At 40.5% G+C, this 53,038-nt stretch overlaps 1 protein-coding gene across 1 annotated transcript; it reads left to right on the forward strand.

Moving 5' to 3' along the window:
• The first annotated feature begins 7,843 nt into the window (after positions 1 to 7,843).
• LOC122987041 (exostosin-1a-like) lies at positions 7,844 to 49,019 on the forward strand. The gene is made up of 11 exons (XM_044358649.1): positions 7,844 to 9,903; positions 36,420 to 36,513; positions 39,020 to 39,127; positions 39,469 to 39,588; positions 42,005 to 42,137; positions 43,094 to 43,212; positions 44,077 to 44,172; positions 45,393 to 45,482; positions 45,665 to 45,825; positions 45,958 to 46,129; positions 46,733 to 49,019. Exons 1-11 carry the CDS (start codon positions 8,951 to 8,953, stop codon positions 46,916 to 46,918), a joined length of 2,232 nt encoding a protein of 743 aa, XP_044214584.1. The 5' UTR covers positions 7,844 to 8,950; the 3' UTR covers positions 46,919 to 49,019.
• The last annotated feature ends 4,019 nt before the right edge of the window (positions 49,020 to 53,038 follow it).

Consider the following 53,038-nt stretch of genomic DNA (forward strand, 5'->3'; position numbering starts at 1 on the left):
TCTACTCAACGGGAAATAAGAAAGGGGCTCAGCTGTGTTGGTTTTAACTACTGTATCTTCCACTGCGCCCAACTCAGGAAAATCAGTTGTGTGTACATGTTTCATTAGATGGCGACAAAGATCCACTATAGCCTCAGTTTCTCCATCTCACTGCTGCTCCACTACACTGCCGGGTCTGTGAGAACAGATTTCTGGCTCAACAGGGATTGAGTCATAGTGAGAATAAACCTGAACAGAAATTTAACCAACCTGCCGTGGAAAACCTCAGGGATAAATTCACAGAGAAGAAATGTAATATCCTCTAGCCTTATATCCTCCTGAAATCTATATTCTTGGAGACTTCTGAAGGGAATTTCCTCACTTTTACAGCAAATTGCTCAATATTAATAATCATCTATACAATAAAAATCAATTTAGCCAGAGAAATAATTAAGCTTGCTTGTAAATACTGGAGTCCACCACCCACTGTTCATGACCGACATGTGGTCAACATGGATGAATAAGCTTAAGTCCTCGTGTTTCCTTCAAATTGTGATTGAATTGGACTTTTATTGCCAATAAGTCTAACACACTGGCAGGCACTTCCTTTAAGCAGTGTGAGCCAGAGGTTAATAACAGTAATATGGATAGGGTTGTTTGTTTGACCTGTCACCTCTGTGCGTGGCAGAGTGAGGTTTCATCTTAATCTTGTACCAATTGATGCCATAGTTTTCCGCTGTAATCATTCAACTTTCATATGGTAAACATATTGTAAATCATTTGATACAACACTTTAATTGCATCTAGCTTTGATATAGATAAGGTTCTCGGCTTCAGTGTTTTCTTATCTTAATAACGCTTTTACTTTATTAGTGGTGAGAGTGATGAGTGGTGATTGACAGAAAAATGGGAGACAGAGAGTGTGACATATGGCAAGGTGAGCTACGTTTAACGTCCTGAATAACACGCTTCTTATCTCGCCAAGCCACTGGAGCACAATTATTTCAATGCATTTTATAGCGGGAACAAGGGAGAAAGACAGACAGGTGCAATTTAGATTCATAGCTTGCCTCCTCATTGACCCGACTGTCCACAAACTACACACTGTGTCCCTGAAGCCGCTGGATTTATTACCCGTTTGCCATCACACCAAGGTCACATTCTCAGCGGCACCTGGGTCAGCTATATGGGCTTCCTGGGAAGCATCATGAAAGGTTTTCATTAATGAGGTCTCTTACTACACACCAACTTTATTAACCTTCTGGTGCCTCAAGGCTTTTCCGTTCTTGTTATCCTGATTGGTCTTTGTAGAGCAGCTGTTATTGTAAAATACTGAATCAAAGGTTTGAACAGCTAAAGGACAGGGTGTAGTATAATCTTAGCCCATAGTATGATACTCTGGACACATAGTGTATTTTCATTTAGTCATTGACTGAAGAGTGATCCTAACATCTCTGCCCATTAAGAGCATTGACAGATCTCACTTCTCATTCCCTGAGTAGCCTGTTGGTCATTGATTGCTGGGTCAGGTAATTGTCATTTTTCAGAAAAGCCCTTGAATGGGACATATGATGATTGCCTCTTACCTGCGAGCGTCTTTATGTGCTAACAAACTCACCAAATTAAGGACTTTGGATAACATGTTTGAGAAAGAGTGACTCAGAGATATATAAACGAGAGGTTATTATCAGTATGCAGCAGTTATAAGTAGGTGATTTTAAAATGCTGTGTATGCAAAAGATGGTCTGAATGCATAAATGCAAGGACGTCCGCGCGTGTGTGTGTGTGTCAAGGTGCATTTGCAAACGTATGCATGTGTGCATGTATCCCCTTAGGCCCTGTGTGCCCTTTATTAGCAGCAAGTTGACTCCATTCAGCTTGTGATTAAACCTTTTCATGGCCGGGAACTTTCACACCACTGTGAACTGTGTGAGGTGATTAAAGGCTGCTCAATTTGTAGTCCAGTCCCACTGCTATTCTTCCTCATTGATCTTTTTCAGGCCCTTGAAGTGAGAGCTGCACACAGCAGGCTTCTCTCACTGGAATAAGACAGGATACATACTCTGCCCTTCTCTTCCTATCTCACCACTCTCATGTCAGCAAAGATTTCACAGACATGTTTCAAATCTAATCACAGCTACAATTAGCTGCCAAGCTGGTATTTAATAATGATTATGTGATTAACTTTGTTGTGTTTCTTATGATACTGTTATATGAATTGAATTAAGCTCTTTCATGTTGAACAGTATGCATGTTACATATCAAAGAGAATTGTATCATGTTTAGCATGTTCACCACCACTTAGCATGTTAGTATGCTAACCTTTGTTCATTAGCACTAAACACAAAGTACAACTGAGGCTGATTTTTACAGGTATCAACCATAAACCTTGGACCAGATGGCGGTGCTAGAAGGAAAATCTTATTATTATTACAATTCTTCCTGAGAGGGACATGAATGTTTGTCTATACCAACTGACAGCTAGCATTTCTAAATCACTTTTCAGTTGAAACCATGTCCACTGATCTTCCTTGTTTTCACTAATACATCTGTTTGCTCTGTACATACAGCACATATTCCATGTCTGTCCATCCTGGAAGAGGGATCGATCCTTCCTCTGCCGTTCTATTGAAGTGTATCCCCTTTAGGAAGGTTTTTTTCCCCATCTATGTCTAAAGATAAAGGATGTTGTACAGTGTATAGTTCAGATTTGAAAGCCCTCTAAGATAAATTTGTGATTTTGGGCTACACAGTCTAAATAAGATCTGACTTGACTCTAGAAGAACATGTCCACTTTCAAATTTCCCTCAAGACTACACAGCTAAAGCTCAAATACAACACTTTCACACAATGCAGAGAGACAAGAAAAGGCCAGGAGAAAGGTTATTACATCACCAGAGCTCCATGCCAAAACACTTCCCACAAGGAGTTTCAGGATTAACAAGTGGTTTCAGGACAAATAGCAAAGGCTGCTTGCAGTAATGCTCTAATATCAGATTTGATCAAGCAGCAGATGTCTTTTTATTGCAAGTCATTACTGCTGTCATACTTATTAGCATATAAATGGTTTCTAGGCCTATGGAGACCTAAAAGTTATTGCATGTGTAATTGAACCTGATCTCTGCTCTGTGATTGAGATGTTCCAACAAGCTTGTCCTCCCAAGAAAAATGACACTACACGTCGTAAATTCAGTTGCCAAAAACGACCTATAGATATGTTTGAGTGACAGACGCCATCTAGAGGCTGTATTAATTATGACCTGGGGAAGTGACACAGGTGTCTTCCTTATTAGGAGAAGGCGGGTTGGGTGGATGGCTAGATAGTTAGTGGACTTAGAAAAGTGGACTTAGCTGCAGGAGCCCAGTGTTCACTTCCAGTTTCAGTGTCATGTCATGTTTTCAACTGTGAGTCGGGACATTTTTTTAAAAACCATAACGTGATGTTTACTGGTGCAGTGTGTAGAATTTAGTGGCATCTAGTGATGAATGAATACCACTCCCTCCCTACACTTCCCCTTCCAAGCATGTAGGACAACCTACGCTGGCCACGAAACTCACGAAAAACGCAAAAGGGCCTCTTTAGAGCCAGTGTTTGGTTTGTCTGTTCTGGGCTACCGTAGAAACATGATGGTGCAACATGGCGGGCTCCGTGGAAGAGGACCCGCTCCCTATGTAGATATAAAGGGCTCATTCTAAGGTAATGAAAACACAACAATTCTTATTTTCAGGTGATTATACACAAATTAAAACATACTTATGAATATTATATTCGATTTCTGCCCAGTCCATTCTGCTAGATGCCACTAAATTGTACACACTGCACCTTTAAGGAAGTAATAACCATGTTTCAAGTGATCATTTTAATCCAAAGGATGACCTTTCCCTAACTTTAACCAAGTGGTTTTTGTGCCTAAACCTAACCAGAGCTTAACCACAGCGTTGTTACACCATAAAACATCATTATTTTTAAATAGTGATTTGTAACGGTTTAGGAAAGCGATATATTACACTCCAATGGTTGTTCTGGAGTGCGTGGTACAAACAACCTATGTAGTTGTTAAATTTGGAGGACTTGTTGGTTTTTCCTCTGCTCTTCTCATTAACAGTCACAGTTCTTTTTTCTAACATATAACAGTATAAGAGGAAAAAGAGAATGAAGAAAAAGGAATATATTTAAAAAGGAATATTACGCGGATGAAACTAGAAATGCAAATGCAAATCATCAACATTTCAGCCAAACTACTGAATGCAAATGCAAAATGCATCTGTATCTTCCTGCCCAAGGATGTATCTGTATTCTTATTCATTATCAAGACGCGACTGAGTATTAGTTTTTTATAGAGCATAGTAATTCATTTTTTCATTTTTAATTAATTTTAACAGGGTCATGAAAGCTTTTTGTAGCTGCCACTCAAATTTATGTGACAGGTCCTTGTGACTGTAGCACATCATAGAAATGATTGTGAAGAACAGAAGCAGACTTTCAAAATTCAGTGGAGTCCAGCTGTTATCGTGGCCTCATCGGTCCACCACCAATCAACCTCATTAGTCAACAGGGTGAAATGGGATTCAGAAGGAGACAATATTCTTTTTGGCATAAGGTGATCTCTGCTTTTTTTATCTTTAAGAGACAGAATTATTTTTACCGGATAAATAGAAGGTTTCCACCAGGGATTTACGATCGTTTGAAAAGTCTATGATCCCTGTGAACGAGAGATTTATTGAATATAGTCTTGTGTTTTGAGAAATGTCTCATGACTTAAAATTTGAAACAAAAAAAAATCGTGGAATGTACATTTGCTACATGAATTAGAAGCCATCCTGTGCTGATCTCAATGTCTTATCTGAACTTAAAATTCTCCTGTGAATCCATCAGTCACACTTATAATCAACATAACATTTCCCTCATGGCATGAGAATTTTTAAATGGGAACAATGATGACTGCCAGCAAACTACCCATTTGTTCCTTTGACTCTCATTGACCTCTAAATCCGTACATGACTGTTTTAAAGGAATGGTTTGACATTTTGGGAACAAACAGCAGCCAGTAAGCTTAGCTTAGCATAAAGACTGGAAACATGGGGAAACAGTTAGCTTGGCTCTGTCCAAGGGTAACAAAATCCACCTACCACCACCTCTAAAGCTCTTAAATTAACACATTATATCTTGTTTGTTTAAGTGTAAAAGCAACAATTCACTGTTTCACAGGTGGTTATATGATGCACTACTTCTTGGCTAATTTTCTGCATGTTTAGCTAAGCTAACCAGCTCCTGGTTGTAACATCATATTTAACAGCCATGAGAGTGGTATTAATCCTCTAATCTAACTCTTTATATTTCCCCAATTTTGACACTATTCCTTTAAAAAAATTGCTTTTGGAGTCACTGCACTGTGACTTTAGAAAATATCCATCTACACTTTGTGTTCCCCCTGGGAACAGTCTGCTATGCACAATATATCAGGTGGCCGTACATTTAAATCCTTGAGGGTGATCCTGTTGGCCCTTTCTGCATTGAAACACTGACGCTTCGATTTGTCACATGAACCCCTCAATTTGCTGTTCGTCCTGACACACTCAGATGTGATTTGTGCATTTCAGCATCAACACAGATGGATGAGGTTCCTCACCAAGGATGTCAGTCTCAGTCAGAAGGGAACACTAAATTATCACATCCAAGGCTATGCTCTATATAAAAGAGACACACATACACATAGCACCACAAATGTGTGTGTGCGTGTGTTTGTGTGTGCTGTCGTGCATCTTGTGCACTGTTTACCACACATTTATATTTTTCATGTGAATATGCAAATGGAATTTTCAAAAACACATTCACACTGCATTACAATTATTAACAAACCGCAAATTAATGACCTCTAAATGTACTCAGAAGAAAATAATAAATCTCCATTTGGCTGTTTAATTGCTTGGCTGGCTGACTCACTGGCTGGCTGGGAAAAAACTATGCTGACCTGGGTGCATCCAAATTAGATATTGGCATGGTTGCATGTATTACACAGTGGGAGTGCTGCTCTGGCTCAGTCACCCTGCTGTTCCAAATCTTGCCAGTGCTCAGCTCAGCAAACACAATGCAACAGCAGGGAGACAGCATCTCCACATTCTCATTAACTGCAGCTGCAGATAATAACTAGACAAAAGCAGAACCCTAAGATATATGTGTTTTCCATGGAATCCAATTGTCTGTATTTTCTGTTGATTTGTCCTTACTCTGTCATTGCACTGGTTTTGAGGGGAGGCATCCAAATAAGCCTCGAGAAGTTCAACAATAATTTTCAGACTGTAAAGTGACTGTCACAAATTCCACACGGATACGCCACATAAAAGTGCATGAATTAAACTTCAGTGACATATAAACAAAGCACATCTGATCATGGTAGTGACAAAAGCTGGGGAACATCCATCTATTCACATCAGTCACCAGCGGCACTCCCCTTGTAAATCGGTTAAAAGGATAAAAGGGAGAGGAGATGGAAGGAATGCCAGAGAGCAGCGGAGGGGATGATAGAGAGCGTAAGAGGAAAAAGGCAGGAGTGGAGTGAGTGAGAAAGAAAGAGGAGAGACAAAGAGAAAGGGAGGAGGTAGCGAATGAGGAGGTGGCCATCATATCCCTCCCTGTCTTTGATCAGTGGTCCATGGGGAACTGAGGGAGTGCAGATAGCTGGTCCACAGCTCCTGAGGAACGCAGCTTCACATTCCTCCTTGCTCTTTCCCCGCTTCTGCAAAATCACTTCTAGTCTTTCAGACCAGAGCAGCTGTGAAAACACATCATGGCTTAATACTTGCCAGAAAAGACCTGGCTAATGCACTGCAGTACCATTGTCCTGCGGGTCCTCATTCACTGGTGCAATTCGTCTCAGGGAACACTCTATTTGATTCTATTAATATATTCTAACATTTTCTATCACATTCTGTCTCTAATTAGACTGAAAGGCTCAGTTCTCTTGTTGTTTAACACTTTCTACAAAGAGGTCGGAGGTCATGTTCTGCTACAGAGCAGCACAGCATGACCGCTACTGATTCACTGTCTTCCTTAAGGGCATTTCAGCAAGATAAACTGCATGCTGATGCAGGGCTTGTGCCTGACATCCCGCTTTTTGCTCTCTCAACAAGAGTGGAAATCTATCAGCTGCTGAATTACCTGTTCATACAGCAACTTTAACCCAAACCCTCTTTGAAGCAGGGTCTCAGTCCACTAATCCCCCTGCCTGGTTTATGGGTGGTTGGTAGACCTGCAAACTGCTAGTGGTCATTTGTCTTTGAAAAAGAAATAAAACAAAAAGTGCAATTTTAAGTAATATGGTGTTCTGATTTAGGTTAGAACAGACAGGGATTTCGTTCCTGATTTCTCTTACAAATCAACTAAGTTAGTTGCCTAATTATTGTTCTTAACCTCAAAATATAGTCTGAGAGGCATTTAATTCCCACTAAAATGATTTTGCCTGAAAAATATTCTAAAATATATTGTTTAAATTCAGAGTTTATTCTTGACTTTGGAAACCGTCACAGTCAATTTTACGGCCAACATGGACAATAAGTCCTCGAAGTGCTCGGGAAAAAAAAAATTAACATCCATAATTCCATGACAACTGCTGATGAAGGTCATGTGATATGATCAAAAGCACTAGAACAGCTACAAAGTGGACTTTCAGTTGAGATTGTTACGTTAAACGTTGTTGATTTTTACCGTACTCTAAAAGTTCTTTAATACTTTACTATATATACTTTACTATAATGCTCAGTTCCCACTTGACCATCATGGGCTGCCAATAAAATCTGCAACCAAGAAAGTACTCATATGGTCTAATGTGGTTCAATAGACAAACCACAAATCTCAACTCGCTCTGTAATAAATCCGAAAGATGCTCTGTGCTCACTGGGAGTGAACGGGTGCCCTGGAAGACCCGCCCGCCTCGGATGTGACGGCAGCCAATGGTAACGCACCGTGCGCGGTGGAAGAACGGTCACATCATCATCAGCAGTCGTCCTGCTGAGGACTGCCGTGCGGCTCTGCTCCTGTTCGGGCTCCAAGTCTCGAACACCACCTCTTGTTTTTGTGTTGTGTGTGCCATCGCTTGAACACTAACACATGACTGGAGAACTTAACTGAGAAATTACCAGCTCCAGTTTCACGAGAAGAGCCAAAGACAAGTTGTATACCCACGAAGAGACATGTTTTTCAGAAGGAGAAGACGGACTGCCCGGCTGTCTTTGACTTCCAACCAGCGGTAAAGCTACTTTGATGAGCTAACAAGCTAACTGGGAATGTTTTCCGAAACTAGCCAGTCAGTTAGCTTGCTAGCTAGCTAACGTAAATCGTCTGGAGAAATTCGCCGTATAGAGGCAGCAAAACGGATATAATGATACGTTTTATCTTTCGATACATTCAGTTAAAGAACCGAGGCAACGTCGGAGACCGGGTGTGTTGAATGTTTAGAGCTCCGGTGCCCGCTTGGTAGCCAGTTTCCAGTAACTTAGGGACAATTGTTAACTGTCCAGGCAACAAGTCTGGCAAACAGTGCTGCTTTACACTCTCAAGTTTTTACTCGTTTTTCGCAGTGTTGTTATTAGTGGTCGTACGGGTTTGGTAAACTACAAATACACACAATGTGGTGAAAATGTACGTTTAGTCCAAAGCAAAGGTGACGTTATACGAAGGAAAGTAGGCTGCCAATCAAATCTGGACACTCTCCCTATAGGAGAAACTTTTCCCAGGTAATCGATATACTGTTGACGAGGAGACGAGGTGGATGAACATTATCAGTCGCCCACATGCGTTGGATCAGTTCCCGGACTTGTGAAAGGCATCTGAAGCAGAAGGTGGGAGACGTGAGCGCACAATCCTTGCAGCCCGCGGGAAGATGGCGGAGCGTTCCCGCAGGAGGTGGTGAAGCCAAAACTTGGGGACTTCTTGGATTTATCGCCAGACATCAAATCCTAGATCGTAGTACACATGCAGGCCAAAAAACGGTACTTAATTCTGTTCTCCGCCGGTGCTTGTCTCATTCTGCTGTTTTGTTTTGGGGGGATACAAGTCCCGCTGTCCAGGCGGAGTCCCAGCCGGCGTGATGACCGCAGCCTCACAGGTTATCACCCCGGGGCGCGGTGGCGTCGCTTCCCGGGGGCACTGCAGCCTTACAGCACCTGGGAGCGAGACTGGAGCGACGATCACATCGGACACATATCTCCGAGGCAGAAGAGGGACGCTAACTCAGGCGTTAACTCTGGAAAACGCTGCAGAATGGACTCCTGTTTTGATTTCTCCCGTTGTGAGAGAAATGGATTTAAAGTTTACATCTACCCCCAGCAGAAAGGGGAGAAGATGTCAGAGAGCTATCAGAACATTTTGTCCTCTATTGAAGGGTCCAGGTTCTTCACACTTGACCCAGGACAGGCATGTCTGTTTGTCCTGAGTTTGGACACTCTGGACCGGGACCAGCTTTCACCCCAATATGTGCACAACCTGAAAGCAAAAATCCAGAGCCTTCCTCTGTGGAACGGGGGCAAAAACCACATCATCTTCAACTTATACTCTGGCACCTGGCCAGACTACACAGAAGATCTTGGCTTCGACATCGGCCTCGCCATGTTGGCCAAAGCCAGCATCAGCACGGAGAACTTTCGGCCCAACTTTGATGTTTCCATCCCTCTTTTCTCTAAAGACCACCCTAGGACAGGAGGGGAAAGAGGCTACCTGAAACATAACACCATACCCCCTTATAGGAAATACATGCTTGTTTTCAAGGGGAAGAGGTACCTAACTGGAATAGGTTCAGACACTAGGAATGCTTTATATCATGTTCATAACTCAGAGGATGTAGTCCTCCTCACCACATGTAAGCATGGGAAGGACTGGCAGAAGCATAAGGATGCACGCTGTGATAAAGACAACGCGGAATATGACAAGTGAGTACTATCCAGTTAACTTGACAGCAAGAACGTCTCAGTCCTTTTCATGTCACTCCATACAGTTGATTTATGGGTCTTTGTTGTTGATATTTTTCTGGATGATGCACAGTATCAATACCCATTGGAAGTTTTGTTTCATTTCCATTTTCTCCCGCTCTGTCTTGTCTTTTCATCTTGTCCTAATGTTTTGTCAGTATGGTGGTTTTACATTACATTTGACTGGTTGAACTGACACGGTTATCCATCTGTTATCCACTCTTATCAATGACAAGGTGGGTGTTAAGTGTCAACATTTTGACAGGAAATCTGTTTCTTTCTTGGATTGAAGCTTTGATTTTTCAGGATGGTCTCTGTGACCATGGATAACATTAGTCAACTCCCACAGTTCACACTCACACTCGTCAGAAGTCTGGTCAGGTTCATGTTCTTACAACACTCATTCATTACACTGCTAAGTATTTCAGTTTTCTTGAATTATTGATGTGTTGTTCCCATGCTGTTGTGTATTTTATTCTCTTTTAAGACTTGATGTTATTATGTGGTGCTGTATAAATTTAAGGGTGCTGTTCTATTACTTAGAAACAGGAGCCTTAAGTTTTTTTTATTGTTTGTTTTTTTTAATCATTATACTTCCCAGATATGAGGCGGTGTGATGGGAGTATTTCTAAACTCAGCGTGGCCTTAGGAGAGCCCACTTTTCCCTGATTTGATTCCTTTTCATTTTGCACATTTGATTTACTCAACCGCAATAGAAACATTTCGGCGGACAAATTTGATTTGTCACTTTTAAATAGTTCCCATGTCATATGACTTTATTTACCAAATCACACATCACGGGGCACACATAAGTGGATTTGCTTTAATGTCAGCCACAACAGCTACGATATTAATGTAATTCAATTGATATCCCCATCTGTCTATACAGCCTGCTATTCAGCAGTGGATAAATCTACTACTCTTGCTCTCGACATTTCTTTATATCAGTGTATAATGAGTCCTGACACTCCGTGGCAGAAATTGTCATCCTCTCTCAATATAAAAATGCAACCCCATGGCTGTTACTCATGAAGATGCACACAGGTAACAAGCAATATTGCACAGCTCCACTACCTCGAAAAGTTGCTCTGTGATCATCACCCACACCCATCATCAGTCCTACGGCTAAGCCGTACTGTTTTCTGTGCCCAAATCTGATGAGCAAACTGGCGTCTGTCTCCGTGCTTTGGCCAGTGGGATTCATTTCGTGTCCCCCCAGACTGTGCTGTGTTGTTACTGGTGACTGTATGGCGCTGGGTGTTTGACTGTGGCTCTTTGGAGTGGATTAGCGGGGACAAAGCGCTGGTGCCAGTAAGGGGAAGCCACTCTGGCCCCTGTTTGCTCAGTCATTTCCCAGACAAACCCAACTGCGTGAGCCAGGAATGCCCTGGCCCCAAACCGTGTCCTGTGTGACCCCTCTGTTGTTTGGGGACCTGCTGTGATTGACCCCCATGTCAACTTTTTACTATGTTGTTGTCAATTATTCATTTTGGGTGACAGACCACTTCATTGTATGTTAAGGGGTCTGCTATGAAACCTAGCTGCAAGATGGCTTACAGCGAGAATGAGCGAGAGGTGTTCAAATCATAAACTGCTTCTGATGTGTTTTTTCATATTAGGGTGTCTAATGTGTTTGTTACGCGTCGATCCTCAGAGGATTCTCATGTTTGTGTCTGTCTGTGAAGGTAGGTTTCAGCTTAAGGAGGTTCACTCGTTGGCTCAGCAGAATAACATTCTCCCTATCACTCATAAGACATGAGCTATCTGCTCTCTCTCTCTCTCACTCTCTCACTCTTACTCTGCCTCTTTCTGCCAGCTCACTGCTTGCTGCCAAGCGCTGCCAGGGAGTGATTTCACACAGTTAGATGGGTGGCATCAGAGCCATAACCCAAAGGAAAAATTAATCCTCCTGTCATTAAGTAGCATTGGGGGAAAAGCAGGCTTTGGGTATCTCTCTAGCCCTCGTCAGCTTAGCTTCATTGCAAAGCTACAGTGTGTTCGGTGGTTCTCAGTCAGTACATCCTCAGTAAGCCACATCACTATCAGTCAACAGGCTTTGACTTGATCCCCAGTCCACTACAGAATTCCTGCTAAATTAAATAAAATTAATTTACTGATCCTGACCTTATCTTCTCCTTGTGGTGTTACATCCCTAACATCGAACAAAGTCTGTAACTTACTAAAACAAATACAGATGTCCTGAGCCTTTACTAAGGATTGGTATCAGGGCCAATCTGGGTATATTTTTTAATGGTTCGGTATCGTCTATGATAAAACCGATCAAATACTGATCCTTTCTGTACTGTACTCTACTGTGTTCTGTCCACCTCAGCCTGCTAGTGTTGCAGCTGCCCTTGCACATATTGGGGCATACACGAGAGTGAAACTTAATGGTCTGCACTCCTGTGTGACCATGGCTATGACCATGGTGCGACTTATATCTTGCTGCAACACCTCACTGGTCTGTACAATCCATGATCAGATCCTAATCATGATATAATCCAGTTATCTGAAACCCATCCTAAAGTGTTTGGATCTCCATCTCAACATTATCTGGATGCCTTATCGTCCACATAATTGACAATACATCTTCAGATCACATTTCCAAACAAATTTTCACGGTTTTTGCAGTGAAGTGTAGAGAGTTTGCATTGTGGGCTCAACTGAGTTCTTGCATAGACAAATGGCATAAGATCCACTGTAGTAGTCTTCTGTTGCACTACACCACAAAGTCTGAAATTAAGCAGCAAAGTTTTCATTACAAACACATTTTTCATGTCTTGTGTACATTTAGGAAGCAAAGTGAAGAGTGCATTTCTCAGCCAGATATTTATACATTTTTTATGAGAAGTTTGTTTGGGCCGGATCTGGTAAAAATATCTTGCAGTGTACAGTGATTTTTTTAATAAACCAGTTTGAGGCTATTGGGACTTTTTCCACTTTCGGATCTTTTTGGTGTTTGCAATAATACCTCACTTTCACATTTTACATGTTCATATTATACCTACACTGGACTTTGGTAGATCACCCCAGATGACAGTCTATGTGCAGTTGTAATAGCTGTGATAATCAATCACATTTTATCTCTCCAGATATTTTTTTCTGCTGTGGCTGGTAAATTAAGGATACTCCAGTTATGGTTGGTCTAATGTAATCAGTGTAGATAGTCCTCCAGAAGGTGTTTTGAAACAGATTTACAGTCACTGTGGTATGGGTGCAGCATTTAGCCTTGATCTCTGCATATTGCACACAGCAGAAGTCTTTACAAATGACATCTTCCCTGGTTTTATTTCTGTATTAGGCTTTATTAATTAATTGCATTCTTGGCTCTTGTCACCAGTACAGCGGGCCATGAAAAATCCTATCATTACACTGAGATTTTATTGAGTCTGTTTGGAGTGCAAATTGGGTGGGGTTTTGGCTTTTGGGGAAAATCCAAATGGTTAGCATTATCTCTGACAGGACTGATTCATCATTTCCCAAAAGCTGAATTATTTTCAATTGGTAATCGTACCCAGACCTGTTCTGTTTCCCAGGCCTGGCATCCAGCTGTGCAGGGCTTTCCAAGGGAGTGAGACTGTGAGGGGCCAAAGATGTGGGTGGGACAGTAGTCATGGAAGCCAGTTGCCAAGGAGATCAATATTTGTTCTTAGATGATGACTCGACCTCCAAATGAAAAATGTCTCTGACTTGTACTGTCCTGTAAACAACACAGTAGTTGGAATAAACTACTGAAAATTGGGAAAGTATGAAATGGGCTGAATATCTCCCTCAAGTAAGCAGCTGTGTTTCACACAGATTGAGACTTGAGTTAAGACATCAGCCAATTTGTAAAATGTGTTAAATATTTTAACAGTTGTAGGTGTGCTGAATTTATAATACAGTACCGTATCACTTACATATAGCAATGATCAAACTATCATTTGCACTGTCTTTAGGTAGTATTGAGTTCTTTTCATGATTGTGAGTTTCACTGTCCTGTTATATAGCCCTATGGGTCAGACAGTGCAGTCTGTGGTCTAACTGAGTGGAAGTAATAGTTTCTGTGCCTGGCTGTGGCCCTTTGTGCAACAAATCCCTCTTATCCTCTCCCACTGACAACAAGGAAGTTGTGACAGACTGAATGCAGCCTCTCACCATAATTACCATGTAATGGCCATGTAATTTTTGTGTAATAGTTGAGACTTTATTCTCCAGATGTTGGCTTGGTATGCATCATGGGTTTTTGATGTACTGTGTGAGGACATGTGGGGTCTGTTTGTAGAAGAAATGTCTTAACATGTACATGGTACACTGTCTGACTGACTGTACTGTGTCAGGTGTGATTTTAGTGTGTTTTTGCCAGCGCATAATGTTTATTAACTCTGTTATCCAGTCTTGAGATCTCATGGCTTTTAATAGCTTGTACACTAAAAGTAAAGCAAACAAAACAATCTGCCTTTAACCAGCTTAAGTTCATTACTTATGTCTGTTTGTAGCTCATTTAGTTTCTGTTAGCGGTGATAGGATTTGGGATTCAGGGACAGGACAGGAAAGGAAGTTTTTTTTTTTTCATCCATGCACTCCCTTACTGCTATAATGAATATTTCTTGTGTACATGACACAGACTCTAGCATCTACTTGTACATTACCGAAGTAGGGACAATTAAGTCCAGGGGTATTATTGTATTCTTGCATTGTCAAAAGGTTTCACATTTTGACTGTATCAGCTATGATGCATCAATGTCTTTTGGCTACTTCCTTGTTACTATCTGCATATCTTATTGAAATATCTTGAGATTGATTTGGCATTTTGTTCAATGACTAAAATGTCAAGTGATATATTTCACATATTATGGTGTTTTGCAAGTGAGCTACAGTATGTCTCCACTTCGCTTGTTTACCTGCAGTGTCCCTGCTGTTCCCACTTCACCACACTCTGTCCTTCATACATCTGCACTCAGCCACTGTGTACAAGCCTGTAATACAGCCAAAAGAGAGTAGAAAAAGATACAGCAGGAGGCAGGTCAGATGCAATTTTAACCTCAAACTGAAAGCCCTCTCACAGCTTGTTTCCAATTAAGAGGCCCTGCCAAGCGAGAGAGTATGAGAGGGATAGAGTGAGAGATGAGGGGAGAGACATAGAAGAGTGGGAGACAAACTGAGAGTGAGTTGGAGGGAAAATAGGAACACAAAGAGAGAGTCTGAGAAACTGAAAGATAGAGAGAGAAAGTAAAGGCAAGAGAGAAGCAGAAAAGAAGAAAAACAAATGCCAGTCATCCAGCAGTGAGAGGTGAGTGCAGTAGCTGGCTGGGTGCTGACGTTGGTCTGCTAGGTGTATTTATAGACTTGCAGAGTTTTAATCCTCAGTATTGGCCAAAGCCCCTGGCAGAGGGCTGCTAGCCAACTTGATGCAGGCTTTACCGAGCTCGGGGAAAACGATAATCGTTGGGGGAGGATGGTCGATCTCAGAGTTCCTGCACATTAACTATAAAGTGCCTTTTTTCACAGTCTTGCCTACTGTTTCAACACATGAAATCGGTAGGTTCTTAGTGTACTTGGATAGAGATACTGTTTATTTTGTAACCTTGTTTCTTCTTAAAGCCTGAATATACCCTATTTTTCTATCCTTCTTTTGTTCATAGTGCTTCTAGCCAAGCAAATATAAAAGCCAGTAACGCTGCATTGCACTGGAAAAGGTGCTGAAAGATCACAGAATATAAATTCGTATAGCTCCACTGAAAAAGAGAGGATCTTCACTTTTAACAGTCTACCAGCATCAGAAACATGTTCACAGTACAGTGTTTCCCCTAGGTTGACTGCTTTGGAGCGGCGGGGCGAGGGGGGGTACATTGACTGCCAGTTTGACAACCTACTGCTAAACTTTTCCTCTGCTTGGCTCGTGTTCACGTCATGTTTCTGCCGCTCGCCCTCTGCGCTCGTGCAACTACACACGCACCGCCTTATACTTTAACGGAGTAACGCTACTCTTGCAAAAATACGTAGATGTCCTTTGAAGAACGGAGAAAGTGAGGATGACTAAAAAATCCACAATAACGTAGGGTGTTGCACAGTGTGCGAGAGAAAACCATTAGTTGCTCGTTGACATTAATGATCATCTGAAATTTTAGCAGCAGCGCTCATAATTTTGCAGGGGCGGTGCACTGCTGCTGAACATAGGGGAAAAACTGTAGTAATCTCAATTCTTGAGGTCTCCGTGCGGTATCACTGTCCCTCAGCCCAAAAGTGTAGGTACATTTTGGAGAAGGTAAACATAAGCCCCAGTGGTACCTCAGGTAGAGTTACAGATCCTATAAACATAACACCCTGACACAGAAGCATAGATCACATTTAGGACCCTGACACTGAGCTGACCTCAAAGAACTCGTGCTGGCAAAGGCAGACTGATCAATTGGTTTGCGTTAAGTCATGTCTTGTGGTAAAAGTTGTACTTGAACAAAGCACCAATACTGCAGTTGATGGTAAGACAACATCCAACATACCGTACGTGAATGTTCCCTGTCTATATGAGTGAGAATTATGCAAGAAAAGAGGTAGTTTGTACAATGTATTGTCCAAGCCTCTTGGTAAATCAGATGTGTTTATAGTTGTTGTGAACGGCCACAATCAAAGGCAGAGTGAACAACCAACCGTCGTAGAAAGGGAAAGACGCAGTATCATTTCAGTATGGGATTAACTGTTCACATTTTCAGACAGTCTCACCAGGAAGTGTTGCACTCACTTGTTAAAGGGACAGTTCACCCCAAAATCAAAAATACATATAGTTTTGTGTGGAGTTGTCAACCAGCTATCTTGCGCTTGGTAGACAAGAACAAATGGAAGCAATACAAATCTGATTCACACGGAGCTGAAGAGCTCATCCAAAAGCTCTCTTTCACCAACTGCCTCCATCACTGATTTAGCGTGGCTTAAAGGTCCACACATACAGGCAGACTAGTGCCAACAGTGTTGTGCATATTGCAGGAAGTACAGGTGATGTTTGGCCGCAAGCATTTAACAACAGCCCAGTGTTGCTCAATGGCCGACAGTTGGCTTGGAATTTCACAGCCCATAGCAGCACCTGGCTGGACTGACTGAATTACTTATCTTTTTGTTTTTTCTTTCATCATTTGTCATTGTTACAGTATTCAGATCCATTAAGGCAAGCTAGTAGACCATCGAGCTACTGTATAATAAAGGTGACTGAGGAGATGCAGTGCTCTCATGATGGTGTGTTTTCTCACCAGATTGAATTGAAATGTAGGTTTCATTTTGAGAAACTTTTACACCACTAGTCTAATTTCTGTCTTAAGATAATCACATTGTTCTAGGAGTCGTTATAATATTCAGTCTGCAGGTCATTGTTCCTATTATTATGCAGTGGTTTTGGGTAACTTAATTACAAAAAAGCCTTGCAGTAGACAATTCTGACTTCAGTTTAGACAATGATCCCTTTTTCTGGAAGGGCCCTCCAGTTGCCAGCCTTTCCTACTCAGCTCTGCCAGTAAAGTATCTACGTTTGGCCTCGCTGGAAAGAGTGGAATGATCCAGCAGATGGTGAAGGAGGTTGGTAAACCACAAAACCAGTCCACTTAGATTATATGTTTTCTCTTCATCAACACAGGCCGAGAAATGACACTTACATGACCACACGATAATTTTGGAACAGCCATTGTTTTAAATAGTGTTTCGGATGTGTACGCTGGGCCAGTTAGTGTATGAATGTGAAAGTACTGGTCGTGGAGCAGGTGAAGGTCAACAGTGTGATGTATTGTAGCTTATCAAACAAACAATATTGAAGTGACTGTGCTACATTTTGCAATATACTGTACATATCACCAGTACATTGTGTTGTCAGTTTAATTTATGTTGCTAATTTCACACCTGACGGTGGAATAAATTCAGCATCATTTGACACCTATTCCACCTGCTGTTCATTTCCCCAGGTCTTGTCTCTGAGGATGTAAACAAGTTGAATCCCACACAGGAAAATGCTGGTACAGTCAGCCACTGGCAACAATGAGCTGAGATAAGCTCCTCTGAATGTTTCACATCTTTGTCCGCTGATGTTCATCTTTTGTAATGAAGATGGACAATACAACAGGAAATGTATGTCACTATGACATACTGAGCTTTTTTCATCTTTACCCCTGCAAATCCATTTTTACCATATTTCTTTGTGTTTTCTGTATTTTTTCCTTTGTGAATGGCTTGTTTACATCTAAATGGCTTCTTTGCAAGTAGATTTGTAAGACTGATTTTTTAAAAAAAAATAGTGACACCTTTGAGATATTCTTTTATTATAGCAAAAGCAAACAAAGTACGTGGATTAGGTTCACCAGAAGATGTGCATAGTGGATCTCCTGGCTACTGTGTAAGAGAGATTTATTCAGCCTATAGTTCTGATGGCCCATAGCCTTGAGTTGTGGGGCTGAGGTAGATGGATAATGCACTGTTTCCTATAGAGTGTTGGGATTATAAACTGCTCATTTACAGAGCTTATGGTAAGTGATAGCCAAGGAAACAAATACAGGAAAGCGGATAAGTGAGCAGCCAGGATATCACATGTCCTGCATTCAACATAATCATGTCACGTCTGCTGTTACAGCTCTCTGATGTGCATGTAGATTTTATAGCCTTTCTGCCTGTGAATAGTGTGATTTTATAAAGTGCTTCATTCGCTTGAATGGGTTTTAACTGCTCTTGCACTCTCTTAGGAGGCTAGCTGTTCAGGACAGAGGGCAATGCCATTTGTTTGCCATGCTCCCTCTCTATCTCGGCTCCTGTCCTGACAGGATGATGTATGTCTTATCCTTGGCAGCCGTGTCCAGGTGATGTATTTCACTTGGAATGCTGGGAGAGTGAAATAAGGAAAGGGATCACCATGTGCCAAGCACAGAGTGTGGTCCATTGCAGGAGGAGCTTTTCTGTCATCATGTGGAGGCGCATATCACCATTTCCATGCTCCCTGACAGATGTGATAGAGTTGCACTGGATGAAACAGTAAGGCAGAATGTAGGAAGTGCTGCCAAACAAACAGATCTGAGAGGGTTCGGGTGTTGAAAAAGTGAAACTAAAGTGGTAATGAAACACAAGCAGCGCCTAATGGTGATTGAGATGATGAGGGTGACGTTCATGAAGGGTAGTAACAGATAATTGATGTAAAATCCATTTTTATGGTTTTGACACTGGGGCCTGATTGGAGAGGGTTTTGCCAGACCTCAGGCGGCATTTTTTTCTTCCAAGACTTTGGTATATTTACTTAAAGGAAAAATTCACTGCTGTGAATATGATGATTTCTTAAAACTAGGTCACCTATGTACTAGAAATGTGCAATTATTTTTGAAATTGGTGCCTATGGCTAAAGAAAACTGAGAAAAAGGCTGTAGAACCATACCGCAGGGAGGATCCTACAACAACCGGAATGCATCGTGTGCATCTCGTCCAATGAGCTTCCAGTGAGCTACTCACGGTGTGTTTATGAGCAGCCGGTTATCAAAGACAAAGTGAGCAGCGTTGTGTATCTTTACTGAGGTTTAATCAACAAAACATTCTTTCTCATTGAGTCTGGATATGTCGTACTGGTGTTTCTAATCTGACCATGGTTTCTTTTACCTATTTTGGACGATGATGAGCAGGACCGGATTGTGCTCAAAACTGGATGCAGCCACAAGTTTCAAGTAACACAGTCACTGCTGTGCTGTTCTGTATTCAGGGTTGGCAAAGTTCGATATAATATTCTTTTAGAAGACAAACTCAGGTTTACCAAAGCACCACAAAGTTTGTTGTAGAGCAAAGTTTTCAGTCTGTCTCCATTCTTCCTGATGATCCTCACATATTCAGCCTTGTATCATGAAACTAGTTTTCTTCCAAATATACTGATATTTTTAAGTGTTTAATAGTATTGTATTTTAGTGTCTGCTTTTCTCTATCGCTGGTGTAACATGGTAGCCAGGAGGGTATTGGGAGACCCACCTCTGACCGTCTTGAAGGCACCACTACTGAAGGAGAAGAATGAGGAAATGTAGCTTGTAGTTTAATGCAGATCTCCAAAGTCTGCTGGATGATGCATTTTGCATCACCCAGCGGACTTTTGGCAGCAAATGAGTGGGGTGCTCTGGTTGCAGGCAACATAGAGGGAAGTTAAACATTGTTAATTTGCATATACTACCCACTTTGTAGAGATACAATGCTGGTGGAAAATCGGCAGAGTTTCCCCTTGAGCATCAAAGCTGCTGTTGTACTAGAGTATTGATGGTGGGTGTAGGTGTAGCCTGCTCTCTGGTCCACCTCAAAACCATTGGGTGCAGTCTGTTTCCATCTAACTTTGGTGCAGTCCCATGAAGTGAACAATGTGATTGGTTGAATGTGCCACAAAAAAAAGAAAGAAGAGGAAAGCACCTGAATCTAGACTCAAGTATGTGGACCAAATCTGAAAGTGACATGGTATGGAATAAAAAAAGGAGAAAAGAAATGGCAAGTTGATTTAAAAATAAATATTTGATAGATATCACTACCAAAGTCATCTAAAGCATCTAAGGACACAGATCAAACTTCCTGGAACTGACTCATCGTACAGCAAGCCAGTGTTAGCGTGACCCCTGAAGCACATTTACAGTCTTTTCAAACACTCAGATAAGTTGCTTGCTCGGCATGACAGGGACTTTCTCAATTATCCCTCATGTACAATGAAATATGTTATGAAAGCTACATGCAGAATTAAGCAGCACTCTAAAACCAAGGCCAGCCAAATCCTATGGGTTTTTAATCCTTCAGTCACTGTGGAGAGGAGAGCTGCCAGGCACACAGATATGGAGTCTCTCAATGTCTATGACTCTTGAATCAGTGCCACAAAATATTTTTTAATATTTCATGAATTATATTTGGAATTGAGAAGAAGGGGATTATGGTACAATAACAAATAGCCTTAGTATTCCTTCTCGGAGATTTGGAGAGAGGAAATGACTGACTTATCATGAAGAGCTGGACCTCATGAGTGTGATTGTCCTTGCGTCTCCTCAAAGGTACTTTGGCAATATGTCATCATCACCATGTGGGACCATGTTGTGCCGTTATAATGCAACCACTCTGGAAATATTACCAGCCACCATGTTGCGAGGCTTGGCTGGGTAGTGACTCGGATCATCAGATAAAACTGGCATACAAACACACATTCAGATATGCTATCTACCCCTGTCCTCTTTGGACTCCAGTCTGTGAGATAAGGGCTTCAACTGGCACTGTGAGGAAAGGGAAGCTCCAGTACACATGATGATAACCCTGAGTGTGTGATAGTCTGTAAGTCTTCCGTAAAATGGTGGCCTAATTCAACATGTTCTTTGTCGCAGTCCTTAACAGATAAAGTGGCCATTTAGACTGACAATAATGTAAAATTGTTCAAATCACGTCAAGAAGAAAAGCTAGTTGAATGCGGGCAAAATGGGGAAATAGGTGGCGAACAAATTAATATTGACAGAGACTCAAAGCAACTGTTTCCTTTGCAAACTAGTTTCTGTTTTTATCAAATCTGCTGTAATTAAAGCTGAAATGACGTAGGCTATGATTTTGTGCCTGTTGGCTAAGCTTCATACACTTGGTGCCTTTTCTCACTCTGGTGAAATCTGCGACTTCCCCTTGTGAGGTCACAACCAGAGGGCAAGGCAGGAAGTGTTGTCTTTGATCTTTCCTGCTGTTCAAACTAATTACCTGCCTGCAGCAGCAAGTAATGCTGTCCATGGAATTCATTAACAGATGATGAAGCTTTGTTCTGGGCCAGTGTGTCCGAGAGGATACAGAGGAATTCATTTGACTCACAGAGCTATTTGTTGAGCAGTCAACACTCCTTTCTGAGATCAGGTTAACTTGTCCTTGTCTGTAACATTGAGAGGCTAGTGATGATGTGCAGCTGCATTTCCTCTTCCAGTGTGATACCCTACCTAATAATTGTGTTTTTCTTTTTTTGAAAGGTCTTGCCATCCCATTGAACTCTAAATATTCCTTGAGATGCTTTTGTCAGCTTTACAAAACTGACCAAAGTGGAAAGAATGGATTGATATTTTTGATATTGAATGAGACTACATGTCTCATTCAATATCAGGTCAGTTCAGCTCACTAGCTATTCATCCGTTGGATTGACTTCATATCAACAGGACATCACGTAGCTTCAAATCACTTTGTTCTTGCACTGTCTTTTTCCATGAAATAGACTGTGAGTATCTTAGTCATGAAGAATATTAACTGCAATTGACTATGACAGATGTTTACAGTCTTTTTGACAGTTGAAGCGTGGCTGTTCAAAAGAGGTTGTGACTCAGCATTGTGTACATGCTAACATTTTAGACGTGGTGTGTATATCCTGGTGAATAAGAGGTGATGGGTGAGACAGGTGAGGCTAATGTTTTAAGTGACTCACAGTAATTATGACCCTTGTCAAACCACCAATTCATCCTCCCCTTGCCCTCTTCTTGACCTCAAGTGGTTATTGGCGGCTGACAGTATAACCATTTTACATGTTTTTGGCTGGCAGTTTTGGTTTACTGAGTACTATACAGTTTTATGTTGTCCCCTTACTTTCATATGTTTTGCATTTTTTAGTCAATGTAATGATATGAAAATGTTTTAAGACTGTATCTTACTCAGTATTAGGTTCTCATTTAGTGTCAGTAATATACAGTAGATGGTGTAGGTGTAGGTGTCGGTGTGGGTGTGTGTGTGGTGTATCATGGTATCAGAGTAGGATTAGGTGACCCTCCCCCACTGTCATCACATTAGTGGGTGAGGATTTATTAGATGGGTTAGAACCTGAGGGGTGGTAGGCAGTGGCGTATGGCAAAGCTGGCCCTGCATTCAGTCTTAATGAGAACGACCATGGTCCACAGGTGCAGGTTATGGCTAGCTTAACATGCCTGTAGGTATTAGCAGTTGCTAGTAGCTAAAGCTATCTGTATTTAACCTGTATGCAGCCACAGCGGGGCTTTGGTGTCGGCAGCTGAGTGACAACACACCTGAATCATTTCACATAAACAACTCACCTTCAGACAAACCCGACAATAAAATTGCAAGTACCATGAGCTTCAACATCGCTGAAGCAATGGCGCAAAACACAAGAGATCTTTTATGTTATTATGAGAAGTGTAAAAATATTTCAGCTCATCATGAAACTGTGGCGGGCCGCTACAGTCTAGGTAATTAATGGGAAACTGCCACATTTGTAATGCCAATCAACAGACGGCAAACAGATGTATTAAACAATTTGACAGGCCTAATATGAACTCTGAAAAAGATACACAATCATGAAAGTAGAACTGAAATATTTCTGACATTCACTGGCTGCTGTGCAACACAGTATAGCTTTACTGAAATATAAACCTGTTGAACGCCTCTCTGGATGATGATGTCTCAATGTGTTGAGAAAAAAGATTTTTCAACTCAGTTGCCAACATGTAACAAATAAGGCATTCCCTCTTCATCTTTCATCTGAGAACCATTGCCAACACAACAGCCAAGTGCCACAAATTTCTGCTAGTTACTGCAATTTTGTGCATCCTCTGGGATAAACTGCAGTACTTTTCCCCTTCCCCATCATCATTAGTACTGCTGCCACCCTGTAATCTCTCTTTCTGTCACTGAGGCAATGGGGCTTCTCTCTCCTCTGTGTTGTCGTAATTGTGAGGTAATCATCTTTTCCCTCTTGAGAGCTAAAAGACTGTGTTTACACTTCGTTTTTGGCGGCTCAACTTGGCGAGACACTAATTTACTCTCTCAGCGGCAGAATGAAGCAGCTCTTCTCATTACTTCACACTGGCTTTGCACTCTCAGGCATTCTTTTCCCAGTGCATTTGAGGCTGGTTGTCATCAGCAGGTTGGATAAACTCAATTTTCTCTCTTTTTTTTCCCTCAATGGTTGCCTCACCCAAATTACAAAATAATGCTTTCTCACTTACCTCAAGTGGTATGTATCCATCCATGGTTTTAGTCATCCAAGTTTTGACATTGTGGTCTCTGAGGTTTTTGCTTACCACGAAGGTAAATGGAATTTTTGTGAAATTTGAGAATTTAAAACATTGGCAGCAACATCTGTTTCCAGAAATAATATCTGGATTAATGTCTGGATTACTTTGGTTAATCTATAGCACACTTTTTGTGTTCAAGAAATAATACCTGTGAAATTGTTGACAGGAAAGAAATTTTGCTATTGAATTTTTCTGTAATTTTTCCAATCATGTGATAACCTCAAAAGAAATTAAATTCACCTCTATTGTATTATGTTGAGACCCTTACAGACAGATATTTCAAAACCTGAGAATATGAAACCCAATCTACTAGAGGAAAGTTAGAAAATATCTCCTCTGGTAATCCAAGTCTGGTTTATTTTTTTTGCCAAGGCTGCTGATTTAGCGTCCTTTGAAAAGGGTTTCAGTTTGGTCTCAAGGTCAGTGGATCTCCTTTTTGAAAGCTTTGACTTTGGGGCAAAAGCTGTATTTTGATTCGCTGCACAGGGTTTTGTGACATTTAGTGGGGGCAGTTAAAATAATCCAAGCTGGCTTTGCAGTGCCATCACCTCCATTGTACCCTCCAAACCCTTTCAGCCTGACCCCATCCAACCCCCCTGAGATATTCGGCTTTTGCTTCATCCCCTGCTGGGTCCTTGATCATAACTGTCACATTCACACAAACACACTCATGGCCACACTCACACTTAGAGTCCAAAAGTGCAAAGGTCCACTGAGATGGAAACGGCCAACATGTTTAAACACAGCTTTAACTCTCTAGCAGTTTTCTCATATGAACTCCAGACAATGTCCGGAGAATCGGGTCAAAACTTTGTCTGGAGCTGCTCTTTGACACATGTAGCACACAACAAGAGATTGTCTGTGTCAGACATGTTCTCACCTACTGGAAATACTCGTTTGGTTGAGGTAAGGTGCCTGGGTAGAGCATGCAGGAGGTAAAACATGCCACAAAAAGTACACGTAGCTGGTTCATAATTTGGTCATAAGCAACAGAGTCTCCGGCTGTTCCTTGAATTTGTCTGACAATTTCGGTGTCGGTCCTTACCAACAGAGGTTCCTGAATCTCATCATCTCTCCAGTTAGACATTTTTGTTGGCGTTTGCGTGTAAATGACCCTTCTTCTTCACCCTCGGGTGTTTGTATTTTTCAGTTTCATGCCAGTAGCATTATAGAAACATCATCGACACACCCACTCGCTGTGAATTCTCTGGAAAATTACCTGCTGTATTCACACATGGGCTCAATCAGACATTACACTGACTTTCTGCTAAGGAGCTGGCAGGTTAAAGTCTGTTTAATGTCCGGTCCAACTAATTCAGACATTTGCCTTCTCACATGCAGCTCCTCTGGGTAATATTCTGATAACTTCGGGGTTGCAATGCATGTGTGAAAGGGGCTTCTGTCTACTTTTTTCTTTCCCCCACTACTCTCTAGCAGTCTCTCTCCCCTGAAACACTTGCATAAGGCAGTCCCCTGGTATGTCCTAAAAAAAGCCTGTACACATTCACACATGCAAACACTCCCGCACATGGTCCTGCACTTCTGTTGTTGCATTACCCTTCAGATTTTGTCCCAAATCACACCCACACCAAACACAAAATGCTCCAAAACAGACTTCTCAATCCTGGCAGATCCTGGCCTCAGCAGTCAGGCTTTATCTAAATCCCTCTCTCGGCATGATGGATATTGGATCAGATCAGACACAGCCCACAAGTCCATTTGATGGTGAATTGATAGCAAACTCAGTTGAGAACATCCCATATTCTGAACTAAGAGAGACATTACAAATCCCCCTTCTCCCTGTCATGGCTATTGTCATGGTTGCTTCGCCATTAAAGGGAGGCGGCTGTCTGTGAGTTGACAGGGTTTTTCACCCTGGTAAAACAAAATAGAACAATTGATATTTGAAAAAGCAGTCCACATGCTGCTGCATTCACAGAACTCACACAGGCATACGGATGTACGTTCATTTAATTTCACCCTGCTTTTCCCTTCCTCATTTTTGCTGATTACATTTCCATCTGTATTCTGCTCTCTCCCATGTTTTCATCTTCTTTGCCTCTGTTATTCTCCTCTTTCCCTACATCCCACGCCACCCTTCATCACTCTCCCTCTTCCTCCGCCCCCCCCCCTCCATTCCCATCCATTCATCACTCTCTCCTTTCCCATCTCCCTCTGCCTCACCCTCCATCTCTCTGTCATTCAATCCTTCTCTCCTCTCCTCCATCACTATCTGCCTCCTCACATCCTTCTATCTCTTCCTTCATCCGTCCCTGTTTGGCCCGGGAACAGAGACATTCCTGACCTGGACTTATCTCTCGTGCAGAGCAGTCACTGTAACAGCAGCACCAGCTAGGCTCTGTCTCCAACAGAAGTCAGCTATTGGCTGTTTCACAGCATTCCTTCAGGCTCAGGGACCTCTCAGATTAATCTGCTCAACTTCCACCTTTGTTCCGAATGGGACACACTTACTGGCCATCCAGGGACTTGTATAGTTAATTCATGCATGCACTCATTCATTCAGTCGATCATTTACCAGAGCCATGTTGTTGTTTGATAGCTGGACCAAAGATTTGTGAGTTTGCTAGCCAAGGGTACAAAGGAGTGTGATACAGTGAAATAAATATTGGTCTAGATCTAAGGAGATGTTATATTACACAGACCAATAGCCTGCTTGGAAGCACGGTATAATAAATTTATATTCCTCCCAATCACCATCAGCTATTGCCAGGGAAGGAAGTCTCTCCCTGATTGCTGCAGTCAAACAGTTTGACCCGAATTGTCCGATCAGACATCTTTATGTTGCCTGAGTTTACAAGTCAGGCCTGACATTCCAGCGCTAATGGCTGTTCCATTAACAACAGTCATTTCATTATCTCTAAGACTCCCCTGTTCTGGTTTATGGTATCCGGAGAGCACTTCAAAGCATCCTTTTCATCAACCTCATCAGGCTGATGGATGGTTGATTAGGGATGTGGGCAATGCTTCCTGCAAACTCCTAAAGGATTCAGTGAAATGCAGCAGCCCCTTTTATGATATCAACATTTTCTGGATGCATGTTGATAAATCGGCACGTTATGGTCAGCGTGTATTTGTGTGATGAGCGTGCTAGAGCTGACCGTAGGGTGTGTATGACTCAATTTTGAGGGTTAGTTATAGAGATGAGGTTGTTGCTTACTGATTCCCTTGGTGAGAGAGGGCTTAAGATGGATGGAGACCGAGTAAAGGAACAAGAAAAAAGAAGAGTGATAGAAAATTCAAAGCATAGTAATTAGGTGAATTAACCTGGGGTCATGTAGAACCATGGTGGAGCTTGAGACCCCCCTCTGTGTGCCTGTAAATGTTTTATAAAGCTGTCTTTGAACTCGTTAACAGAAGGAGATGAGTGAGCTCTGTGTGCCTTGAGGAAATGGGTACAGGCTTTGTTTTCCAAACAGCCATTTTGGTCCTACCATTATTTTTGCTCCATTGACTCAGGGTGGGGCAGATAGTGTTCCTTAAAACTCCATTAAGCAGCAATGTCAATGCTTGCACTGTTGGTAAAGTGTCCTCTTCTCTCAGGAAGTGCAACAACCATGACTTTTCGTCTGTTTAATAGGTGTACTAAAAACAATAATTAGTCCACTTAATGCATCTCATTGTCACGAATAGGGCCAATAGAAATAAACATTACGCCTGTGTTCAGTTGCATCAGATTTTTCTTTTCCTGTCTAATCAGACAACACATTTTCTACATTAAACATGAATTATCAACAATAATTACAATTAAAAATAAAACGTCAATTAAAAAACATCATGTATTCTCCATAATCTCTACCTAGTATTTTGAAGCTTCATTTGCCTCTCATTCAGATTACCTCACAAAAACCATGACTTGACTATATACTGACCACAGGAAATGTCTTCACGAGTGGATGACTTGTAGCAATTTCTATGTGGAAAGACAAGACAGAAGTTGAGGACAAGCACTCTCATCGTTGAGGTGTCGTGACACAGCCAAGCTTGTGTGACAGTGTATATGTGTATTTTTTACCAACACTATTATACGAAAGTACAGTCTATATTTTCAATTAGATTTTAGTTTTCCTTGTAGCTCTGCTGACATCCACTTTGTTTTTGTCCCAGTAGCATGTCCCTATCCCTGCTTAAGGCAACATTAGCCAGCTCCATTGCTTCAAAAAAGTTTCTCATCCATCATGGCTGCAGGTAAAACAGTCAGGATTAACTATGTCATTAAGTACAAGATAGTGCAGTGAATCTCATTCATAATAGTGTTGGCCATTAATCTCTAATGCTCCCATCCTGAGGCCACTGGAGTATTTTAAACTCCATAACTTTAGGCAAGGCAGTGTAATGTAGGGCTGCACGATATGACCAAAAAGTAAAATTGCTTTTTTTTTTTTTTCAAGCTCAAGGACAATCCACGATTTTCAAACGTAGGACGACTAAAACATGATTGAATCATCATTTTTAGGACTCAATGTGCAAGACAGCTGAGAAAGAATAATAATAGACCTGCACCACCTGCAAGGCTTCCATCAATATGACTATTCAAAAAATATAGATTCACGTCAGCACTATAAACAGTCACAGTTTACTGGACTGTTGTGACTCAAGATATTTAATGTAGCCAGCTATCATCTGTGTCACTTTTTGACCAAAAATAAACTTTTGTGCACAAATTAATGAAACTAAATTGATATATCACCCAGTGCTAGTGTCATGCTAGTCAGTTATCCTGGCCACTACACTGCACTGTATCCACATTTCTTGCAGTTCTTAAGTATTGACTGCATTACCTTGCCCATATCACAGTGTAATATGAATCCACACATAACACAGCACACACACACACAATAAGCTTTCTGTGAGGGCTATCTTGTAGCAGGATTGGTGTACCAGATCCCTACAAGCTCAATAAAACCCCTGCTAATGTCTGACGTTTCCTCATTCCTCAGGGATCACTTTCTACAGAGGTCTAATTCACTCTCCCTGTACCAGAGGCTAGCCCGCTTTCTAATATCTATCTTGATGGTTAATTATCCCCATGTAACATGAGTATGAGGGGCACTCATTAACCCCTCATTACAAGCAGCTGCTTGATTGCCTCATGGAGGTTAAACTGTCATGTAATGACTGCTGTCATGCCTGTAAACACCATGCATATATCTTTGTTTCTACACGCAGGTCTGATGCAAGTCTTCCCACAAATAGAGTGTATTTTGTATTTATTCCAAATTTGTGTGTTTTGTGTTTGTAAGTATAGCCTGTTAGTTTTTCCTCGCTGGGTCTGTCAATGTGTGTTGTACATATCACTTCCTGGTGTGCGATCTTTTCAGGGGAAACAAAGAAGCTAAGTCTACGAGGGTCTGGCAGTGTCTTGAACCATTGAAGTTTCTCAACTTCAATGGTTGACAAGTCTTTATGTGTGTGTTTGCGTTGCGTGTGACATTCTTGCTTCGGGTGGCTCTGGCTGCGCGGGGCTTGGATACAGCGTGTGGTTGTCAACTGCTGTTTTTTCTTTTTTCCCTTTCTCATGTGATGACGCTCACTTTCACTCGCCGTCTTTCAGGATGAAATTTCTCTGGCTTGAACTCATAGTCCTGGCAACAGCCAACTGCCCATCAACTTTGCTCAACTGTGACAAAAAACAGGAAGCAGAAAATAAGATATGAAGTCTGTACGGGATAGGAGAGGAGTGAGAGAGCAGGGTTGTACTAGAGCTGCCTTCATTTACCCCTCTGAAGTTAGAGAATTCTCTGTTGTTGAGGATTTGACAAAGATGAGTGATGGCTACACAATGAGCTGTGACAGTGTATATTAAAGAATAGAGCCTATGCATTTTTTCTTTATGGATTGATTATTCATTTGAAGGAACGATGTTTAACTCAACTAAACCACTGGCTGCTGTGTGAGTTGCTTTTTGTCTTCATCCTTGTTCATCTTTGATGATGATTGACAGTATGGGGTCCGTTTACATGCTCTTCTCTGGTTAGTTATACATCAGCTTATGATCTTGGCCTTGCTTTCATAGGATCATTGTTAGATTATAATAACTAAAATGAATACATTATTGTTACAATAGAGTTTTTAGTTACACTGACATTGTTTGATTTTACCATTGTTAAGGCATTAGTGTGAATCCATCCTCTGTTAGCTGTTGTCTCATTTCAAAAAGGAAATGCTATTTTGAATGTTTTTATTTATTATTTTCATTTATTTTTGATGTTAAGGGTCAGGACAGAGAGTGTTAAATGTTGCAAAGTAGAACATTGCAGCTAACTGGGCCTTTGAAAATATTACAACATACTGAAGATATGCATTATTCCTTCAAGATTCATAAAAATGATATGATTTATTTCTATGGCATTGTGTGTAGTGGAAGAACAAACAAATATGCATTAATTAAAGGAGATGGATCCACATGCTGCCCTGAGACAGAAGATAGTTTGCGGGAACCCACATGAGCACGTTGACTTGTCATAGAGCAGCTCTAGCAGCGCTTCATTTGACTGCGGTTCTCTCTGAGTCGTAATGTTGCAAATGTGTGTGGTCTCTTACATAGAATATGGGAGACAAACACTTGGGCTGTTTTTCTGAGTCTCCTCAGGCACTTGACAGAGTGTGCCATGTGCTTCTTTTTCATACCATCTATTCTTGTTGCTAGGAGACTGGTTGATCGTTTTTCTTGACCCAGCTCACTTCCTGTTATTCTTTTCAGTTTTCTGTGAATCATACTGTGTTCCTTTTCTGCAATTGATAAATGATATTTAATTACATCCATGAATGAACATGTTTGTATAAAGATAGCACAACAGTTTATCTCCCACAGAATTCAAAAAACAAAAGGTAGATGGTTTATTATTTCACTGCCGGGTGCTTTCCATTCTCTCTTTTTCCCAAGAGATCTTGAAAATTGAGACATGTACCAGGACCAGTGTATGAAATTCCTACCAAGGCGATTCACTTCACTCATTTCTCTGGCATTAAATCTCAATGCTAAAGCAATACCAGGATGTGTAGCCCTTTTACAGACTTTGCTAATGGATCTCAGTGTTGCATCTTAATGTCTGATGTTTACTCCTTATTTTATATACAGTACCAGTTAAAAGTTAAATGATCAGGTGATGCATAACTTTTGGCACATTTTTCTGGAAAGAAGTGACCCATGGCCAATCATAATTTCCAAACCTTACTATAGACCCCTGACTTATTAAGAGTTAATAGTTAGTTTCTCTTGTTTGCCATTGAGCTATATATGTATACTACATATGTATACTGTATATGTACGTATAACGTTTCTTTGCTCTTACATCATACCCACAACTTCCAGACAGTGTTTCCAGTCAAGACAGTACAGACAGGATTTCTTTCTCACAGTTGAACCGAAGCTAATCACTGAAGTGTGATTATTCTTCTAAAACACACTGAGGACTTTCACGTTCTTTTTTCTTATATCCATAACTCACATAACTAACTCTCTCTCTCTCTCTCTCTCTCACACACACACACACACAGAGCTGTCATATGAAACAGCTGTGATTTCTAAAAGAAGGTAGTTTGTAACCGACAGTAACTGGATAGTAAGGAAACCTCAATAGTGTGGTTGGTCTGATTGAACAGTTGGTTGAGGTTAAATCCCCGGTGAACGTGTCTGTTTCCACCGCATGCATTCTCTGAGGCTGAAGCTTTGTACACAGCTCTACAGTAGGATACTAGGGGTGAGACCAAAAATCAATATTGCAACATACTGCAATATTTCCACTTGCGATACATTATTGATGCACTGGTGCCAAGTATCAATACGCTTTTTTTTTTTAAAAAAAACATAGGATGGCTCAGAGCACCACTACCCTCCTCCTCCTCCTCCTTATGGAGTCCCTGAACAGACTGGTGACAGTCAGATGGACAGCAGTTGTAGGTGACAGTGAAGAAATGCAAGCAAAATAACCAGCCATGAGCCAGAGCTTTCCATAAGCACCAAACAGCCAGCAGCCGGCTACTCTAATAGATTAAACTGGCTACTTTATTAGATTAATAAAATGATTTTCATCAACAAGTTGTGATTCACTTCGTGTTTTCATTTACTACCACTATCCTCAGCTTCAAAACAATGCGAGCATGATAAAAGAGAAACGTGCCTATCTGTCTGTATCAGTCCCGCCCCCACATGCTCTATATGAATGTGTGTGCGTGTGCTCAGCTGAGACCTTGTTTCTTGCCGTGTAGAGAGCAGAGATTGATGAAAACACACATTAAGAATTGCATTGATCGCATTGACGGGACATCCTCATTAGACGGGCTACTTAGAAAAACACTGGTGGCAGCGACTTGACAATTGTGCAGTAAGTGTTTAAAAAGTCCACTGAAAGCACTGCATTTTCTATATATGCCACACAGACGTTTATGGGCTTAATGAATGAAGGAATGGTTTTTATTTACATTGTGCTTTTTACAGCAGATCCATCTCTTGTCAAAGTAATTCACTGTAATTTTACAGTTGAAAATGTCCTAAAACACTTTTGTATTTTTTGCCATTGACCAAATATGCAAACTAATGTCAGATACCCCAAATCATGTTTTTAAAATAAAATATGATGTAATGGAACTTCCTGCAGTAGTATGTAATATGATCAAATATATCTGTATATATAGTATAAGTATATATCCATGGTTTTCATTTCTGGTTATCCTGTCATTTAGTAATTTTCTCCTTCTTTGTGTGTAACAAAGTAAATGTTCATTCTTAAATCATACCTGCTTACTGCCCGTAGGTGTAGAGTATATCAATAGAGAGGAAAAGGGAGAAAAAAGATGCCACCCAACAGGAAGCTAGAGTGTAGAGGAAATCAACAGACCGACAGGCTTCTTAAAGAAGAAAATTGCCAGTCTGTCGATCAAGTATATTAGAATGAATACATTGCCAATTAAAGTTTTGATTTGGTTTTAATTTTAACTACTGTGAAGAATATATCAATTTAGGACTGATGCCATGTTAAATGGAAATGTGTAATATTTTTATGTGATTTAGTTTTAGATCCCCTATAATTTGCTACATGAATTAGACAAATGTGTTTTTGTTTTATAGAGCAGGTACATAAACTAGATGGCATTGGATTTAACACATGTTCTCCCTTAAAATAATCTTACTTATTTTCATTAATAAGAGTGCATATATGTTTCTAGTAAAACAATACATAAACCATCATTGTGGCATGTCTTGATAAACCTTAGAGTCAAGGTGTCCCCCAGACACTCCATGTCCTTGTGGAATTCCCTGCATGAGCAGCTGCTGTCAGACTCTCTGTGTCTGCGCTGGAAACACAGCTGCAGCTTTGACAGTCACTAGAAGCACATTCATGGCCCTTTGTAAAAGTTCCTGTGTGGTACCTGTGTTGTGGCTGAGCTGGCAGCTCTACTACCGGAGGCTCTCCTGTGTGTGTGTGTGTGTGTGTGTGTGTGTCAGCACGTATCGTCACTTATCAGCCCTGAATATCTTGTAAAGCTCTGAATATAGGACAGTTAGTTATCAGCAGGTCGTGTGTTGTGTTTGCTGCCACAGAAAAGGAGTAAATCTTTGGGTTATTTGCACGACGTCGCCTCTCTGTTGTCTCTTATCAGACTTTTTAACACTACCAGCAGCTCTGTGTGAGGCACAAACTGAATGTTACAGTTATCAGTGTTGTGACATTTATACTAACTGAGGCTACAGTTATCAGTGTGCTGATATTTATACTTGGCTACATTTCTTTTCAGTGAAACTAATGTACTGTTAATAAGCTTTGTACATTATCTGACTATTTCCTGCTCTTTGAAATATTTTTTTCCTTTTTTCTTCAGTTACAGATATCATGTATTGTAGATTATTTGTGATATATTGTGCATTGCCAAATGGCCTTTGTTGTGATATATAGTTATCTTTGGAAGAATATTGTGATGGTATTGTATCATGAGTTCATCTGTGATTCTCACCCCTATAGGATACACTGGGTAGTACGGTAGTATCATTTCAAATTAGATTATCAATCAAGGATTTTAAGCCAACTGTGATCTTTATCACAGTATTTATTCTAGTATTTTGAATGATGTCATAATAGAGAGGTGGAGAAGAAGACATATTCAAGTTCATTACTGCAATGGTATAACGGTGTGACTGTTCAGTGATGACCAGTCTGCTACAGTGCTGCTCCCCAGTAACCATCTGCATGTTTGAACACTGAAAATATAGAACATGGCAGCATTTAGTACCTCATATTATGTAGGATTAATAGCTCATGTTTCTGAGAGATGCAGGACAAACTAAAAAAATCTATCCCATCTGTCCTGTTTTGTTTAGTTTTTTTCTTTACAATAACACCAATATGCTTAACACCTACATGTGCGTGCGCTCGAAAATCTGCATAAAATAAAACTTAAAATGCACACCAAGACAGGATTTGGTTCATGAAAGAGATGTTTTTGGAACACTCATCCTGAACGTCTCGCTGATATGCGGTAGCATACTGTGAGACCGCTCCGCCCCACATGCAGCCATCTGGAAGAGAAGAGAAGAATAGAGGTATGCAGGGAGAGGAACATCTGGTCTTTTCTGAGTTTGCACTGACAGGAAATGTGATAGATGGGAGATTTACACCCAGCCAGGCCCAGATATGGACCTATACTTTTGTTTTTATGGGCCTGCGAAATGGTCAGTGGTTACGTGCCTCTGGCTGGATTATTTGTTTGTCATGCTTAATGATAGCCCATCATATCCGTGATGGAGACAGACAGATGAATCAGATCAAAGCTACCTATCCTGTGGTGCCATAGCCTGCCAACCAGAATGTGGATTTCTATTTGCATTATAGTGTATTACTATAGATGATATCAAGCTTAACTGTAGCTTTTATGCTTTTTGTATCCGTTAATCTTCTCTTAACTCAACTGTAGTGACTCTTAATTGTAAATGGTGTGTGTAGTCTAAAGTGGGATTAGACAGATAGATGTTGCATCATCACCAAAGTTGATTTAACAGCACTCATTTGATTTGTGTGTAACAGTTATTGCAATGCACAATGCCCAGCAGAATAAAAACAAAATATTATTTATAAATCTGAATGGTTTCATCCACTGTCAAATATATTTGTTTATTTAACATTGCTTACACTTATAACCCAACAAAATATCTATATGTATTTCCAAACTGCAACAAGTAAAGTGAAATTTGTCAGTGCATGTATAAAACATTTTGCTTGGTTATTCTCTTTTTCTCTCTTTGCCACAACACTTTTATGTTAACTAGCGGTGTTTCAATGTGTCAGCGTTATTTCACTCAGTCCAATCATGCATATTCACCATTCATTTAAAAGCTACTGAGAACTTGGTTTCCAGCTGGCTTGGCATCATTTGTTTTGTTTTTTTTGTTGAATAAAAGAGGGTAAAGATAGAACCTCTTGTTAGCAGATGCATTCAGAAATCCTTTGCTTGACATTTGGCAGGCACTCATTAGCAGAAAACAAAACCCAGCAGATTTTAATATGGAGTATGGAAATATGTGAGAATGATCACAGCTCTGTAGTTCACTCATGCTTTTCAGCGAATGTTGAATGCATTTTCAAGAGCGTTCAGAAAATAAGACCAGGGAATCAGCTGTATTTACTGCTTATAGTTCAGCTGCTGTTTAATGTAAATTCATCTGTATTGTGACTTTAAATGTCTTCCTTATGTGTCTACGGTATTCCTGCAATTCTTGCTGTTTGTACACAGGAAATACCAAGGAGTGCAGCCTCAGGTATAATAAATCTGTATTACACACACATACGATAAATAAAATAAATATGATATACTTCCAATGAAAGCCAGTCCGATGCCTAACCAGACAACACACAAACGCACAGTTTTCCACACACTCACATGCACACATATGATATTGACACGGAAGGAATTCCAAGCAGCTCCTTAATCCTAGCAAGTGCTGACTGAGGCTTAGATTGGATGGAGGGAGAGACGACGAAACGAGAGATGTTGAGATGTGCAGGTGAGAGGGCACGGGGTTTAAAGATGGGCGGGGAGGAGGGAAGAGAGAGAGGAGTCAAGATCAAAGTGTGGGATTTTTTTTTTCCCCCCCTGAAAGTACATCTACTTTCCAGGTATTCCATTGTTAAAAAGAGGTGGCTTTTCTGTTCCGTCGTCTGCCGTGCTGAGACTGTTTCAGTTGTCTGCATTTCTAAAGTTAAGTTTTTTTGTGAGATGTTATTGTACATGGTAGTAGTCTTTATAAGGTAAATCTGTACAAAGCAACACACAGATGGAATGTGAGGGTTTGGATGTGTATTAAGTTATCTTCTGTTGCTATCCTGTACCTATGAGTACAAAATTGCATTAGCTTAAAAGCAATGATATGGGTGTGGTACTATAGCGCTTTGTTCCATTGCGCTGGGTGATGAATGTTAGGGATCAGTTTTAATTTGTTGCTGATGTCTCCTCTCTTTTATTATCATCCTGCAGGTATGACTACAGAGAGATGCTGTACAACTCCACGTTCTGTCTGGTGCCTCGAGGACGACGGCTGGGTTCCTTTCGCTTCTTAGAGGCTTTGCAGGTCAGTTGACACACGCACAGATGTTGCAACATCAAGGTTTTATTCAATCCAAAACTGTTACAGGAGCTGCATCATGGTAACTCAGAATATGCATGCCGTGTATCTGCAACATTTGATTCCACCCCCAGGTTGTGTTATTTATTATTAATCGCTCTCTCCCATATGCCCTTTCCCTCAGTATGAACTGAAGTGAAAATGCCAAAGACGAAACTATTTTTGTCTCATCTTTGGTGTTTTCAACACAATACTTCATCAGAATTAGAACATAATTCATGTTAAGTACCTTTTCTGGCCAAAATCAAATTATGCCATCGTAAACCACAATAGGTTTTTTTGCTAGCACTGATTCTGTGTCACAGGAATTACTACAAGATTTGGACGTGATTAAACCCCAACAAAAGACTGACCCACATAGCTTCTCCAAACTGTGTTAAAAGAACTTCAGTTTTCAGGTTTTAAAGTATCTACATCAATAAGGTACAATCTGTCAAAATGGGTCAGCAGGCGAATGACCCAAATGACCGAACACAAGTTGGAGTGGTCCAAGAAATCTTGCAGTGCGTCAGCCCTGAAGCTGTGGTGACCAAACAATAAAGCCATGAATCAGTGGTTGAGAATGGAAAAAGTGATGTGCTGTGTTACTCCCAGTAGCCCTCTCACCCACTGCCAGTTATTTGGTAATTGTGCATTCAGTGTTAATACAGCTGCCTCTGACTCAGGGTCTTCACTGCTGACCCTGCCATCTTTCCTCTCTTGTTGTTTTCTTCTTTTCCACTTCGATTCTGATATTTCCATTTCTTTCAGCTTATTCACCCGCCTCGTGAAGTCACCCTCTCCTCCCCACGTACTGCAGTCACACTTGTGCTTCAGAACTTGATCATGCTGATTGACTTATAGCTTAATTCATTTTTGATGGCCACAAGTAATGACATTGTTTAGGCAATGTCTGGCACATCAGCAAAAAGGAGTGAAAGGGGTGTTTGTAACTGCATTTTTGCCTTCACAACTCTGGGTAGCAGTATGAGAATATGCCCCCATGTAAAATATTTTAGTGAATATACAAGGGAGAGTAATTTGGAGCTCCCTCTGTGTACAATTAGATTTTAGATATTTAGCTGTTTTTCTCCTCTAGTGACTCAGCAGTACATTGAGCGCAACAGTGAAAAGAATCAGTATTTGATGAAAAAATCAAAAGCAATCAAAGCTGAAGTCTGCAGAAGACATGGTGTTAGTTCCCTCTGTGGGAGTTGTGTTCATGTCAAGTACTGAAAGCACTAGTGCGGGGGAAAATAGCATAGAAATAGTTACGGAAGTGAGATATTTATGAGCGAGCAGAATGAGAATGAATGACTTCTGAGTTTACAATAGAAGATGAGCAGTGACTCTGTACTGACTGGAAGATATTTGGACCACTGGGGAGCGAGCAATGAAACAAAGTGAGATAGTGGACTGGAGTGTAATGCAGGACCACTGAAGGCATTAACCACTCGCAGGCTTGTGGCAGCATCAGGGTGGAGGACGGCGGGAAGAGACTGAAGAAAAGATATGAAAAGATGTAAAATGCAGGGAATTCATAGCAGGACGTTTTACTAATGAATGTTTGTTTTTTACGTATGTGTGTGTCATTGTGTATGTGTGTGTGTGTGTGTGTAATGTGATACTGAGAGAGGATTGAGCTAGAGGAGGCTTGGTTGATTGCTCTGTGGGATCAGATAGGTAGGGAAAGCAGTGTGCAGATTGCTGCATTTGCTAATGATACCGAGGAGATTAGACAGGCACTGTGATGCAGTAGTGTGCATGTGTAGTGACCAAGGCCAATCAGTGAATGGTACCCCACTTAACAGATTATAGTGCTGCTCAGAACACACAATGGCCTGCTGCATGTACTTTCCATCTTCTGCACACACACTCATATATAGACTTTAACTTCCAACATAAATATGCACACACATTTGAACACACACAACTGGGTGAATAGGTCCATAAGGACGTGCATACGTGGATACACTCTTCAGTGTGTTTCCATTAATCTCTCACACTCAGGGCTTTACTGTTCAAGTATATTTTGAAGTGTATCTTGTTCTCGCTGAGTATAATGATCATTTTTATGAAGCCGCACTGCCTAGTCACTTTGAAAGTTAGTCATCAAGGTACTGCAATAGTTCTGTAGTTAATGAAAATGTGCTGAAATATGGGTTGCCCCTATTGGTTAAACTGCCTGATTTGATTACTTGGGAAATGGACCATATTCAGTGATGGCATGGGCTTGCAGAACATATAAACCATTTGGTATTGTTTCAATTTTTTCCTCTTCAGTCTGTCTTCATTTTATTGCCTGTAGGAATACAAATGATCCCACAAGGGCGATGCCTGGTTGATGCCTTTAAACACAAATATTTTAAAATGGACGTCACAGGAGATGTGGCGCTGGCAAACAATCCAACTTCTCCACACCACTGATTTAATATGATTTTATGTTGTGTGTGTGTGTGTGCTACTCTTACAGGCAGGTTGTGTGCCAGTGATGCTAAGTAATGGCTGGGAGCTGCCCTTCTCAGAGATCATCGACTGGAACACAGCAGCTGTGATTGGGGATGAAAGGCTGCTACTCCAGGTAGAAACCTAATAGAAATCTAGAGTTGGATTTAGTTTTGTCAACACTGGTAAAAGAAAAAGAATGGAAAGTATATCTACACACTGCTGTCATATTCAGTTTTTGACCATGGATGTTTGTCAGCAGTGTGCAGGTGTTCTTTGTGTCTTTTTCCAGTCTGCTTGTTTGTGATCCAGGATGTACAAAGTCATTATTGATGTCTGTGCCTCTTGAAATCAACATTGCTATATGGCCTTGTATTTATATTTATATTATATTATTGTATAATGTGTCCTGTGTGTCTTTTGCTTTTTTGTTCTATCTGAGGTAAATATGTTAACATGTGTTCACTTGTGTCCCAGATCCCCTCAACAGTGCGTTGCATCCACCAGGATAAGATCCTGTCCCTGAGACAGCAGACTCAGTTTCTATGGGAGGCCTACTTCAACTCTGTGGAGAAGATAGTACTGACCACGCTGGAGGTACAGACACACACATACAATACTACACAATCACACAAATACACAGTACATGCCAGTTAGCATCTATATACACGCGCATATGAGGGCTATGTAATATTTAATTTGTCTAATTGCAATTGGTTAATATATTATAGTGTGAAACTGCACTTGTGTTGAAACTTCTGTTGTCTGGGAACAACCAAACATGTGTGCACACAATAACTCACAAGAAAAAGAAACAACAAATCACCCAATTCTGTTCATCCCAGTTATTGACTTTGTAATGACAAGCTCACAAGTGCAGACCCTGCAGCAGCAGTATACTTAATACCCACAATGATACTCCTCCAGACAAGACTGAAAACCAAGAAGGATGTTATATATTGTTAAACACTACTGTCATGTTTTTGAGGCTGTTTCTTGCTGTGGCTTGGCTATCAATAGTGTCAGTAGTTTGTTCCTGTCAGAGTCCATTTATCTGTTTTCTTCCTGGTGAGTACCAGGCTATCATACTGCTCTTGGGCTAGAATTACAAACAAGCAAAGATGAGAGCAGAGAGGAATGAAAAAGGATGAGGGAGCAAGACAGAGGAAAGGATATGATGTGTAAGGCAGGATTTTTCACTGCAAGCCATGCTCACGACATGAATAAGCATTTGTGCATCCCCAAAGTCACTAGCTTCTATTTTTACTCTGCTTTGTTAGAACAGCAGAGGAACTATAAATTATGGCTTGTAATATATTTAGCCGGATGAATGTTTACATCTTTTTGGTTTTTATGTTTTTTTTCCTCATTTTCAGTTTAATGCAACAAGCAGGAAAAGTGCTGCTGATTTTCAGTTGTGTTACATGTAATCCTCGTCGCTGATTACAGTTTACACCATTAGTTGCTGTCCTCAGATAGTGTTACACAGGCCTCGTCCCAAGAGTCAGGAAGTCAGGGCACTAGACAGCAGGGCTGGGATTTCTCTGCAAACAAGGTAAAGTTACAGCTCCAAGAAGATCATCTTCGATCTGTTTACACTCTCAGTATCTTAATCCTGTTCCAAGACATACCATAGTAGAAGACCAGTTAGAGGTCATTGTTTTCCTTCAAATTTATTCATGAGCTACCATGATTCTAGATATTGTACTATACATGAGGTAAAGTTCCACCTCAAGAATCTATTTATTACCACAATATCCTAAAATCAGTGAACTATCCCTAGTTAACTGTGTAGCTACCCCATAGCTACTGAGAATGATATTTTATCAAGGTATCCTTTCACTGTATAAGCTTCAAGAGCTTTGGTGTGGTGGGAACAGAGGATTCTGCAAAGCCTGCTGACAATGTGATGGTGGGATAAAAAAATAAACATGATTTTACTTGTAAATTTGGGTTAGGCACTGACTGATGACAATCCAATTCATTTGACAGTAAGTTTAATTCTGTTCTGATTTAATGTACTCAGACACAACTGCATAAGTGAAATACTAAAAAATGTGTTTACCCATTATAAAAGTAAAATACTTATGAGCATAGTGCCTTAATGTTTCTTCTTTGCTTGCAATGCCTGCCACATAAACCCTGCCAGAGTAATTTAATTGAAGTCATAAATGTCTTTAGATAGACACATTACATCCAGGATCATATGAAACAAACGCTAGGTGTTTTGCATTAATGTAACTGTTTTTAGTTTGTATGTAGACATGCCACTAATGTTGAGATTCAGGAACTTGAAAACACCACAGTCCAAGAGAAAGCGTATTTGACAAATATTTTTCCATTTCAGAAAGGAAATGGTGCTCCTTGTAGAAAGATTTTGTGGCGTTGTATATTGCAGCTGTGTTTTGGCACTGTGGTCTGTCAAGAACAGTTTGTTACTGTCAGTATTATTCTTAGTAGTCATGGATAGCTTCAATCTATAACTAACAAATTAAAATTTCTAAATACATGTACATAATATACATTTTTAGGTGGTGTGAATTGTAATATAAAATCAATCAATGGGAGAGGCAAATTATAGAAAATTCTACATCAAAACAATAAAAAGAAAATAAAAAACTATGATGTTAATTAGTTGGTGAATTAGCTGGTTTAATGAGAAGACATGACAGCATAATGGGAACCACTCATTTGTAGTCTGCAGGACGGCCATTTATTCAGAGTGACTCATTGTTTCAGATGTTAATTTGGGAAGTGCTGGAGGATCTGTGTCTGCCTTCAGTTTCTAAACAGGATGTGGGACTGGCATAATTATTGTTTAATTTTAAGTGAAAGGACATGGAGGATATTGGCACAAAGCTGATTTTCTACTGACATTTCACTGACAATCCACAGTAGTCATACAATAAAAGCCTCTTGGCTTGGCTCTGTGATTCTTTTTCCTATGACTCACAGTGGAGTATTGAACATCACAGCATAAATTTGGATGTCCTCTCCTCTTCTGTTTGTGCAGATCATCCAGGACCGGGTGCTGCAGCACACCTCAAGGAGTACCCTCATGTGGAACAGTCTGCCTGGAGGTCTGTTTACCCTGCCTCAGTACTCAACATATCTGAGAGACTTCCCCTTCTACTACGCTAAGCTGGGTAAGTTCATTATTTCTGGACACGGTATATGCTAAGAACCACATTAACAGGGGTTAAAGTTCTCAGGCACCATGCCTGATGTCAGGCGTAGAGCAGATTTAAATTCATATAATACTTAATTCAATACATTGTGCACATTTCCTCCTGGACGACTTTTCAGGCTCACAAATCTTTTCTTGCTTTAATCCCTGCATCAATGGTAAACCCTAAGGTTTGATAGACTGACTTTCATTTACGACACAACACAGGAACAGCTGGTGTGTGGCAGCTGTTAAATAACTCGTAAACTAACATGTGAATCAGTGACATTGCCATACATTCAATCAATCAATCAATTTTTATTTATATAGCGCCAAATCACAACAAAAGTCATCTTAGGGCACTTTTCACATACAGCAGGTCAAGACCGTACTCTTTAATTTACAGACACCCAACAATTCCCCCATTCTATTCTAGATTTTACAGGAAGTGTGATATATCTTTATTAATTCATGGTTTGTCACACAGGAACTCACCGATTAGACCTGCCATGTTGTATATGTGCTTGGTTAATTTGCCATATATGAGGCTTGTTGTTGAAATTGGGGTTTGGTTAACTGTCACCTTTTCCTTAACAAGCCTAACTAGACCTGTTCAGTTACACTGTATGCCAAGTAAGCAGACACAAATTTAGAGATGCTCACAGCTCTCAAAGAAGTGTTACTTACAGAAGGATATTCTTAGAATTTGTCATCAGTTTGTGGCAGCACGGAAGTTTGACATCAATGTCTGAAAACAGAACTGAATGATACTACTTACTTATAAGCTGCATAGGACATATAACTGCAGCTGAATTTGTATTAATGTCCATTTCATTAAGTGCACTTTCACGCACAAGTAATAGTACTGAAATCTTACCTGACAGAATTGAATAGCTTTATTTTCTTACCTTTTGATGTTTCCTGGCTGTTTTGCAGGTATCAAGCCATACTCCAAGTTTACAGCTATCATTCATGTGGTGACCCCACTGGTCTCCCAGTCCCAGCCAGTCATGAAGCTGCTCGTGGCTGTGGCCAAATCCCAGTACTGTGCTCAGGTAATTCAAAACCCAACACACACCGCTACACTACACACTACATAACACTACAGGTCACACCGCTGTGGTCAGATCGACCTGATCTGCTGTCACTGCTACTTGACAATGACGTGATGTGAGAAGATGATCCATGACACCTACAGTATTGTGGCAGTAATATGTTCACACAGATACTATTATATCACAATAATGGACAATGTATGAAATATTAGAGGCAGAACGATGTAACGCAGAGTTGTTTAGCTGTCAAACATTGAAATTGCTCAAAATAATTGTAATATTTGATACAATAAAAAGCTGTTTAAGATATAAACAGTGACAGTGGTGGGTTTATGGTGTTTAGTCTTTTAGCTACTAGGTCTCTGTTATGTTTTGCAGCAGTGCTTTTCATGTATACAGTTAATCCTGTCTTTTTAATGGATTTGTTTTACCCATTATTCTGTCATGTTGCAAATCTCTAATAATGTGAATTCAGTTTCCCTGGATTTAGGACTGTGCTGCTAGCATGAAGGTGTCAGCACATTTTGTTTTAACATTTACAGCAATAAAGTGTCACTGTCATGTAACTGTGGGTGTTGAGACAGCTCTGAAAATAGATCTGCAGCAGCATAAAAGAAGTTATTGTCTTCCACATAAATTGGAAGTAAATAAAACATGGTGCTTTGAATTGAAACAAGGACTTGCTGTAGGTTTTGATCTCTACATATATTGCTACGCCAGACAAGGATTGTCAAGCATAAATAGACTTCTGTTTTAATATATTTCTCATTAGGAGTACATACTGAACACAGCCATAAAGATGAATTTCAGCATGTCGTATTCATAATGATGACTAAGCTTTACCTTTTTTTCTTCTTTGTGCAGGTGATAGTTCTGTGGAACTGTGACAAGCCGCTTCCTGCCAAGCACCGCTGGCCTGCCACCTCAGTCCCTGTCATTGTTATTGAAGGAGAAAGCAAGGTAAAAACCTTAGCAGTATCCTTCTCTCATTAGACTATGTTACTGAAGCCATTTCACATCCTGTGTTGGAAGCCTTCACTTGAATTCAGTTTGAAATATAAAATATAAAACTGCAAGCAGCCTTGAGTTTCTTTCCAAGTGGTTGAAGTGGTCAAAGTGCATGGTGTGTTCTGCTGTTTCCAGCCCATTTTTTAGTGGCTTGCACAACCAGTACTTTTCTCATCTTTTCTCTCCAAATTGGCAATAACAGATATCGATATTTTGGTCTCTTCATATTGCAAAAAGCGCAGACATCAAATGCTGTCATGCCCAAGCTTCAGGTCCTTTTTAACTCAAAGGAGTTCAGACACTGCAGGTTTTTAAATCACTATTTATGGCATTCAGTTTCTCTTGGCTTAAATTCAGAAACAAAGAATGTGGATTAAACCTGTTCCATAATTTCTCTTCATTGAAACCCACAACATCCCCGCTTTAATATGAAAGACTGATCGTAATATTGGCAGCACATGAGCAAAAGGTAATTTAAAAGCAGTACAAATGCTGCTACCAAGGTGGGTCACTGCCTATCAGTAGCATTTGCCAGCAATAAAAGTCTTAATCAACACTTTAGCATGTGAGTTTTCAGAGCAATGTTAGAAGACTACTTTCTAATAGAAAGTGCCCATATTGCAATTGTACAGAAAACTGCATAAAAGATGAATGTTATTTTGCTAAGGCTCTGAAGGTTGAGTGCCTGGTATGATTTACAAGGTCACTGCTGTCATTGATACAACCCCACACACTATATTTCAAATGAAACTGACATTTGGATCAATGTGCACATATTTCTAAAATTGGAAATCCCAAGCACTTGTAATAGAGTTATATGCATAGATATGTGCCAAAAAGCAGAAGCTGTGGGGCTCACCGGGGAAGGAAACACACTCCACTGCTTGTAGATTTCTATCCGTGGTTTTAGCTCATCAGTAAAATGGTGTATTTCTGCTGTCAACGGTGTTATGTCAGCTTGTATATTTGGCTGACTGTGCTGTTAACACAGCGAGATGAAAGCACAAACAGACATGAAGAGCTGCTTGTCAGGCAGCTTTACCTTGCATGTGCTCATATGGGACCTGTTTATACAGTGATTGGTGTTGTTGAGCTGCATGGTAAAACTGTTTACTCTCTTCTAGCAACCTGTCACATTTTTGCTTGTTTGTCTGTTTTCTAAATCATAACAGGTAATAAGCAGTCGCTTTCTGCCCTACGACACCATCCCCACTGATGCTGTACTCAGTCTGGATGAGGACACTGTGCTCTCCACCACAGAGGTCAGACTACCTGAAAACTACAGCAAACACATACAGCACTTTTAATCAGTTAATTGAGTATACACTATTATGTATCTATGTACCTTTTTGACACAATTCCCAAAATCTGTTCCTGGTTTCTTAGCTTCATGTTTTCCCTCCAACTTTCTGTCCCTCTGTGTTTCTCTCTCATCTCGGTCCAGGTGGACTTTGCCTTCACAGTGTGGCAGAGTTTCCCAGACCGCATTGTTGGTTACCCAGCCCGCAGCCACTTCTGGGACAGCAACAAGGAGCGCTGGGGCTACACTTCCAAATGGACCAATGATTACTCAATGGTGCTGACTGGGGCTGCCATCTATCACAAGTACTGACTCTGCTCTATTCACTCCTGTTTTTACTCCTCTCTGCTGCTCTGTTGTGTTTTACTCCTCTTCGTTGTAATTGTGTTTATGTTTAGTTCAATGATAACACAGTTCACTCTCACTTTGTCCCTTAGATACTACCACTACTTGTACACCACATACCTTCCAGCCAGTCTGAAGACTATGGTTGACCAGATGTCAAATTGCGAGGACATTCTGATGAATTTCCTAGTGTCCTCAGTCTCCAAGCTACCACCCATCAAGGTCACCCAGAAGAAACAATACAAAGAGACCATGATGGGACAGGTGAGGCAGAACATTTATGTTGTAAAACTGGTGGAACAGGCATTGCATTAGGGATTTTTGTTGATCCATTTTTTTAGTATAATCAATTCTTCACTTGTTTTTTACCAATATCCAATAATGTGGTTTTGCTCTTTTTACGAATTCTGTTACCTTTTCTTTTAAACTGTATTTGAGCTGTATTCTTCACAATGATTCTCAGTATTGAACAGACAGAGATCCATGTCTTTCCTGATTTATTGTAGCCGCTGATGGCCTTTAGACCCAAGTGGTGATTTCTGTTAGGAGAATAAACAGAACATCAGTCATTTGTGAATTGAAATTAGTTTTCTTGCAATATGGCCTTCAATAAATACCTCATGAATAATTACAATAGGCTCTAAAAGGTCACAATAATTGGTGATGCATTATTCATGTGGTGTCTGTCTTCCTTGCACTGACTGTATCTTTCTTTGTCCTCTCTTTCTCTCTCTTCCACCTTTGCTCATTTTCCTTCCTGCCTATCCTCTCACCTCCCTCCCATTCAATCCCCATCCTCCTTTACCACGACCCTGTCACCCTGTCTCTGTCACTCTCTTTCTCTCTTTCCCTCCTCCACCCCACCAGAGCTCCCGGGCGTCTCGCTGGGCCGACCCGGACCACTTTGCCCAGCGTCAGACCTGCATGAACAAGTTTGCCAGCTGGTTTGGCACCATGCCCCTGGTCCATTCTCAGATGAGGCTGGACCCAGTCCTGTTTAAAGACCAGGTGTCCATACTGCGGAAGAAGTACAGGGACATAGAAAGGCTATAACCTTCCAGAGCCCCCCCGCTCGTTGGACACAACGAAGATGGAGCGAGGGGGCGGACACGTAAAGAAACGCAGAGCCTTTCCATGATTGCATGGATGATCAATGGAGAAGCAGTTGGGATTGGGTACAGGGAGATTGGAGGAAAAAGAAACTAGAACAAATGTGGAGGACACAACATCCGTTGGTCTCTTCTGTTATGTCCTTCGTACTTCATTTCTCCTTTCTACCCTTTCTCTTGTGTGTACTGGGGAGGGGGCGGGGGGGGTAGCTGAGCACACAGTTCCTACTGTGTACACCATGACTACCACCCACTGAAGGACACCTGAGGACTTAAAAGTGCTCCACTTTGAACTGAAGTGGCCAAAGTCATGGAGCTGGAAGTCATAGCTTGCTGCTTCAGTGTCCCCACAGTGGCAAACCACTCCCAACTCCAACCCGCTGAAAAAGACTGTCTGTACACTATGCACAGGTTCATGAAAGTTTTTGCTGACAGGATATTATTGATAATTATGACTATGAAGAGGATAACACTATTTTGGATGTGTTTAGCTATTTTTTTTATATGGTGAATGAATGGCCAGCACTACACTCTCTGTAATGTCTTAATTAAAAACAAATAGCAGGAATGACAACCCCTCAACCACAGAGCTGAGTTATGATAGTTGATCTGACATTCACAGTGCCTCAAGTTTATCCAATGGCGTTGGGATCTGGGAGTCTTGGGGGGGGAAAAAACAAAGACATGGTGCAGAACAAGCACCTTGATCTTGCTGCTTTCTGTTTTGTTTTTTCATGATTTGTGATTTTCTTTATAATTGATGGAATTATGGATCTCGTAGTAACTTTTTCTTCAGGTCAGCATCCACATGTTTTCCTCACTGAAGTATAATGAAAATGTATTTTGATTCAAATGAACAAACAAAATCGTTATCCTGTGCCATTCTGTACAACTTATTTCCTGGTTAAAAAATATATAACTGTCTACAATCCAACTGACACACCTCATTAGATTCCACTGAATTTGTAATCGATTGCAAATTCTGTGGATGGAGACTGATTCTCCCACTTTTCATTCTCCGTTTTCCTCATTGTGTCTCTATATTTGTTAAAGGTTATGTGACGAGCTACAATTGGTACTTGAATATGTGCTGGCCTGAAGAACAATTGAGGATCATATGAGTTGCCTTGGGTGGTTATGGGAGGCTGAGTTTGCCAATTGAGCCAACCAATGGTCTGTTTGAAACACAAACCACTGTGAAAGCTATGAAATTGATCTTTTTGGGCTTGGTTAGCGAGGGATATTTACAGTATATACAGTTATTGTCTTTATGCCATAAACCCAATTTCATTTTTGTCCACTGACAAGTTTGGCAGTATCACAGGCTGACAAGGACTTGACATCTAGGAGCATATTTTGCCATATTTTTCCCACTTGGCTATGAACAAATATGACTGGAAGGCATAGGGCAGAAATTTATACCTTTTAATGCTCCATGAAGAAATTATTCTCATTTTGTGGTATTAATTCAACACGAATACATGTAATTATAAGCTTTTCAGTTTCCTGTGTATTTGCAGAATGCTCATTTGCATCTCTGCAAATCACAGATTTAAGCAGCCATTCATCTCTGAGAGAGTCAGATTGGCAATGTGTTATTATACTTGGGCCACATTCAAGAGGCAAAATGTAAATCCAGGATGTTTAGACATATGTTCCATAATTCAGTATGTCTCATGAATGACATCTTGATCAGTGTCTGTATGTTTCTCCTCTAAATCTGACACGCGTATCTCATTTGCTGCAAATCTATACGTTGACCGCCAAGTTTCAGGAGAACATGAAATTGGGTTTTTTTGGCAGCTGGGTGAATGGAATAATTGACATATTTCTGTATTGATATGTCATATCAGGTTGTCTGAAAATCTTCATGTAATTTGATTCATCTAGAATCAGCACCCATGTTTTAAAATCACTGTGCATCATTAAGTTAAAGTTGATGTAATTGTCCATGAAGTATCCCTGTAAAGCCAGCGAGGAGTCTGACCACACCTGCCATGACACCTCCGTTGGTAGCTCCAGCTTTATATTGGTGGAAGATAAAACAAATGATCACTTCGGTAAGCCTCGCAATCCTGTACACTTTACCCCAATATGTGCCAATAGATCGTTTCTGGTTTTGTTTTTATATTCTTTTCATCTCTGATATGAGGAATGCCATGCATTCCCATATTTATTTGGTTTGTTTAAGTATTTCCTGTCCATATAAGAAAGTAAGAAAATATGTGAGAAATACGGGGGGGAGGGAAGGGAAAGGGTGTATGTGTGAGGAAGTTGCTGCATGGTATTTTTCACCTCTGAGAATGTGCTATCAGCTGACAGCAAATAAACAATCCTAGTATTACTAAACACAGCGCTATCAAGACAAGTGAATATGGTGGTAAACAGAATCACATTTCAGAAATGAACTAGGTGCAATATTTAAGATGACATTTTCTCTATCTTTTTCTTTTCTCTTCCCTTGTGTTGTTGTTTCAGAGGGCAAGGGGGTTATATATTGATGTGCCTTCAGAAGAAATACACTTTTTTTTCCATCTGCCTTGTCCAAGAAACAGGTCCCTGTTTTCATTTCATAGTAGGTTATTTTTTGTTTTCTTAATCAATATCCAGTAACTCCCACCGGCTCCCTAAATGATTTTGTTTAACACTGGAAAGCTACTAAGACTTATCGACACACATCTGTTACTGACATTCCTTCTTTTTCTGTTGTAGAAAATCTTTTCAAGGTCTCGTTTGACTCTCACTCACATGCCTACTGCCTTGTATTACTATACTTATACTAGGCCCCACTTCCTGGTTATCATAGATATAGTAATACATGTAATACATAATTCTCACATATACACACACACAGAGTACTTATCAGAAAGGATTGTTTCTCGACTGAATCTCTGCCTGCTTCCTTCACTCTCTTCTGTAACTTCAAACCCTAATTTTATAGAGATTAAATGGAAAGATAGAGGAAAAAAATCGCAATTTTGTAAAAGAATTTTATAAAAACAAAACAAGAAAAAAATCAACAAATAAAATGTTTGATATAAATTGACTGTGTCTGTGTGTTTTTGATCTTTCACAATGTTTTGGTACTGAATGTCTTGTGGTCTTCCAAACTAAATTTGAATTAGACTTCTCCAATATTACAATCTCATACTTAAAGTCTTCAATGTGCTGTGAAAGACATGCCTGCCTGTATGCATGTACAGCAATATCCCTTTCTCCCCATTTCACCTTGTTTTTCTCTCTCACCTGCTGGCAATCCATTTCTCAGGCTTCCCAAACATATTTTGCGTATTAGGTTTATGCCCTGCACCCACTGAGGGAGAGCCAAACTAAATAATACCTTTAGCTTCCTCCTTGTGCATGTGTGAACCTCATCCTATGCCAAGAAACTGCTGTGTTTACATAAATCTGTGTCAGGATGATTGGTTTAGACATGCTGCATAAATAACAGCATCTATCCAGGATGATCCCATGGTGCAAGAGCACTGCCAACTCAGCTGGAGCAACAGCTATGGGAGAGAGAGAGAGAGAGAGAGATTGCTACCCCCAAAATACACACACACACAGACTGGTGAAAGCAAAAAGATGTGCAGTATGTAAAAGCTGGACTAGTACTAGTGTCATGCCAAAAGGAAAACCATTTGGCCAGTCATAAGAAGACCACATCCTCCATCTCCTCTCTGTATGGTTTGTAGAGCCAGATGTACAGACGCTATATTGCGCGGAGTGAGTGGAGATAAATGATTTTCGATTGATACAAGGGGTGTGACTGCACAGAGCAAAAGTGATTTTACTCAGTGTTTTGAGACATTGCTGCAGCAGAGGGGGGGCCTATCCAATGCCAAAAGTCTGCTTGTGTGATTTAAGGGTATGCTAATAATTGATAAGATGTGTATCTGCAGCGGAGATGGATTTCAGCATGCGTGCAGTCAGGGCTCTTCCCTACTGTTGGATTAAGTGCTGTGACTTGGGGCCAAGTTTGACAATGTTCTTTGCGTCTTCTTTTTTTTAATTTTTACATTACACATTACTGCTGTGTGCAAACTGAAATGTTTGAAAATACACTCAGATATATGAAAGAGAATTTTTTTCAACTGCACTTGGTCTCTGAACTCACACTGTTCCCTTGGTATGTGGGACATTATGTCAACATATTAGCATCTGTCTGTTTGAGTTAACTTTATTTGGACCATGTTAACTGAAAACACACCCTATGATGGATGATGCTGTCAACACATGTTCCCCCCTGTGTACTTTGGAATGGTGTTTGGAGCATTGCTTCATGCATACAGTTAGGAGGAAAAACATCATCTTCTATCATACAACCTTAAATCCTTATTTCCAGTGTTACTGTATCATGATGACTGTCATGGGATTAAAGGTCATTAGATAAATAAATTTTCAAACCATGATGATTAATAATGAAAAAAAAAGAAATCCATCTCTGATTATACCTGACATATCAATAAATTATATATTTATTGAGCACTAAGCATCAAAGGTCTGAGTAACTAACAGAATCTAAAGACTGCATTTTCAGTGACAGACCCGCTGAATGTCATACAGCGCCTCGGGGACACTTACGTTACAGAAGAGCAGAAGGGGCTCCCTGTGGCGGCATAATTGAAAGCATTAAGATTAGGCACATTATGGCACTATTAGCCAGAAACAATTCATTTCACAGGATTAAAGGAATCTAATTCTTCAATCAGTATTTGCCTAGATAAACACATCTCCTCTGAGTGTGTTTGTGTGTGCATATAAGCATGCCTCAGTAGACATTTTCTTTCATACAGCTGTTAGATAATGATACACCTCTGTTTTGGTATGCATGGTCAGGATTCGTGACTCACACCTTGTACATCAACAAAATAACTCATGTCAAGCATTAAAGCGTCAGTATTGTGTTGCTATACCATCTGCTGCATGATAACAGCAGACAGAAAACAGCTATCTGGATGAAATGATCTTGTTTAACACAAAACTGTGTCACCACCCTGACACGGCTGTGCAGCGTTGTGTCTAAATGTGTCGTACACTCGTTTCTATGTGTGTTGCATTAGGTATCTATGCAAAAAAAAAAGCTTGATTTGATTTTCCCATGTATTAATGATGCAACACGTTGAAAGTCTCCTTCTAGTTTTAACACCATTTTAAATTCATTAATGTCTCTCTTACATCTGTTAGCTTTCAATTGTGAAATTTCATTCAGTAATTTGACCTAGATCAATAATTTATTAGTCTTGCAATGAGGCTGTGCAATTATGAAATACGTGTGAGAAATATGATCTGACTGATTTGGATCACATTTAGGGAATTACTTCTCTTAAATGGAATGAATGCTTACTGCAAGTGTTATTATCATGTGACTTTACCTTGTTTTCCATCTGCATCAACGCCACAAATATCCAGTTATGCATTGATGTTCATTGAATATGATGTAATAAATGTTGATGAATCAATTCTCAAACCATTCTCATCATAACAACAAAACTTATCATTACTTTAATGATATGTGAGAGCTACCTCGGTTATCTAACAGCCCCACCTCCCCCAAAACAGTGACACAAAGCCCTGCTGCTGGTAAATCATAAACATGCTCAACTGGCAGCAGTTCCAGTGCAACAGATGCTGTAGCCTATGAGACAAATCCGCTTTACTGCATACCAATTTTGCAATTTGATTGTAGATGAGAAAGTCTTTCTGCCAGGCATGTTTCTCCTCATCTCTGTATCTAATATACTGTTTGGGAATTGGTTTTGTTGCCTGCATGGATGTTCACTTCCCGGTTATATTGAGTTGTTTTTTTCTTAAAGGGTTGAATTTGTTTGGTAGGCTGTTGTTGGCCTTTTCTCACAGCAGACATTTTGACTTATCACAGCCAGAAAGCACAGGTGTATCCAATAATGTTAAAGATGGCTCGTCCCATTGGAGTGTTCCTCTATAAACTGTGCCAATCAAGACAGCATGCGCAATATGAGATACCCAGAACTGGGACACAATGGTATTAATTGGGCTTAATAATCAGTGTTATTAATTACACCAGTGCATTTCCTGCTATGAC

This window comes from Thunnus albacares, chromosome 8, assembly GCF_914725855.1.
Source record: "Thunnus albacares chromosome 8, fThuAlb1.1, whole genome shotgun sequence".
Lineage (NCBI taxonomy): Eukaryota > Metazoa > Chordata > Actinopteri > Scombriformes > Scombridae > Thunnus > Thunnus albacares.

Excerpts from the sequence above, each read along its gene's own strand:
- LOC122987041 (XM_044358649.1), top strand. The coding sequence starts at position 8,951 with ATGCAGGCCAAAAAACGGTACTTAATTCTGTTCTCCGCCGGTGCTTGT. Across the intron at positions 39,128-39,468 it reads ATGAAAGGCTGCTACTCCAG|ATCCCCTCAACAGTGCGTTG; the intron begins GTAGAAACCTAA and ends CTTGTGTCCCAG. Across the intron at positions 39,589-42,004 it reads TAGTACTGACCACGCTGGAG|ATCATCCAGGACCGGGTGCT; the intron begins GTACAGACACAC and ends CTGTTTGTGCAG.